The sequence below is a fragment of the Tamandua tetradactyla genome, chromosome 4 (assembly GCF_023851605.1).
Source record: "Tamandua tetradactyla isolate mTamTet1 chromosome 4, mTamTet1.pri, whole genome shotgun sequence".
NCBI classification, from domain to species: domain Eukaryota; kingdom Metazoa; phylum Chordata; class Mammalia; order Pilosa; family Myrmecophagidae; genus Tamandua; species Tamandua tetradactyla.
The window spans coordinates 110,838,448-110,910,536 of record NC_135330.1 but is presented as its reverse complement, the minus strand read 5'-3'; positions in this window follow the sequence as shown (position 1 = coordinate 110,910,536).

Genomic DNA, 72,089 nt, shown 5'->3' with positions numbered 1-72,089 from the left:
ATGCCTTTTAATTTGAAAATGTTCATGACCTTAGAATTTTAAATTTGTATGCAAAGAAATCTCCATTATTAAAAAGCCAGTCCATTTCTTGTATGTTGCATTTCATCAGCCTTAGCAAAACAAAACAGACCTAGTGCATGGTTTGAGGGCACAAAGTCCAGATGAAGACAATTATAAAATTGATACATGTAAAGAAGTAGGCACAGAAGAAAAACAGTAGAGAGATGTTTAGAGTGAAGCTTGAGAGGAGAGAGAAAGCTGGATTAGGAGGAATAATAAAATACAAAAGAAGGAGAAAGAGAAATAATAATAAGAAAAGAAATATATCCAACATTGCTCACAATCAAAATGAGTGTGACAACAAAAGTAGCAACATGCACTGACATTTACTGAGAAAAACAGAGTTTCAATAACTTATCTTTTAAATTAGAAACTCGCTATATGATGAACTTTTACAGAACAGTTAACTAAGACATTTTAATTTAAAAATTAGGGTGTGCAAAGTGATAAATGATAGTGTAATTTTCAATAATATGAGATTATAAAACAAAAGCAAAGGGAAATATAAGCTCAACCAAGAATTAAAGCTAATTAAATATTGATCTTAAAAAATAAACACATAGTCTGTTAAATGACAAAAAGTCAACAAATGGCATAAAATCAAAGAAAAATGTAGTTCATTGAAAGATACCATTAAGGAACATTTCAGTATAGAGAGACAAAAATATATAAATATTTAGATATGAAAAGCACTTAAATCAAATGGATGTCTGTAATATAAATTCCAAAGGAAAATACTAGAAATGGATATAAATATTTATAAGAATAATTACTGAAAACCTTCCAGAAATGTGTATATATATATATATATATATATATATATATATATTCATACGTATAAACTTACATTCATACATATCTTTATACATTGCAGTAAAATGAAATTTCATAATATCAAGAATAAACAGTTAACTGTAACAACCACCATAGGAAAATATAGTGCCACAAGGAATAGAGATTGAGAGCAGACTTTGCATTAGTTACAATAGAAGTAGTAAGGAAATAGAACAACATATTCAGTGTACTGAAAGGAAATAACAGTCAACTTAGCTAATTAGTCAGTCAAGAATTAGAGTAAAATTAGAGTGCTGGAGAGGTTGCGGAGAAAGAGGCACACTTATCCACTGTTGGTGGGAATGTCAAATGGTGCAACCACTGTGGAAGGCAGTTTGGCGGTTCCTAAAAAAACTGAATATAGAATTGCCATACGACCCAGCAATACCATTGCTAGGTATCTACTCAGAGGACTTAAGGGCAAAGACACAAACGGACATTTGCACACCAATGTTTATAGCAGCATTATTTACAATTGCAAAGAGATGGAAACAGCCAAAATGTCCATCAACAGACGAGTGACTAAACAAACTGTGGTATATACATCCGATGGAATATTATGCAGCTTTAAGACAGAATAAACTTATGAAGCATGTAATAACATGGATGGACCTCGAGAACATTATGCTGAGTGAGACTAGCCAAAAACTAAAGGACAAATACTGTATGGTCCCAGTGATGTGAACCGACATTAGAGAATAAACTTGGAATATGTCATTGGTAACAGAGACCATCAGGAGTTAGAAACAGGGTAAGATAATGGATAATTGGAGCTGAAGGGATACAAACTGTGCAACAGGACTAGATACAAAAACTCAAAAATGGACAGCACAATAATACCTAATTGTAATGTAATTATGTTAAAACACTGTATGAAGCTGCATCTGAGCTATAGTTTTTTTTGTTTGTTTGTGTGTTTTTTATATATATTTTTTATTTTTTATTTTTTTCTCTATATTATCATTTTATTTCTTTTTCTGTTGTCTTGCTATTTCTTTTTCTAAATCAATGCAAATGTACTAAGAAATGATGATCATACATCTATGTGATGATATTAAGAATTACTGATTGCATATATAGAATGGAATGATTTCTAAATGTTGTGTTAGTTAATCTTTTTTTATTAATAAAAAAGAATTAGAGTAAAATGAAGATATTTAATAACATATAAACACTAAAAGTGGTTACTATACATGGATCCTTAGTAAAGGACCCATTGAAATATACACCATAAGCCCTCAAAATGATTTGCAATGTAGATAACTTAATTATTCAGAGTAAATATAATTTTCTGTGTGTGTGTGTGTTCTTGAAGGATAAAATAAAAGTTTTAATATGATCTGGAGGGTTACTTAATAAGTAGGTAAAACAGGTGTGTTGTGGTTACCAGGAAAAATAAAAAAATAAATAAACATAGTCTCCATTAGAAGTATTTATAATTGGAAATTTCTGTCCTATAATTTCCCATTTTATGGCCAGGAGAGTTTCTAGTTTGCAGCACAAAGAGACGCAACCAAACAAAGCCTGACAACTTTCCAGAAATGAGGAAACAGAAATTGGACTTTCCAAGAAACCTAAGAGGCTATAATTTGGGGAGTAAAATACTAGAGGGGATGGAATTCCAGAGAGATGAAGAGAGATAATCTTGAATTGTTGGCTGAGTTCTAATCTGAACATGGATGGGAAAAAGCCTACATGTAACTGAGGAGTCTCTGAGAAAGTCTAAACAGAATAGTCATAGATGTTATATAAAGCAAGGAATAGTTCGGGTTCCAAACAGTGAGCATGGAAAGACCTCCTAGTACATAGGACATAAAGTCTATTTCTGAGAAGGATATTGCATAGGTAGTGAAACTAAAATAGACCTGGTTCAAATGTTGCTCTGGAGACATCCAAACAGAGCCTAACAATAAGGTCCTAAAAGATCAAACTGATATCAAGTAAATTTGGTAAATCACAGAGCAATACCTAAAATATTTGAAGGAATATGACAAAATCCACCAACTATCAATGCAAAATTCACAATGTTCAACATATATAAAAATATCAAATATGAAAAGAAGCAGGCAAATACTAGCCATGACCAGCAGAAAAATCAATAAATAAAAATAGAAATCCAAAAATGAGAGAGATGATGGAATTAACAGACAAGGACATTTTTAAAGATATTCAAATATATTCCATATATAGTTAACAAGGTAGAAGAAAACATTATCAAGATGAGGAGAAAAGTGAAGACTATGAAAAAACAAATCAAACCATTACAAATAAAAAAGCATACTACCTGAAAGGAAAAATACATATGATTAACAAAAAAAAAAAAAGATGCTGCAGAAGAAAAGATTAGTGAACTTGAAGATACAGCAATAAGAGTTATCCAAAATGAAGTACACCGAAAAAAAATATGAACAGAGCATCATGATCTACAGGACAGTATCAGGCATGGTAGAATTCAGGAAGTTGGCATCTATAATCATTAATTGTATGTATCAACATAGCTGCATTTAGTGTCCAGTTGTTTGTTCAAGCAAGCACTGGCCTGATTGTTCCTCTGAGGGTATTTTATGGACTTAAATCATTAGTTGATTGCAGTTATGGCTATTTATTGATTTGATAAAGGGCATCTATGAAAAATCCACAGAAAGCATCATACTTAATAGTGAAAGACTGAAAGCTTCCTTATTAAGATTAGGAACAAGACAAAGATGACTGCTGCCACCACCTGTAAACAGATTAATTACTGTAAGCAAAATGAATCTATCAAAAGACTACACAGATATTATGACTTCTTTGCTAGGAGGTTTTTGACAACTGATTCAGCCTCTTTACTTTTTATAGGCCTACTTAGATTTTCCATTTCTTTTTGAGTCAGTTTTGGTGGGGTGGTTTGTTTCTTTGAATTTGTCTGTTCCATCAGGCTGTCTGATTTGTTGGCATGGAATAGTTCACAGTATCATATTATTAGCTTTTAATTTCCATAGGATCTTTAGTACTGTCCCCAAATTCATTTCTGATTTCAGATCTTAACATCATTCTTCTTAATCACTCTAACTAAAGGTATGCCAATTTTGTTGACCTTTTCCAACAACAAACTTTTTTCCCCCATAGTTCTTTCTATTCACTATGTCACTTATCTTCACTTAACCCTTTCCTTCCTTCTGCTAGTTCAGGTTTAGTTTGCTCTTTTATCTGGTTTCTAGAGCTAAAAGGTTAGGTCATTGATTTGTCTTCTTTTTCAATGTAAATTCTTTATCATTATAAATTTCACTCTAAGCACTGCCTTGGCTGTAGCCCATATTTTGCATGATGTGTTTTCATTTTCATTCATCTCAAAATGTTTTCTAATTTCCCATGTGATTTCTTTTTGATCCATTTGTTGTTCAAGAATGTGTTGTTTAATATCCATATATTTGTGATTTTCCAGTTTTTCTTCTGTTATTTACTTCTATTTTTAATCCTCCTTGTCATCAGAGAAGATACTCTGTATAATGGCAGTTCTTTGAAATTTATTTAGACTTGATTCATGACCTGATATATGGTGTATCCTGGAGAATGTTCCATGTGCACTTGAAAGAAAGTGTCTTATGCTGTTGGTTGGAATGTTATATAGAGGTCCAGCAGGTCTAGTTGGTTTGTAATTTTTCTAGTTTGCTAGCTGCCAGAATGCAATACACCAGAAACAGAATGGCTTTTTAAAAAGGGGATTTAATAAGTTTCTAGTTTACAATTCTAAGGCTGTGAAATTGTCCAAATTAAAACAAGTCTATAGAAATGTCCAATCTAAGGCATCCAGGGAAAGATACTTTGATTTGAGAAGGCTGATGATGTTCAGCATTTCTCTCTCAGCTGGAAGGGCACATGGTGAATATGACAGTGTCTGCTAGGTTTCTCTCCAGGTCTCTTGCTTCATGACGCTCCCCAGGAGGTGTTTTCCTTCTTTATCTCCAAAGGTCACTGGCTGGTGGACTCTGTGGTTCTCTCGTCCTTCTGTCGTGGTTCTGCAGCTCTTTTCTCAATCTCAAAAGGAACTCTCTCCAAAATGTCTCCTCTCTTATAGGATTCCAGTAAACTAATCAAGTCCCATGTAGAATCAGTGGCAACATGTCTCCATCTAATCAAGTTTAATACCCACAATTGATTGAGTCATATCTCCATCAGGATAACCTGATCAACCCATAATACTGAATTGGCATTAGAAGAAACCATTCATTACTCTCATAAAATTGATTAGAATTAAAACATGGCTTTTCTGTGGTGTGCTGGTTTGAAAGGATGTATGTCTCCTAGAAAAGCCATGTTTTAATCAAAATCCCATTTCATAAAGGTAGAATAATCCCTATTCAATACTGTATGTTTGAAACTGTAATCAGATCATCTCCCTGGATGATGTGATTTAATCAAGAGTGGTTGTTAAACTGGATTAGATGACAACATGTCTCCACCCATTTGGGTGGGTCTTGAGAAGTTTCTGGAGTCCTATAAAAGAGGAAACATTTTGGAGAATGAAGGAGATTTGGAGAGAACAGAGAATGCTGCAGCACCACAAAGCAGAGAGTCCACGAGCCAGCAAGCTTCAGAGATGAAGAAGGAAAATGCCTCCCAGGGAGCTTCATAAAACTGGAAACCAGGAGAGAAAGCTAGCAGATGATGCCATGTTCACTATGTACCCTTCCAGATAAGAGAGAAACTCTGACTGTGTTTGTCATGTGCCTTCTCAGCTGAGAAAGAAACCCTGAACTTCATCAGCCTTCTTGAACCAAGGTATCTTTCCCTGGATGTCTTTGATTGGACATTTCTATAGACTTGTTTTAATTGGGACATTTTCTTGACCTTAGAACTGTAAACTAGCAACTTATTAAATTCCCCTTTTTAAAAGCCATTTCTGGTGTGGTGCATTCTGGCAGCTAGCAAACTAGAACAAACGGGCACAGTAATGTTGTTCAATTCTTCTATTTTCTTAATGACCTCTGACTAGTTGCTGTATCCATTATTGAATCTGAGGTATTGACAGCTCCCACAATTGTTGTTGAGTTGCCTACTTCTCCCTTCAATTGTCAGGGTTTGTTTGTATGCTGTATAGCAGGGGTCACATTTCATTCTTTTTCAATGTGAGCATCCATTATTGCAACACCATTTGTTGAATTTTGTTTGTTCGTTTTGTTTTGAGAAGAGCATGGGCTGGGAATCAAACCCAGTCTTCCTCATGGCAAGCAAGAATTCTACAATTTAATTACCCTTGTATACCCAATTCTGTCAGTTTTTACTTCATATATTTTGGGACATTATTAGGTATTTATATATTTATGGTTTTAATATCTTCTTGATAAATTAAAATTTTAATCACCCATGATGTTCTTCATATCTCATGTTACAGCTATTATTTAAATTCTATTTTGTCTGTTACAGCTGCCACTCCAGCTTTGTTTTGGTTACTATTTACATGGAATGCAGTTTTCTCCTTTCATTTTCAGGCTATTTGCATCTTTGGATTTAAAGTGAATTTCTTGTAGACAGCTCAAATTGGATGTTTTATTTTGTTTTTCAAAAAAAAATCCATCCTTCCAAACTACTTTTTAATTGGAGAATAATCCACTTACAGTTGAATTAATTAATGGTAAAGCAGTACTATATCTGCCATTTTTTTATTGGCTTTCTATGTTTCATATATTTTTTTATTCCTCATTTACTTCATTACTGCCCTTTTCTGTATTTAATTGATTTTTCTAGCCCTACCATTTTGATTCCCTTCTTGCTTCTTTTTCTGTATTTTTTCCATCCTCCCCTTTTTAGTATTTTTAGGCTATTTTCTTACTGGTTGTCCTAAGAATTACAATTAACATCTTAAATTTATAACTATCTAGTTTGAATTAATATCAATGTAGTTTCAAAACTACACAAAATCTTTGCTTCTATACAACTCCTTCCCCTCATTTATCTTTTTATTTTAAAAATAACATCTTCATACATTGTATGCCCATTAACATAGACTTATAATTGTTGTTTTGTGCATTTGTCTTTCATATAAGGGAAAGAAAGTGGAGTTATACACCAAAAATACAATATTACTGTGATTTTATATTTGCCTGTGTATTTTCCTGACCAATGTTCTTTAGTACTTCACGTAGATTGGAGTTACTGTCTAGTGTTTTTTCACTTTATTCTGAAGAATTTCCTTTAACATTTCCTTTGGGGCAGATCTAGTAATGGCAAACTCCCTCAGTTTTTATCTTAGAGTTTCTTGATTTCTTATCATTTTAAAGCTAATTTTGACGTATAAAATTTGAGTATAATGCATCTGATATGGATTTCTTATATGTCTCAATGTAGATCCCTTTCAGTTCATCCTACTTGGAGTTTGGAGAACATCTTGGATGTATAGATTCACATTTTTCACTAAATTTGGGAAGTTTGGGCCATTATTTTTCAAATATTCTTTCTTTCCTTTTTCTCTCTCCTCTCATTCAGGGACTGCCAGTGTGCACATTTTGGTATGTTTGATGCAGTCTACAAGTCTCTTAAGTTTCTGTTCACTTTTATTTTTCATTTTTTCTTTCGGCTCTACAGACCAGATAATCTAAGATGACCTATCTTTGAGTTCATGAATCCCACTGGTGAATTTTCATTTCATTCATTTTGTTTTGTTCTAGAATTTCTATTTAGTTGCTTCTTATTATTTTTTATCTGTTAATTGCTATTCTCTATTTAATGAGATATTGCCTCTTAGTTTTCTTTATTTCTTTGTTTGAGGTTTTCTGCAGTTCCAGGAGCATATTTATAACAGCTCATTTGAAGGCTTTGTCTGTTAAGTCCAACTTATGGACTTCCTTAGGCACAGTTTCTAGTAATTTATTTTTTCCCCTGTGAATGGGCCATATTTTCCTATTTTTTTCTGTCTCATAATTTTTTTGTTGAAAACTAGACATTTTTAAATATTTTATCATATGGCAACTCTAGAAATCAGATTATTCATCCTCTCCACCAGTGACTTTTTTTGCTGCTTCTGATGGATTTTTAAAATTTCTTTGTTTAGTGACTTTTCTAAAATATTTTTGTAAAATTTTATCTTTTACCACATGTGGTCACTGAAGGCTCTGCCCCATCATCTTCATTGTCAACTAGTGATTTGACCTATATATTAAAGTCTTAGGCAAAAAAAAAAAAAAGAAATAAGAAAAAAAATACTCCCCCAGTGATTGCAGAGGACTTTTGGAATATTCTTTCAATTCTTAGTCAGTGGTTCATAACTCTTCTTTAGCCTTCATTTGCTGCTTGTATGGAGCTTAAAGCCCAGTCAGAGGAAAAAAAAAAAAAAAACTTAGGCTCTTCTAAGGTTGTTTCTGAGCTGGCATCCAGCCATGGGCATTTGTGTCACTGTAGATGTATGTCAGAGTCTTTCAAAGTCCTTGTTCTCCCAAGTATCTCCTTCCCCAACCAATTTCTCCCTAAGCTTTTTGGTCTTTCTATTGCGTGCCCCAACTGTTATCCCTTGCTGAGGCAGCTGGGTTAATGCATCTGTCTTTAATGATCATCACTCAGGAAGTCACTTCATCCCTGGGTAATCTCTGAAGTACACAAAGCAAAGGTGAACACTTTCAGCTGATCCTTCAGGGATCCACCGGACCAGTGAGACCACAAAAACATAACTCTTTGAGAAAAAGGTCTGCATCAGTAACCTGCACAATGAATGCAGGCTGTCATCTTCACAAAGCCCACGGAGCTAAGGAATGGAGAATAGTTAAGTCAGTAATTTAAAATGCCATAGTGCTCTGTTATCAGAATTCAGCAGTTTATTTCTTCTTCAAGTATTCTTCGGGTTGTTGTAAATTTTTATTAAATCCCAGAGTTCAGTGAAAATAGATCTGGAAAGTCTTACCCAGTGTATTTGTTGCTTTGTTGAATGAATAGAGTTTTGGAGTTCCTCACCTGCACCATTTTTAGCGAAATCAGTGCAGATCTGTTTAATGTAGCACATCAAAATGGAAATAGGCCCCCCAAGTCCAGCACTCTACCTTCCGCTTTTCTCGTATTAGGTACAACCTTGTGGAGCTTTTAATGACTATCTATCTATCATAGAGTATGTCCTCTTTGAAGACAATAATGGAAACATGATCTCTGATGGTGTGATAAAAATAATAACCTCTGTTTTATGTGATCTGAATAATACATCTGCTTGGTTCTCCTGATTCTCTTTGGTGCTCTATACCATGTTCTGTCCCACAGCTATCTGTGTTATCAGGAGATCATTTTTAATTAACTTAAAATATTTGTTTTATTTATTTATTCATTCATTTAACAAATAATTATAAATTCCAGGCACTGCTCTAGACATGAAAGATTCAAGCAAAGCAAAAAGTTGACTGGGAGAAATGATTGATTTTTGTCTCAAACACTTCCTCAAAGTTTTCTTATGGCCCAGATTTTTGTCATATTATTTCTTAGGTGATTTTACTGTATCCACTATTTCTTGTAAAAGTGTAGCTTGTACAAAGGTCCAATGGCCACAACTGTAGTTCTGGAAAATACAGTTATTCTCCTCAATTCAGACAGTTATGCAAAAAGAAAAAGAGAAAATAAAGCACAATAAACTGGGATTTTGCCTGCATGCATAAATCTGGCATTCAAATGCAATACTGTTTTTGTGATTGTTACCTTCTTTTACCCAGTTTTAATTAAAGTCCTCTTCAGAGAATTCTGAGGTAAGAATGCCTGCTCTACAATTTAATTCTTTCCAGTGGTTTTGGAAAATATAGCTAAACCAACAATCATATACTCCTCAAACTAATTTAACTAACTTCCTGAAAGAGGATGACATTCATGCTATAGGTTCTTTTGTGTAAAGTTGCTTAAATTTGTAGGTACAATTTTCAATTTCCAGCTCCAGCAAAAAAGTAATTTAAAAATCAAATTAACTGATAAAGTTATTCATCTTTCCTTAGCATCCCCCCCAACCTAACTCTTTCCAGTTGGAAACTCATTGTGCAGAGTGTGTTCTGTCCTAATGTATGTGATCTTGGTGTATGGTTGTGGTTTTGGTTTCCATTATTCAAAGCTCATGTGTAGAAATCCTGAGTTAAGTTTTAAGCACCATAAAGATGGAGGCAGGAATGGGTTGTTTGCAATTCTAGAATTGGAAAGATGTTTCACCTATATAAGTTTTTCTAAAGCTTAAAATTTGCTGAAACTCATATTGTATAAACTTCAGAATTATCAGCCTCATCACATAGGAGTCTTTTCTACAGCATTAGTGTCTCTAGAGGCTGTATAATCAAAGGAGAGAAAGTGATATGGGGCACTAAGTTTTGCGTTTTCCCTATGTTTCCAGCTTAATATTGGTTGCTTCATTATCTACTGGGATGCAATGTACCAATTCAGTAAATTAAAAGGTAAATGTTTTTCCCCCACCCCATCCCAAAAGCACACATACACACACACTCTCTTGCCATATACCATATATTTATCGAGAAGCATCTGCATGTATTCTAAGATTCTGTCAACTGGAGAAAAGTTTATATCAAGTTTTTATATGGAAGTATTAAAAGGATTTTTCCTAATCTCTCTAAATGGATGTATAATATAAATAAATAATATTTGTATACCTGCTTACATTGCTTTATTAGCAAAATGGGAATGGTGTTTTTAAGACGATGAAAGAGGAAAGGATATATTGGATGTATTTCACAAACCCTCAGAGGACTATCTTACTTGATATTGACTCAGTTTTTAACTTCACTTCACTACTTTCTTTTTAATCGTCACTATGACTCTCAGTAGAAACCAGTTTCACAATGAGAGCCTCTCCCCTGCAAGAGCTACCATGTCTCATCTATTTCTTCGTTTTAGCATCCATCCTTTGCATTCTCTTAGTCATTTACACACCTGGAGAATATTTTCAAATCCAAACTAAGATGAATAGTTTACTTTATTTATTTATTTATTTATTTATTTATTTATTTATTTATTCATTCATTCATTTATTTGTTGGCATGGGCAGGCTCCGGGAATCAAACCCGGGTGTTCGGAATGGCAGGCAAGAATTCCACCACTGAGATACCTTGTACTGCCCTATACTTATTTTTTAATTAGGAAATATTTGAAGCATTTTAACAAATATGAAAAATAATGCAGGGGGTGCAAGCATAGTTCAGTGGTAGAATTCTTGCCTGCTATGAGGGAAACTGGGGCTCAATTCCTGGCCCATACATTTCCCCCAACTCCAAAATAATTCAACAAATGGTGCAGCAATAATGGGATACTCACATGGAAAAAGAATGAAATGTGACCCCACTATACAGCATACAAATAAACAATGCCACAAATGTTTAATTCCCAATATATATTGCTGTGTTGGCTATCTCACTGATGCCATATATGTTTCAGATTATTCTTTAAAAACATAAAATATCATAGACAGAGGTGAGGCACCTTGTACTACCCATCTTTCTCCTTTTCTGCTATCTACCATTACGGAAATAACCACACAAACATATAACTTGGTATTGATTATGTTCAGTCATATTTTTACTCTGTATATAGAATTATTTTGCAGCTATTTAAAATGTTTACAGAAATTCAAATGTTGTGTATAATCTTATACAATACTTTTTAATTCAATACTATGGCTTTGAGATTTAGCCATACTGATATGGATGGCACTGGTTCATTTATTTTCACTGCTATAGAGTATTCCAACTTCTGAGTATAGTATAATCTATTTATCCACCCTCATCTCAGTGGGTACATATGTTGTTCCCATATTTTCATTATCACCAACAAACCACTGTGAACATTCCTGTGTTGGCCTCCCTTGAGATCTTCTAGGAGTAGAATTGCTGGGCTGTAGAATATGAGCTTGCAACCTTTAGCAGATATTGCTAGATGGCTCTCCAAAATGACTGTATCAATCTGTTCTCTTACGGGCAAGGTGTGATAGTTGATTCTCACATTCTCTCCAGCATGAGCTCAGACCAAATTTTTCCTATTTTATTGGTGAAATGATATAACATTGTGGCTTTAATATGCATTTCTCTGATTGCAAATGAGTTAAAGCATCTCTCTTAAGTTTATTGGCAATGCATGTTTCCTCCTCTGTGAAGCTTCCTGATTTCTGACTTTCCAGGACACTGTATTGTTCAGCTCCAGGAAGGACATGTAACCCTCATGATATAAGGATTATCTCTTGGGATTAGGCAGCATGACATATGCTATGGCTTTTATACTAATGCTGGAAGGTGGCTCCTGTACCAAGAAACACAATCCAACTTCCAAGCTGGAAGAAGTGGGAAGAAAACTGGGCAAAATGTTGGTGCTGCTCTCTGGCCATGAGAAAAGAAAGTTTGAGTGAATCCTTACCCAGAGACTTTCATTTACACCTCATTAGCCATAACTATGTCCTATAGGGACTCAGAGTTGTGAATATTTGGTATGCTTTATCTGCCACCCCTTATTACATGCCAGGCCAGGCACTAAAGGTGGAAAAATAAGTAAGACATGGTTCTTTCTTCCAAGATGTCCAGGGTCAGTGAATTCTGTTCCAACAACTCCACTTTATGTAATTTCATATATGCAATTTTTATATAAGCACATAACCCACAGAGTTATTATTTATTATAGCTATATTATAGCTATAACTACTCTTCATTTGCTGGGTATTTGGTTTTTCTCCAGCAGTTTACTAATAAAAATTGTGCTCTTAAGAACATCTCAGTAAATTAATTTAATTTTATGAATGGAGATAGCTATTTCCTTATAGTATATTTCTAAAAGTGAAATTATCCTGTCTTTGGGTTTAGGACCCCATTAGAGCATGATGATGCACATTAGTTAGATTTCTAATAACAGAAACCAAACACGGACCAAGCAAAAATGAGGAAATTAACTAGTTCCAGTAACCAAACCAGGAAAGGGGGTTGGCATGCTCAGATCCAGAAACTAAGCTGGTCAGGACTGATTCTCATTGCTTGTCTCGGCTTTTCTTGGAGAATTACATTTTCTCGAACCAGCTCTACTCCACGTTGCCAGGGGCATGAGGATACTCAGCTCTGGTCTCCTGTTCTATCGCCTCTTAATCCAGGAAGAAAAGAAGCTTCTCTAATCTAGTTCAAATCTAAGAAATCATCGGGTAGGGCTGGGGTAGGCCTGGTTCCAGTCCTTTATTACCATCCTGAATTCACAAGAGGAAGGGTTTATTAGTAGAAGGCTATGTGGCCTTGTCATGGTTTCACAGAGGTGCTGTTTCTTGTTCATTTCATCATAGCGTCATCTGTCCACATGTGCTTCCCCACCCCCCAGTAGACCTGGCTAACCATGAATTGTCCATCCTGAATAAGGAGCCCAGACCTGGTGCTTGTTTTAAATAAGTAAATATTCCCAGATGGCTCCCCAGGACAACTTCGGAATGTTTATCCAGAGTCCTGCCAACGAGTTTTATTATTTTATTCCAATTTCTCGAAATGCTAACAAAGGACAGCTTAAGCTGAAAAAAAAAAAAATCTAAAAGACAAACATACCACAAGAAGATGATTCAGGTTGAAAACAAAAATGGATCTTAGAAACATCTTCCTGAGTGGAAGGCCTTAAGTTGTAAAATTCATTTTGAAAGAGCAGTTCTTTCGAAAGATTTGAAATTATTAACACCTTATGTGGCAAAACAAACAAGCAACCAAAATTCACACAATGCCAGTTGATTTTTTTTTTTCAGATATTTCAGTGCATTAAGAAAACATTTCAAAGAGCTTTAAGTAAATATAAAGCTTTCCTGTTAACTGGACTTTCTATTTCAGAAACGCTGTTTACACAGTGGACTCCTAGATTTGTTGGGTCTATCTACAGCAAATTATATTAATGAGCTGCCCTTTTACAATTAGCAATATTGGATTCAATTCCCTTCTCCTGCTACACAATGGTGAACAGTATTCTTGCTTAACAAAGATACTCATGAAATGTGCTACAAACCAATTATTAATTGCTCTTTCATTACACTGTTTCCCACATTGGAAAGAATAATTAAAGTACTTCCAGATAGTATCTCATTTGGTCCTATTACCAAGGAGCCTAGTTAACTTTCCAGTTATTTGAGGAATATCTTAAGACCACACAGGGTAATTAATAGTATGAAATGGGGGATGAGGAGGCCCCCAAGCCCTCTATAATGTACATTTCAAGGGTTTTTAACAGGGCATTCTATAGCTGAAGTTTTTATCAGCCTTAAGCGACAAAGTGTTCTTACAGTCCTTGACAGTAAAGCATTCCTTTGACAACCAATCCCAGGGTCTTCATTTAAAAGGAAAGAATTGTATAGAATCTTTTTCCTTGAAAGATGGTAAGAGGAGTTATTTGGGGTGAAAAGCGTTTGGGATTTGAAGTAGTAAACTTGGTTCTCATTTTGCCCTTAGTGTTATCAACTGGATGAACTTGACCATATTGTTCACCTTCCCTGAATCTCAATTTTCCTTAATTAAATGGGGAAATACTAACATCTAACTCAAAAGCATTTTTTGAAGATTAATTGAAATAATACATAAGAAAATACTGCAAAATTATACATCGTTATGTGTAAATATACGACCAAACTATTTTTGCTTAACTGAATGAATACTGTACTCGACAAAAGTTTTGTGTGAAGGCAGAGTCTGTGTCTCTTTTGTCTTAATTCTTGTAAGCTAGATCATAACAACTGGCACATATAACACACAGTAAATGCTCAATAAATGCTATGAAGCACCTGATTATATAAAGCAGAGGAAGTTATCTAGAAAAACTGTTTTTTCTCAGTATTTCAAATTTAATCCCTAGGAGAGCAGAGAAAAAACTTTGAAAAAGGAAAAGGAGCTAGAACTTACTTCCAGATATGTTCTAAGCAGTTCTAGCTCCCTGCAGAATTATCTTAGTGATCTTTTCAACATACCCACCACATAAAAATTGTTATCACCGTGCTTATAGATAAAGACCTGAAAGCTGTTAAAGTTAATTCATTTGTTCTATCTCACTCAGCTAGTGGTGCCTGGTTCAAGTCCAAGTCTTACTGTCTTCAAAGCCCTTGTTCCTTGGAGTCTACTGCTCCTTTATGAATTTACTGGATTGCCTTGAGTGTTTTAATTATTCATGATGAAATAAAGGGGACCCCCCCATCTCTGCTTGATCAAAAATAGATACTGCCACCACACATCATTCTGTCATTTTGACTGCAATTGCCACTGTCAGTCTTAAGTCTTTGGAGCAGTGTTCCCAGATTTGTGTTCCATGGAAAATTGTGCCCATTAAATATGCCGCAAATCAAAGATCACATAGTATATGCTTCCTTAGATTCAGAGAGTCCTGTAACAAAGTCATGGCTCTGAAAAGTCCTACGTTAAGGAAATCTGCTCGATTTTCTTTAGTCAGAAGTATCCTTTGAACATCAAAGTCTTTCCTCTCCTAGTACCAATTAACATTCAGGGAAATGATAGCAGACACTGGGAAATATTGTTTTATGGCCCCCTGGGAGCAAGTGCATGTGAACTAGATAAAATCTTACTATTGTGTGAGAGATAAAAACTAGCTCACATTGCAAGAAAGTCTCTTACATTGTTAAAGTCCAATTTGTATCCTCCCTAGTGGGAAGTTAGCCACATGACAGTAATAAAATGCACATGACAATAATAAAATTCTCAGCAAGTTAAATGCCTTACTTAGAAAAAGTTTCTGGGCCAAATAAATCATGGTTCCCTGAAGGAGGGGCTCCTAAAGTTGAAGGAATATGTCATCCCTGAGGACAAATTTATCTTCATGATTTTATTCAGGGTCAGTCCTAGGTAACTAAAGAAAATCTTCTTAAAAAGTAGATAATTAGTATTATTCTACTATTATAAGCCTGTAATTAATTGCCATTTGGGTATAATTCTTGGCTTGTTGAATTTTGGGCTGCTCATGAACTAGTCTTTGTGGATAAATCGCATATAAGGCCTAAGTCCCTTAGTGAAATGTGGGTAGAGGATGTTAGGGCTGATGGTAAGTTTCCTTGTATCTGGACTAATTTCTCCCAGGACAGGGTCATGGAGATTGCATTGCGATTTCTTGTAGAATGCCACCAAAGAAGAAGGAAATTTATGAGCTAAGAAAGACTCTGAAGAAAGTTACACCAGAGAATATGCCACAAACCCACAGGTCATTGATTATTAAATTAAGACAGTAGAGAAGGAAAACCTTCCTCTGCTAATAGTGCATCTATCATAACAACTACAGCAGGAACTTCTACCCCAATCACCCCTCATGAAGGAAAACCGTGGTGGATTCTGAGAGGAGAGCACAGAAACAGGAAGCTTGGCTCCAGCCAGTTCTGTTCCAAACGTTCTCCCTTAGAGTTTTACGAGGAATAAAGCTAACCTTTCCATCTCCAGCCACTGGATTCCTGAATCTGTCTCTCAATTGGCTCTGAATTAGGTAGGTATTATTTTTGCTCTCTTCCAAACTCATCAAAGCAGTTTTCTTGCCCTCCTTTGTGCTATCCTTTGAGCTGATAGCTGGGTTTGGGAAACCAGTGGAAAAGGCTCCAGAACATCACTCTTGAGTCTAACCTCCACTTCTCCAGCAGTCAATTCATCTCAGTCCTTGAAATTCACTCAAAACGAGAAAGAACTTTCTTTTTTCCTATTCTACACCTTGTTTTCTTAAACTGATTTGGCAATTTCATTCTATGTTCTGGGAAATCAGACAAGTAAAATAAAGTTGCTCAACTACAATGACATCTTAGTTTTGCATACTATTGCTGATAAAATTATTGATTGTAGACTCACAGGCACCAGAGAAAGAATAAATATTTGACATCAAAGACCTAAGATATCTATCTGTCTGCTCTGTAAGGGCAGAGATCATGCCTTACTCCTACACTCTGTCCCTGAGGCTTATGATGCTGTCACCACTTAGTCACTAAGCTATTCACTGAGTAAATGAAATAAAGAGGCACTAGCAGGTACCCCTGAGAAGGTCTTTGGTAAGAATTTGCTACTATCTCCTGTTAGCTGTGTCTAGTATGTGAACAAGATCAGGACCTATAAATTCTACCTAGTTCTCTTCTATTTTTCCTTAAAATGGCGTGTCCAGAGGATGAGGCCAGGAATTACATTGCCTACTATAAGATTTAGCCTCAAATCCCAATATAGTTTCCTGCAGAGATGACGTAAAAGCATATTTAAACGATGAAGACTACTTCTGCCTCAGGTCTAGGAACTCAGTCTCATGCTCCATCTCTTTTTATCCCATCTATGACAGCCTCGCACTCAAAGGGAACTAGACTTTTGGGGGGGAGGTGAAAGACGGTACTAGCTCTTCCCAGATGGAGGCCAATGCTTAAACTATCTTATAATGCCAAATGTATGGAAGGAAAGGATTCAAAAGTGGACCAGGAGTCAGATCCTAAATGAGAGAACCCAAAGTGACCATGTCACAACAATGCTAACCTTTTTAATCTTCAATCAGCAGAAGGGACAATCACTCTAGAACCACAACTAATTTATACCCAGGTTCTTGACTCAGATCAAAGCTCATACTCCCTAAAACGGCAGGGAGAAGTTATGGCTATCAGCCTAGAAGCTGGAATGTGAACCAAAATCTACCATTCAGCTTTTAGAAGACATCATAAACAAGGTAAGAGTTCTTTATTAACTTTATTCTGGATAATAAAGCATTTCCTTTAGATGAGTGATTCAGCCCAAAGGCTCTCTAGGATATTTGCCCTGGATTGAAATCTTTATGAGGAAAACTAATGTCAGATTAATCTATACTAGATGGATATGTGACAAGTCTGATGTTTCATGAAAGGAACCATCATTTACTAAAGGCCTTGCAATTCAAAATGGATTCTGAAATTGTGACGGGGGTAGGGTTTGCCAGATCACATGAAATTGAAAATAATGGGAAAGTCTTTCTTCACTCAACAAAAGGTAAAATCAAAATCAAAATCATTACTTTTGATAGGTTTGGAGCTACCTTTGTAAAACTGGCACTCTCACTTTCACTATTAGCCTCCAAATGAGTCCTGGACATGTTTACTGGAAAACAGAAGAGCTCCTTCATGAGTGTGTCTTGTCTTCACTTAAATAAATATGTAGCAGAGTGGATCCATCTTCAAGCTAACAGGGAAGCATGACACTGTGCAAATGGAACCGCATCTGAGTCTGGAGTTCCGCCTCTTTCACCAATGGCTGCTAGACCTCAAGCAGCCACGGCACTCTCTGAACATTTGTTCCTGATTTGTAAAGGTGGGGGTTTGGACTTAATGATCCTTAATATCCCTTTAAAATTCAGCACAATGTGCTTTCTTTTGAAAAGTGTTTAAATTGATTTAATTTGCAGCTCTAATAGAGAAGTCTTAATTTTCATACAGTTCAAAGTCCAAAATTAGCACTGAGAATATACATATTGCAAAGTTTTTAGCCTTTATTTAAAATATAGATACCACGAAGCATTGTTTTGACCTGAGAGTAAGTTTGGAGTTATGAACACTTTGATAGCATAAATGCAGACTGATACATTTTGAGAGGTGTGAGGAATTGCTAAAATTAGAAGGCACAAGAACAAAGTATCAGTAAAACAGCTTTTGAGGAGTGCTTTCATTTCAGTAAGAGAGCCTTTATCTAGACTATTTTGTTTATTAAAGCACCTTAATGAATATTCATTTTAAGATTACTAACTATATAAATTATTTACTAAGAACACCTTGATCCCTTAGTTCTTGCGCTTTATATTATCAAAAAATCTTGCAGCCATATCCCAAGCACCTCACAATTTCTTTTGGCAAAAATATTTTGGGAACTCAAGGATACTCCATCCTATGATGGATTCTAGATTATCTCTAAACTTTAGTTTGTAAAATGACAAAATCATTAGGTATGAAGATTTATAGCTCAGATACTAAATTAGCTGGAGTAGAACATCAGGTGTAAACTGTACTACAGAAATTGAGGATTGAAACAATCCCAATCAGATTATCCCTCATTCTTCTGTCGTAATTGCCACTGAGCAGTCATAAAATATGTGGCCTGTTCTCTGGGATAATGTTACTGTGTTAGAATTTGTTCATTATCCAGAATTCTTCCAAGATCTCACCCAAGTACCACAAAAGCGGATTTAAATTTTGAACTCCCTTCATGTTCCTTTGAATAATTTTCTGAGACTCATAAGAAAGAGGTTTGAAATTGGAGACTTCTGTCTCCAAAGAAAGACTCCTGTCCTGAAATCAAGGAAACACTGGACTCCAATTTCAAACCTCTTTCTTATGAGTCTATAAAAATGAAAATATGTGCAAAATACCATATGTTCTGCTGAATTCCAGCCTCTGATAACTTTAAATTATTATTGGGTTTTCTTTAAAACAAGAACCAAAAAACCATAAAACTTCACAATCAACCTTTCCAGCTCTGAAAATGACTACAGTCCCAAACTTAGTACTGTGCAAACACTTCTTTCAGCCAAAGTGATTGCACCCTCTCTCCACAAACTTCCTTTACAGAAAGCAAGGGCAGTTACATCAATCAAACTCTTTGCAGCTGCCTCATTAGCGGCTTGTATCATCAAACCAGCATATACAGTGATACGAGAAGTCTTCCATCCTAGGTTGAGAGGGGACTTGGGTTTTAATTTGCACCTGTATTTATTTTAATTATGCAATCAACCTCAAATTAGACAATAGCAGGGTTCAGACTGCACAGGCAGGTGGCACTTATGTGTGCAATATATACCATCTTTTGTCCAGCCACTCTCTCTGACCATTCTGTCCCAAGTGGCCAACGTGAAGCAGGTCCTATGGTCAAAGAGAAGAAGGCAAGAGAAATAAACTGGTTGTGGCATTGTGACTGATGCCCACAACTATTATTTGTTTCCGTATCGGAAGACAAGTAGCTTTGCAGTTTAGCGAATGGGGCAGTATAATCTCAAAGGATCTGAGTTCAAATTCTTGGTCTGCAACTCCATGTCTGTAGGACTTGGAGATGGTCATTTAATTTCTCAAAAGATATTTCTTCATCTACTGAAATTGGACAAAATGGCAAAAAAACAAAAAAACAAAAAAAACACATAGATAATGGAATAGAATAGATGGCCCAGAAATAGATCTAAAATACACTGAACTGATATTTTTCTTTTTTTTTCTTTGCATGGGCAGGGAATCAAACCTGGGTCTCTGGTATGACAAGCGAGAATTTTGCCTGCTGAGCCACCGTAGCCCACCCCTGAACTGATTTTTGAGAAAGAAATAAAGGAAGGTCAACAGAGAAAGGATAATTTTTTGGACTTCCACATGTAGCAAAATGAACTGAGACACAGGCCTTACACCTTTCACAAAAATTAACTCAAAGTAGAATACAGACCTAAATGTGAAATTATAAAACTTTTAGGAGAAAATCTTGTATTTGACGATGAGTTTTTAGATACACCAAAAGCACAGTCCACGAAAGAAAATATTGATAAGTTGGACTTGGCTAAAATTTAAAAATTCTGTTCTGGAAAATACATTATTATGAGAATTATAAAAAAGCCACAGACTGAGAAAAAGTTGCAAAAAATCCCATATCTGATTAAGGCTTTATATCCAATTGTTCTAGTTTGCTAGCTGCCAGAATGCAATATACCAGAAACAGAATGGCTTTTAAAAAGGGGAACTCAATAAGTTGCTAGTTCACAGTTCTAAGGCCGAGAAAATGTCCCAATTAAAACAAGTCTATAGGAATGTCAAATCAAAGTCATCCAGGGAAAGATAACCTTGGCTCAAGAAGGCCAATGAAGTTCAGGGTTTGTCTCTCAAGTGGAAGGGCTCCTGGCGAACACAGTCAGGGTTCCTCTCTCATCTGGAAGGGCATGTGGCAAAAATGGCATCATCTGCTAGCTTCCTCTCCTGGCTTCCTGCTTTGTGAAGCTCCCCGGGAGGCATTTTCCTTCTTCATCTTCAAAAGTCATTGGCTGGTGGACTCTGCTTCTCGTGGCTGTGTCGTTCTGCTCTGCTCTCTCTGAATCTCTCATTCTCCAAAATGTTTCCTCTTTTATAGGACTCCAGTAATTCAATCAAGACCCACTCAAATGGGCGGAAACATGTCGTCACCTAACTCAGTTTAACAACCACTCTTGACTGAGTCACATCTCCACACATCCAGTATATACAGTACTGAATAGGGACTAGAAGAAATGGCTGCCTTTACAAAATGGGATTGGGATTAAAACATGGCTTTTCTAGGGTGCATACATCCTTTTAAACCAGCACACCAACATATGAAAAATTGGACATAATAAAAATTATCTTGCATTGGTGTTAACTTAAATGAGATGACACTTGTAATAGTTTCTCATGCACAGTTGGAATTCAATAAGGGTTTGCTTAAAAAGTATGAGGGCAAATGCAAATAGGTTATGATGTCGATGAATATTTAATTTTCTAAGTGCCTCATGACAGGCTCATAAGAAACACTTTCCGGTGATAATGTCGCTGAAAATTATCTTATTGCCTCACTCATCTAGCAGTTGTATCTTAAAGTCAGAAGCAACTCAAATAATTCTCACTTTGCAACTTGTCTGGGTCTGTGTCTGTTCTTCGGAAGAACAAGTTAATAATGATTTGTTTGGTTTCTGGGACAAGTAGAAAATCATTATCATAATTGCTTATGAAAAGGATATTTAAAATTACTTAGATCTAGACACAAAAAAATCGTTTTAAGCATTGTTATTTATGAAGCCTAAATTCTTTGGAGAAATTTAGGGTAGTGATAAAATTTTAATTTTTGAAATTATTCAACAACATCTGGTCACTAAATTCAAGGACTGAAGAAAAGCAAATTGTACTATATATATATAAGGCAGCCCATTTCCAGGGAGAAATGAGTATCCTATATCTTTGAATGACATGAATTTTCTACATAGTATTTTGTTTTTCATGTTTCATTCTCAAAGTACTAAGTTTATAGGAAGATTTTATTAATATCTTATTTTTGTTGTAAAATGTGCTTCAAAGTGTTCTGCTTTGTTGACTCCTGTCAACACAGGTTGACTGATTTGCATAAAGGAGCCCAAGCCTATTTGGTCTATCTTTTCTCTGAACACCCATTATTCATCCATTTATATTCAGTAACAGACAGATTGGACCTTTACTAGTGTCTTCATTTTCTCTCCCTCATGAACATAATTTCAGTGACTAGAAGGACTTTGCTGACGTTTTGTCAACCTCAGGGCGGGGTCCACTGTGCCTTAGACCCAAAGAAGGTAACAAAAGAAATAGAAAACATGGACCCAGCATAAAGGAGACTTAAAAAGGCACCCAAGGGTGGTGTGATGGTGGCTCAGTAGAATAGTTCTCACCTGCCATGCTGGAGACCCAGGTTCGATTCCCAGTGCCTGCCCAAGCAAAAAAAAAAAAAAAATTGGGCTCCCCAAACAATGAGGGAATGTTGGAAAACAAGACTATTTGTCAGAATATGTAGTATCTGCCTCAGTGCCACAGATTTAAATAGTTTAAAAAGACCTTGAGAGAGCTGGTGACATGAGAGTCAAGTCTTCAGTGGAACCAGGTGGGGCTAGAAGCAGGATGGCAATTAGCATGATTAATGGCCCAATGTTTGTGAAATACTACATAGTTAAAATGGAGGGGCTTCAGGCAAATAAAAAAGGGAAGAAAATAAAGGGAAAACTATGGCAAAGAAGGAGGGAGTAAATTGATGGGGGCACAGAGGGATCTGTTAGCAGTATATATGCACTCCATCTCAAGCTTTTGACATTCTTCTTTCCACTTTTGTCTTCTATAAGTGATCTCTAATGCCTCCTTCTCCTCTAACACTTCTTAACTCGAGGATCTTTCCTAATAAAAGATTTTAGGACTACTTGCCCACCTCATGTCATGCAGTAGCTGTGAGGAAGAATCTGGATTTGCCACCAGCTAAGGGGTTGAATGGAGAGGTAGAGGTTGGTGCCAAAGGAGGCTAATATTTATAGTAAAATGCAAATTATTATTACAGATTCTTTGCCTGAAATCACACCCACAGATTGAAAGTAACACCTTTATATACTAGAGAAGTTCTCAGGTCTGAAAGCAGGACAGAACTAGGTCTAGGTTTTCAAACTTCTGATTAGCATTCTAGATCTGGATCCTGGGTGGGTTTAATCTTTCTCCCACTAATAATTCCTCGCAGTCACGATACTCTCCAGTGGAGGAGATGTAGTTTGAGCGATGCCATCTTTCCTAGCAGATGATTGTGGGAAGTGAATATGCTTTAAATATAATCAGCCTATTATCCAGCTTAAGAGTAAAGTGCTCTGTTTAATTTGGCTATCATCACACCATAACTAGAGCAACCTCCATATGCTAAAGTGCTGTAACCTGTGAGCTGCAGCTTGCTTTTGCATTGCGGATTTTTCACTGTAATTGCATGTAACACTTTATTTATAGTAATGAAAAAGTACTCAAAATCCAATTACATAGTTGAAAATTGCACATCTCTAAACAGATGTAGAATAATTAAAAAGAAATCCACTGCATATCTTTAGAAACTCTTTGGAATTATCAAAATGACTTATTTCAGTATCCTCCAAACAGTTCCTCTGGTTAATTGGCTAGCCTACATTAGGTACATTAGCCTAATACACATTTCATACAGCATAATAGGGAATTAAAATGAAGTTTCATGCACTTGTTTTTCTTTTTCGCCATGGCCCAGATAATTCAGTGAGTAGCAACATTTATCCATGAATTTCCTTAGCCCAAAGGTGGTTTGGGTGAGTAAATTCCTTTCTGGAACTGTCTTTTGAGGTGCTTAGGGGTGATCAAAGGGTAAAAGGATTGTGATCTCAAATTGGATAGTGAAAGTGTGGCTTGGTGTGACTCTACCATTCCCTCCCTGCATCAAGCTTTACATGTCCAAAAGAACCAGAATTGGAAAACCCACCACACTTAGGAAATCACAGGTCAATCACCATTTATTTTGATACTAGACAGAATAGCATGAATAATGGAAGTTCATCCCTTTAGTTAATTAATATTTTAGCTACTCCCCTCTGAGACACACCCACAAACAAGCAAGCAAACAAAATGTCTATGAATTTAGAAGTTTGATAGCTATCTTTCACTTTGGTAATTGAATGGTTGGAACATCCTAAAAGCTGCAACTTACAGAAATCTAATGACTTTCTAAATAATATTATTTTTCTCAAAAGTAGTTTTTATTCTACTTTGCAATTAAAAAAAATACTTGATGTTAGAACTCCTGAGCTTAAAGAAAAATGATCTCTTTGAAAACTCATATTAATAACTTTAATCAAGCATTAACATAATTTTCAGTATTTAATATTTCTGACATAATTGAAAACATTTTCAGGATGAAATGTGTATTATTTATACCACTCATGGAAGAGCAGTTGAGAAGCTCCTGTAGGAACCATGAATTTGTTATGGTAATTTTTTTTGGTTTAAAAAACCCCAACATTTTGTATTCTGTTTAGGCACTGTTCTAGTTTGGATGGCCTCTTGGGCTGCTCATTCTCGTATTCTTCAGATGCTTCAACAGAAATTTAGAAACGTCATTTCCAACATGTGTGAAGAGGATACATAAATACAAAATACAAAAATTCTGCATAATTTTTGACCCTCACCTTCCTGTTCCTTCTCTTGGTCTTGCCACATTAAGCTTGTTTTCCTCATTAGTGTGGGGTCCTCTTACTCTCTTCTCTGCTTCACTCCCTATGAAAACATGTTCTCAGGAACAGATCAGGTATGAGTCACTTTCATATGAGCAGGATGGTCAGCAGCTGTGTTCTCATGTTTTCAGGTAAATAAATTGCAGATATCAGAAAGTGTTCAAGAATGTTTAAAGCAGTGCATTCTTTACAGGCCTCTGAAATCATTCAGAGGCCTGTAAAGGCTCATCTGATTAGCCACTGTGTTAGTTAGATAGGCTCATCTGATTAGCCACTGTGTTAGTTAGATTCAGTTGCCAACTTGGCCAGGTGAGCATACCTAGTTTTGTTGCTGTGGCCATAAGCCAATGGTACCTGAATCTCATCTGTTGCTAATTACATTTACAGTTGGCTAGGAGGCGTGTCTGCTGCAATGAGTGATGTTTGGCTTAATCGGCTGGTGCTTAAATGAGAGAACGCAATGTAGCACAGCCTAAGCAGCTCCGCATTCCTCATCTCAGCACCTGTAGCTCAGCTCAGGCCTTTGGAGATGCAGAAAGAAGTCACCCTGGGGAAAGTTGTTGGAACCCAGGGGCCTGGAGAAAAGACCAGCAGAGACCATCCTGTGCCTTCCACGTAAGAAAGAACCTCAGTGGAAAGTTAGCTGCCTTTCCTCTGAAGAACTAACAAAATAAATCCCCTTTTATTAAAAGCTAATCCGTCTCTGGTGTGTTGCATTCTGGCAGCTAGCAAAGTAGAACAGCCCCTCAAATAAAATTTGAAGGATGGTCCCTCAATTTGTGGACCAAGTAAATCTGATTATGGACTCCATGGCCAATCTGGCCCTGTTTGCTGATCCACAGGTTGACGGGAAAACACAATTCTCTTTGGATTTTGTGTGACAAGCAGTAATTTGTAGCCTGTAAGTTTGCCTGTTATTAGCTCATATCTCATTTGATACTTTCTTTCTATTCTTCTATGAAAGGACTTCTAATTCTTCTCATCATTTTTCATACCATTTGTTTTCTCTTCTGAGTTTTCCATTTGCATACTTTTGATGCATCTTTCAAAAGAAAAGAGCTATTGCCTCTGTTGATCAACTTGATCACCAGATAACGTAAAAATTAATTTTAAAATAGTGGCAACTACCATGTGGTTTATATATCCATCTCCTTCTCCTAGGCAAGGAAGCCCAATCAGAAACAGGGTGAGTAACAAAATAAGGTTACACAGCAGGTATAAAGTGACCAGCAGTTTCCTGTCCATTCCTTAGTTGTCTGGACTGGCATACACCTAGGCTGAGAAGGCACAAGAATGGTGGGTGGCCAAATTGAGGCCAACACCAAGTTCACATGGGGCAGCCACTTTGGTAGAGATAGTTGTCAAGTCAGGGAGATGTTCCATTCTAAGCAATTTTCCATCCAAAGTTTTCTTCCACAAGCAAATAGAGTTAGCAGCAATTTTTTCCCTGAACTTTAATTTTTTCCCTGAACTTTGCCAAACACTTATTGGGTGTCTACTTTTTGGTGGGAACTCTTTACTAGAAGAGTATGGAAAAAGTTGGGGGCACAAGGATGAATGAGATCATCTCTGTAATTCCAGAGGTAGGACAGGCAGTGCTACGGGCAATGTTAGAATGATAGGGTTCTGGGATAAAGAGAGGGGAATCCAAGTATCTGCTCTTTCTAGGGACATGTGGAGAACCTTCACAGATGAGGTGAGATGTAAGCTGAGTCATGAAGAATTAGGTCAGTTGACCAAAAGTAAAAGTACAGAAAAAGTATCCAGGAAGAGAAAATAGTATGGGCATAATCCTCAATGTGGGAAAATGCATAATCCTTTCTGGCACCACCGATAGCATAGCTTGTGTGTTGAGTAGATGGGAGATTAGCAGGAGATGAGGCTGGGAAGCAAGGTTTAGTGGAAAATTCTAAAGTGAGTACAGTGTTTCAAGAAGTCTGAATTTCATCCTTTCAGTAATAAGGAATTTTAGACAAGAAAACAGAGTTGTATGGCCTGCATTTTGTGATCTAAGGGCAGGAGTTAAGAAAGATCAAAGAGAGGGAGATGAACCCCAAAGCAGGGAGAAAAGTTAAAGTGCTGATTATAATAACCCAGGCAGAGCTGTCAAAACCCTTGTGTAGAGCAGTGGCAATGGAAGTGAGGGAAAGAAGAAAGAAGGGCAATGGCAGCAAATTCAAGAGAAAAAGAAGCTCTTATATGTCCATGTTGCCTACTATCCAGTGTGGGTCTTTCTTCAAGGAAGACATTGAAATCAGTAGGATTAGCACCTAGAGAGAATCCAGGACTAGGGGTCCTACAACTTAAAACCTCAACCTCAGTGCTTGATGCAGATGAATGGGGTAATAATATCAACCCTTGTTCTCTGAGCCCATAGGTGGGATAGTAATAGATCCAGTGAGATAAAGAGGCCATATTTGCACAAGGAGAACATTCACACTTGAATCAAAATGATAAAGGCTGGAATAGCTTGTCAAACAACATAAGGATACATTTTTCCTGGAGACCTTTAGAAATCATTTCTCAGGAGGTTCAGGTTGGATTCCACGTCTTCACAAGACACATTGTGTATAATGTGCTCAAAATATTCTAAGCTCCAAGTGGACACAACACACCACCCGGAATATACAAATCAGGGCCTCATACCCTTGGGTTTCTCTGAGGATGTATATGGAGCCGCAGGGGTTTATCCAGTAAGAGCAGAGAAATAAGAGGCACAGCAGTGTACATTAGAGAGTGGACATGAATGAAGACAAACTCATTGGAACCTTGTGTAAGGGCCAGGAAGTTAATGTGAAAAATGATGAAGCAACTGAGTGTAGGCTCCAAGGAAGGTAAGCATTTGCTAACATCTAGCGCAAACTAAGCCTGTTCTACCTCTATCCTTTTCCAACTTGCATGCAATTTCTAGTACTTCCTTCTCAGATGAGAATTTGAGTATAAAATGGCCCATGTTCATGTCCCCTTCAACACATCTATTCATAACCTGAGACCTCCAGCACTCCTTTTTAAATTCTAAGTTGTTTCCTTCCAAGCTGGTCAAGTGGTAAACTGGGAGCAAGAACACAGACCAGGAAAATAGAAGTACAGGGCTGGGACTGGGAGCTAAGATGGAAGAGGAGTGAGGCAATCTGAGAGTTGAGCAAACACAGTATCCTTGAGATAGGAATAGAGGCAAAGCTTTGCTTCTGGGCTGGAAAGCATTTTTAGCCCCCATTCCCTATCCCAAGCCAAGTAGCTGCCATCTGGCTCACCACCAATGAGCCATAGAATGAGACAGTATTTTGGCATGGGAACTTGAGGGGAGAGAGTCTTGAGCCTGACACATTAGAAAATGGACAGTCATCCTCCCACTCCCATTCTAAAATTAGAACCCTGCCTATCTTCTGTAACATATTGTGATTTTTTTTTAAAGTTACATTCCTATCTTCTCTGGCAGCCCCCAGCATCAGGAAACCCCCATTCTAGGGAAGTGGCAATCTTACTGCTGCCCATTGTCTTGTAAATTTAATTCACAACCCTCATTGTTCTGATCCACACCTGTTATTAACCCAGACTATAATTAGTAAATTATTCCCTAAAGGGAGTGAGCAAATGAGAATCCAATGTGCTCCTATGTGCAGATGCCTATAATAGATGTGCAGTACTAGATTGCCACACTGAGGAAAGGCATCTTGTCAAACCAACTGGTCATAGTCTAGTGTGGAGAGCCGCCTCCCGGGTCGGGCCTAGTGGACACGCCGCAGCCTGCTCTAGAGTTCCCCCCGCCCATCGAGTGAGCCAAGATGGCGCCCGCATCCTGCCTCCGCGTATGACGTACGCGCCCGCCAACCCTGTCTACCAATCACCCTTGTATACGTGGCGTTAGCCCATTGGGTTTGGATTTTGTATATAAAGGTGTTACCCGGACGGGGAAAGCGAGACGACCCGCAGGGAGCCGTACCTGACGGCCGCATAGAGGTTGCTCCCCCGTGGGGTATTTTAGCCCGCGCGGAACCTGTTACAAAGAATGCAAGCTTAGCTCCAGTAAAGGTCTGTGCTCACAACCGCCGCGTGTTACGGATTCGTGTCTGCCATTCTAGTCGGTTTGTCTGCGTCTGTCTCTCTCTCCTCTGTCCCCTTCGCCGGCCGGGGGCTTGACGCTGAGCGAGAAGTCCCGGACAGTCTAGGCTTCTCCAGCATCCAGTCTACAGTGAATTTGCCTGGACCACCTTTCAAAACCATGATACTCAGAATTATATTCCAAAAGCATCTCCCTTAAGAAGCTAAATTGCTACAGCTTGCAGTTTCATTTTTGTAAGCAATTAACTACTCAGTGTTCTGAATCTAAAGCTACTTCTGGAATCAGGAGGCATTTGTAGTTCACCAAGAAGGTCAATACCACTAATCTAAACTGTAAGGGAGCAATGTGTAGGTCTGTTCCTGAGCCATCACTCTTGGTGCCATTGCTTTACCTCAATGTCATACACATGGGAAATCAGGGTAGCTTCAGAAAGACAAAAGAAACATAAAAGGGTAATAGGCCATTGAGTCCTACATGGAAGAGGAAAAAGAACCGGGTGGAGGGAGGGTCTTAGTTCCTTAAATCCAATTCCTTAGTTCCTTTTTTATTCAGAAGGGCTAACTCCACTCTTTCTTCCTTGCTGCCTTCTAGACTTGCCTCTCAATCCCTTGGTTTCCAAAATTCCAAACTTGAGTCTGTTTCATTTTAACCACCTATTTTATCAAGTCTATAAAATTAAATTGTGTATTAAATTACCTTTTTTGGGGGGGGGGATGGTCCAGTAGAATTCATTTACCCTCTTCACTGAGACTTTAGAGTCTTAATCCAGTAGATCTATCTATTGACTCTTGCATAATTACAAAAGATTACATAGAAAATTGGAAGTTGGTCAACAGTTAGACACTAGATCTATCCCCTAAATGTGTTTCCTGGAGCCCTGAAGATGATTTGAGACATCTGGGCATCTTGTGAGAACTGTCAAATAGACTGAGCTGCAGACAATTTGCAGTGCTAAGCAGACAGGGTGTGTTTTCATGTCAATCAGTGTACATGTACATTTTAAAATGTGAAAATATTTTCCACATGCAACTGAACATTGACTGATTTGTCTTAAATAATATGTGCCCTTTATGTGTGCTCATTCCTTTAAAAATGAGCAGCATTTAACTAAGAATATTTCAAAATTTATACCATACAGCAATTTTTAATTTCTTGTCATAGAGCCTATCCTTCTTTGTTTCCTGATTTGATTGCATTCGTTTTTCCAATGTAGATTTCAGTTCATTAGGGTTTATTTTCCTGAATTAAGAACTGAAGTTGATGGCTCTCTCTTCCCAGTCTGTGAGCAGCTATCCATGTCCACATAGAACAGCCGATGTCTACTTAGTGAACCATTCTGCTGCTTTGGGGACACCTAGTGCCCTCATATGTAGAACAGAGAATCCCAAAAGCAATTTCCTCTTTATGTCCTATTTGATTTGCCATTGTAAATTGCATACTACTAGGCAATTCTTAAGGAAAAGGAATTGTGCAACAGAAAACTAGATCCCCAGAAATTACTAAATCTTTAGTGGTCACTTTGCTTTCATCACGCTTACCTTTAAAAAAAGGCTGTAACATTTACAAACAACCATGTGACTTATGTGTGTGGGAACACTGCCTGCCTATTTACAGTAGCAAATTGTCTTGAGAGATGGGAGCTAAATCCCCTCTCACATTAAAATGCTCAGAAGCAATTAGCTGTGCTGTATATAGCATAATCTAAGTAAGATTATAAGGGAAAATAAGAATTATGTTCAAATGGAATCAAATTGTGTCCTAAATAGGAGTAGGCCTGTGGTCACATAAACAAAAATATTTTGGGTGGATAAATTACTTAATTTCTAGGCTTCATTTATTTTCAAATTCATAGGGTGCATTGGCTGAAAAATGCATGGAGAATGTCAAAAATACCTTTTCCTCAAATTCGTAATGGCCCACTGAGGAGAAAGCATGATTCATCCAAGCTGTAATTTCCTGTTAGGCTAATCACAAACCAAAGTTCTGTTAATGAACAACAAATTACCTCTTTTCACTGTCAGAGTAAATATCTGAAAATATTTAAACTTATGTGCCATTTTTCCAAGGAATTCATTTTTTTTTTTTTGCAATATCAAAATCCATGAAGAGACAATCCTATTAAACTCACTTGACCAGAGAGTTTGAGCCATTGTACAGTCGCTCCTATTACTTGAAAGGGGAGAAGATCCAAATACTACCTGTCAAAATCCAACCCAGGCTTTCATGCAAACTTGTCATCTAGGTCCCAAAGCCTTACCTATCCAACAGCCCAATAGGGAGCGCTGTATGAGAATTTAAACTATTTTTCTTCACAGTGTAGCTACTTATAAAGCTTTTGCTCCCCACACCCAACTCCGTATTTAAGTGCAGGTTCTCTGAGGTCAAACCACAAGTCTCTATTTTCTATAGCACCTTTTTCTGAGCCTCGTGAATAGTAGACCCTCAGGGAATAAATAAAGTACTCCACATTTTAGGAAGCCATAAATACAGAAGCATCCTTTTATTTTTCTAAGTTCTGCTTTTTGCTCTTCCACAAAATTCAACAAAACCACTCCCTCTTGTCCTTCCTTATTCTAGTTTTCATTTCATGTTCTACTAAATGGATGTGTAATGGTGGCAGAAAACACCAATATGCCCAAGCCACAGTTTATTCAACTGAATCTATAGACAGATAAATACACCCTCAGCCTGGAACTCTTGTCATCCAATCCATGGTATATTTATCATGTACCAGGTACTGCCCTCAGGGAGGGACCCAGTTGTGAACAAAACAGACAGGGCACCTGCCTTGTGGGGTTTGCAAACTACAAGGGGAGATAGACACCAAGAAACTAAACAAATATTATAGCTACAACTTTAGTACATGATATGAAGGGGAAAATGACACTAAAAAGAAATGATGTCAGGGAGGACTTGCTTTAGAATGAGTAATCAGGAAAGATCTCTTTGAATAAGGGCTATTCAAATTAGCATTTGAAGGATAAGTAATAGTTCACTGAGGAATGAGCATTTCACACACACAAAAGGAACATAACAGACCATTAGAGAAGAAAAGTGGGTGTTTTAAGAATTTAAATTTAGTGAGGAGAGAGAATAGTATTTCTTGAGATTGCTTACATAGACAAGAACCTCAGGAGGCCATGGGAGGCATTTGAAAAAGATAAATCCAGCTGCTACATAGAGAATGGATTAGAATGAGAGCAAATGCAAAAGGGAGGGCCATTTAGAGGATAGGACAGTGTCCACATATGAGTGAATAAAGAGCTGGAATAGGGTACCAGGAGGGGACATGAAGAAAAATAGACAGATTTAAAATCTGCTTTGAAGGGAAAATCTACAAGATGTTGTGATGAGATGAATATGAGAGATGGGGAAAAGGAAAGAAACAAGATCGAGTCTTAGATTTCAGCCTAGCTATTTGCTGCCATGGAAAAGATGAGAAGACAGATTAAAAACATATAAACTATATTCCAATAGTAGTTTAATATAATATATAATTAACTAACAAATCGTATGCTTTGAACAAGAGTCACTACAAAGAAAATCCTGGGGTTCCTGACTGGAGAGCGCATGGTTCTAAATTGCTGTGACTTCCCCCAAACTCTAACCTGGAAAGGTGTAAGAGGTAAGAGAGTGGTCGGTGGATCCTAAGGTATTTGGATGTTGGTGGAAGAGCCACCTAGAGAGGAGGATGAGGTGCCACGGACCAGGGAGACCCCTGGCGAGTGCTTCCTATGTACTTTTTTCTCTCCTGAGATTGCCCTAGCTGAACCATTCTTCAGTACTACAAGTCTGAATTTAACCTCTCCCTGTGCAAAGGTGACAGGGGAATACTAGGGTCTGACCAGGGCCATTTGGGAAGAGAAGAGAGCAGCACACATGCGGGTCCAATGAACAGGCTATCAATACCCTTGATGCTCATTCATCCTTTCTCCCTCTTACTGTGAGGTAGGTGATTACAACCCAGGATAGCCTACTTAATAGCAACACTGGAAGCTGGATGGCAATAAAACCATGGCTCTCAATATTCTAAGGGAAAATGACAGCAAACTTAGAATTATATACCCATGAGATATCAAGTGTGGGAGGCAGTATGGTATTTACAACCACGAAAAATCTCACAAGTTTTCCTTCCATCGATTCTTTGTCAAGAAGACACTGGAAGATGGGTTCCATAAAGGAAGGAAGTAAACCAAAAAAAAAAATAGAAAGAGATGGGAAACAAGAAATAGTAGCTTTGCCAAAGAAAAGAGATAAGGGAATCCCTGAGAGGATGGTTAAAAAAAAAATGGGAGTGGGGGGCAGTTTCGGGATGCAGTAGGCCTCAAACATGGTCAATCTCAATTTAAGTAAGAAAAGAAAGGAAGGAAGGAAGGAAGGAGGGGAGGAAGGAAGGAAGGAAGGAACGAACGAACGAACGAATGAACAAACAAGGGAGGAAAGAAGGGAGGCAGGCAACTAATAGATTACCTGATACGTTTAATCATAGTGAAAGAAGGTTAACATTTCTGATAAATAATAAGTGAGAAAACAAGGCAAATGTTTAACCTCAGGAAAATGCACTAAAAAGTACATAATAAAGTGAGTCCAGGAATGCAGTGGCTTCTAGACACTGGAAGTGTCAAGAAGTGGATTCTCCTCAGAGCTTCCAGAAGGAATGCAGCACTGTTCACACCTAGATTTCAGCCCAGGGAAATCTGCATCAGACTTCTGACCTCTGTAACTGTCAGAGAATTAATATCAGTTGTTTTAAGTATAATAATGATAACAATAATAAAAAAGAATGTAGAATCTTTTCTACCTACCATACATATAGCTTGTGAGCAATATACTTATATATGCAATATGTATTGTAGATATGTAGAGACTGGAGGAGGAGAAAGAGAGGAATATATATTATAGCTAAGCTTTCACCTTCCATCATAAGAGGTCAATAGATAATGCTTAAAATGAAACTTATGTATGTATGCATATACACACACATATAAACACTACCCATGTAAAATTTAGCAGCATGGAAAATTTAATAGAACAAAGCCCTAAAAAATTTGAGTTGCTTGATCCTGGAAAGAAGGAAATGGTGTTATTAGGTGTGGGCAGGGAACTTTTTAATAGCTTAAGTTTTATAGTATATTCTGATCTTTTACAATATTAATGTAAACTTGGATAACAAAAATCATAGATGTAGATTTATAAACCACTCCCCACACAAATTGATAGGTCAAAGAGCCAAAAGGAAGGGTTGTTACTAAAATATCTAAACAGCATGAATAATAAACTCATACAGTTGTGCACGTATATAAGTTTGTACATATGTATACAAATTTACATATATAGTTAAATTAATTGCATATACACATACTCTATCATGCTTGAATTGGAACATTCATAAGAACTGACCATGTAATCGGTACAAAGAAAGAATCAATACATTCCAAAGAAGCATTGTTATGCAGATTGTATTTTCTAAGATCATATTATGAAATAAAATTAGAAATCAATTATAAAAAGATATCAAAATGAAACACCTATCTGGGAGCTATAAAACATACTATCAAATACATCTTTTGTCATACAAGGAATAAATCATCCATGATATTAGAGAATGCTTAGAATTAAATAATACTAAAGAGACTATATGTAAGAATCTGTGGGACACAGCTAAAATAATCCTCAGAAATGGATACCTTTAAATAATTTTCATTAAAAAGAAGAAAGGTAGAAAGCAAATGGTTTAAGCTTTCAAATGCAGACACTAGGATTAAAGGAATAGAATAACCCCTACCCTATCCCCCCACCAAAAAAAAAAAAATGAAAGCAGAAATCAATGGAGAAGAACGCAAAGTAGAAATAATTAAACAAATAAAAAAGATGTATCTTTCAAAAGATTAAATAATTTAAATCCTCTTTTCAGTATTTCACCCACATCCCAAATCTTTGTACCTGTGATGGTTAGGTTCTGGTGTCAACTTGACGAAGTGTTGATGCCCAGTTGTCTGGTCAGGCAGGCCCTGGCCTGACCATTGCTGCAAGGATATTTCATGGCTGGTTGATAAACCGGAAGGCTGACGTATTAAATCATCAGTCAGTTGATTGCATCTGTGGCTGATTATATCTGCCAACAACTAAGTCATGTCTCCCACCAATAAGACAATCCAATCGTTTGGAGACTTTTAAGGAAAAGAGAGACTTGTTCACTGCTTCTTCAGCCAGCGAGCCTCACCCATGGAGTTCTGGACTCCTCCATTCCCATGGTTGTGTGAGACACCTTTATAAATCTCATATTTACACATCTCTCCTGTTGGTTCTATTTCTGTAGAGAACCCTCACTAATACAACACCCAAACTGTTTTACAGATGAATTTCACCAAACTTTGAAACAAAAAAATTTACAGAATAACTTAGATGAATTTTTTAGAGAACAAAAGAGTAAAAGCTGTTAAAATATTTTTAAGACTCTAGTATAACCACATACAGAAATCACAAAGAAATAAGCATTGCCCCATCTCGCTTATGAACTAGCAAATGTCTTCACTTTTCTGCCTGCTAAAACAAACACCACACAATGGGTCACCTTGAAAAATGAGTCAGTATGGACAATGGGAATTTATGGGTTCATGGTTTTGAGGCTAGGAGAACTCCAAAATCAAGGCACTCGCAACGTGATATTCTCTTCCAAGTGATAATTACTTTCTGGTGCTAGCTGCCAGAGACCCACGGGGTTCCTTGTCTTGTATACCTGCTCTGTCAGACAGGGTTCAACAGAACAAAATGGAGATATCTGTAACTCTGAGATATGTAAAGGTGTCTCATGCAACCACGGGAATGGAAGAGTCCAAAATCCATAGGGCAGGTTGTGAAGCTGGCAGCTCTGATGAAGGGTCTGAACAAACACTACAGGAAGCATGAAAGAGTCTCTCTTCTTGCTTAAAAGCCTTCAAATGATTGGATTATATCATTGTGGGAAACACATCTTATTTGATTGAGGATGTGAGCTGCCACAGATGCAATCAACCGACTGATGACTTAATACACCAGACTTCCAGCCATGAGATAACCTTGCAGCAATGGTCAGGCCAGGGCTTGCCCAACCAGAGAAACTGGGTATAATCATTTGGTCAAATTGACAGCAGAACCTAACCATCACAGTCCACCCCTTGTTAAGTTACCAGCTATATACATCACCTTGAAGTGATTTCCAAATAAAACACAATAACAGAGATGTGTTTTACCTAACAACACTCAACTGTCTTCCTTACAACTGGAAATGCAATATATCTCTCCAGAATAGGATGCAAGTCCTTAGGTAACATTCACTCTTAAACTTCATATCTTCTGAGTTAAATACTATAACATGAACAATACGACTTATGTCATTTGATAAGAGGAAAACAAGATACTTGCTTATGTACTAATGCAAACATACTCATAACAAAACAGGGAGGAAATATTCATACAATTACAGTCCTTGTTTTTATAACTGGCCACATGGTCTTATTTCATAATTACCACTACCTTCTTCTACTACCCAATTCCATGTTCCCTTTATCCTTAGCAAGCACTTCAGCTGGCAAGGTTTCTTTGCCAGGTAGGGTGACCCAGACCTTCATTCTTGAAGTTTCTGGACCTTTGGTAGTTCTGTCTGGATTAGGTTGTTGCAGTTTTCCATCGACTTTAATCACAGGGCATGGTATTACTAAGAGACACCCTAGGGGATGTCCTGTATTCCAGGAAAACTCTTCTTTACCTCTATTGTGTAGTTGCAGTCCTATTTTCCTTGATAGTCAAGATCAATCACCCCAGAGAGAGCAGTAATCCCAATTCATGCCTGTTGATTCAGGGGCATGAGAAGCCCAAAGTGGTCAGATAGTAGTCTTAGCTTCCAGTTCAATGGAATCACTGTTATGTCTCCTAGAAGGAGTACTCCTTGTTTTTGGAACTAAAATCTATAGAACAGCAGGGCTTAAGTTTTCAGGGACAGGAAGCAAAAATTTTCCTAGTGAATCACTAAGGGTGATAGTGAGTGGTGCCACTCCCATTCCATCCCTTGGGTCCTGGACCCATGAATCCTGGCTATGGGAGAAACAGCACCACACAATGGATGCTGATTCATAGTACACACAGCCAACTGGAGAACACTACCCCAGCCCTACAAGGTATTGCCACCTAGTTGGCACTGTAATTGTGTCTTCAAAAGCCCATTCCACCTTTCTATCAACCCAGCTACCTCAGTATGATGGGAAACATGGTAAGATAAGAAGATTCCATGAAAATGCGCCCATTCCTGCACTTCATTTGCTATGAAGTGAGTGATCAGAAGAAATTCCATATGGAATACAATGATGGTGGATAAGGCATTCCATAAGTCCATGGGTGGTAGTTTGTACAGAAGCATTGTGTGCAGGGAATGCAAACCTATATCCGGAGTATGTGTCTATTCCAGTTAGAACAAATTGTTGCCCCTTCCATAATGGAAGTGGTCCAATGTAATCAACCTGCCACCAGGTAGCAGGCTGATCATCTTGGGGAATGGTGCCATATCAGAGACTGAGTGTAGGTCTCTGCTGCTGGCAGATTAGACACTCAGCATTGGCTATAACCAGGTCAGCCTTGGTGACTGGAAGTCCATGTTGTTGAGCCCATGCACAACTTCCATCCCTACCACCATGCCCATTTTGTTCATGAGCCCATTGGGCAGTGGAAGAATGGCTGAGGAAAGAAGATGACTTGTATCCACAGGATGGGTCATCTTATCCACTTGATTATCAAAATCCTCCTCTGCTGAAGTCACCCTCTGGGGCACATTCACATGGGACACAAATATCTTCAAGTTCTTTGCCCACTCAAAAAGGCCTATCCACATATCTCTTCCCCAGACCTCTCTGTCACCAATTTTCTAATCATGCTCTCTCCAAGTCCATGACCACCCACCCAAACCATTAGCAACAACCCATGAGTCAGTATATAAATGCACCTCTGGCCAGTTCTCATTCCAAGCAAAATGAACAACCAGGTGCACTGTTCAAAGTTCCACCCACTGGGAAGATTTCCCTTCACCACTGTCCTTTAAGGACATCCCAGAATGAGGCTGTAGTGCTACAGCTGTCCACTTCTGGGTGGTCCCTGCATATCTACAGAACTATCTGTAAATTAGTTCTGAGTTTTCTCTTCTTCAGTCAACAAACCATAAAGAACTCCCAACAGGCCATAGGTCTGGTCTGGGAAAGAGAAGGTAATGTGGCAGGAGTGGGGGCCATGGGCACTGTGTTTTCAGCACCTGCTCAAGCCCTATCTCTAATATACCATTTCCATTTTATAATGAAGTGCTGCTGTGCACACTCAACTTTATGGCTTAATGAGCCAGACAACACCCAGTTCATGATAGGCAACTCAGGTTTTATGGTAACTTGGTAGCCCATGGTTATGTGTTCAGTTTCTACTAAGGCCCAGTAGCAGTTAAAAAGCTATTTCTCAAAAGGAGAGTAGTTACCTGCAGTGGATGGTAAGGCTTTGCTCCAAAATCCTAAGGGTCTACACTGTGATTCTCTTATAGGGGCCTGCCAAAGGCTCCAGACAGCATTCCCATTTGACACTGACACTTCCAATAATATTGGATCTGCTGGATTATATGGCCTAAATGGGAGAGTGCTTGTACAGCAGCCTAGGGACCTGTCATAGAACCTCTTCTTGTTCTGGTCCCCACTCAAAACTAGCAGCTTTTCTGGTCACTCAATTAATGGGCCAGAACAGTACATCCAAATGAGTAATGTGTTGTCTCCAAAATCAACGAGGCCAACTAAGCATCATCCCTTATTTTTGGTCATAGGAGGGGTCGGATGCAGCAGCTTATCCTCCACCTTAGTAGGTGTATTAGTTAGGGTTCTCTTGAGAAATAGAATCAACAGGGAACACTCGCAAATATAAAATTTATAAAAGTATCTCACGTGATCATGGGAATGCAGAGCTCAAATCTGCAGGGCAGGCTGTGAAGCTGATGATTCCGATGGAGGGTCTGGATGAACTCCATAGGAGAGGCTCTCCAGCTGAAGCTGGAAGAGCCTGTCTCTTCTGAATCCTCCTTAAAAGACTTCCAGTGATCAGATTAAGCATTGCTCATTGCAGAAGACACTACCCTTTGGCTGATTACAAATGAAATGAGATATGGATGCAACTGACATGATCATGATTTAATTCTATGAAATGTCCTCATTGCAACAGACAGGCCAACACTTGCCCAACCAGACAAACAGGTCCCACCACTTAGCCAAGTTGATGCATGAACCTGACCATGACAGAAGGGTTATTTCAACATGCTCCACACCTCTGGTCACCTAGGAATTTCACTGAAGTAGAAGTCCCCTGTTTATTTGTTGAATTTGTCTCCCATCCCCTGACTCACAAATGACTTACCAGTAAGTCTAAAGTAGTTGCTACTTCTTGTTCACTAGGTCCAATCAGCATGATATCATCAATATAATGGATGGACCAATGTGATGTCTTCTGGGAGGGAGAAATGATCAAGTTCCCTATCGACAAAATTGTGACATAGAGCTGCAGAGCTGATGTACCACTGAGGCAGGACAGTGAAGGTATACTGCTGGTCTTGCCAGCTGAATGAAAACTGTTTTTGGTGGTCCTTACTGACAGCTTAGTTGACAGCAGATGTAATCAGCCATGGATGCAATTGACTGACTTAATACACCAACCTTGCAATGTATCAACCAGCCATAAAATACCCTTGCAGCAATGGTCAGGTCAGCGCTTGCCTGACCAGACAACTGGGCATCATCATTTGGCTAAGTAGACACCATAACTCAACTAACACACATGCCTCAAGTTAAGTTGCAATGTCCTCTCCTTTCTCTTTGGGGTTCCATTGACTTCCAACTTCTGGCTCCTCCCCATGGCTTTCTCTTTCTATATGTGAATTTCTTCCATTTATAAAGGACTCTAGTGACATGGATTAAGACCTACCCTTATTCAGTTGGGTAACACCTTAAATAAAAATAACACCTTTAAAAAGTTTTATTTACAATGGATTCATACCCATGGGAGTGCAAATTAAGATTAAGAACATATCTAAACTTGAGTACACAATTCAGTCTACCTCAGGTATGAAATTTCTCAATAAAATTTTAACTAACTGATTTCAATTGACTTTAATTATGAATGAAGTAGATTCTACCTCAATAATGAGAAGATAAATTACCATCGGAAAGTGTTTCATATAATTCAAAATATTAATGGAAAAAAGAAGAAAATTTATAATAAATGGAAGAAAAACATTCTATTAATTTCAAAATTTCTTTGTGATAAAAAGTAAGTGACAAAGACTTTTATAAAGGACATTCCTTAATAAAATTAACTGATAATGAAAGATTGGGAGAAGATATTTGTAGTGTCTAAAACTGACAAGGGATTATTTTCTAAAATACACAAGAATCTCCTACAAATTGACAGTAAAAACACAGGAAATAAGGTAGAAATATGGACAAAGGTTATGAATGAAGGAAACTTGAATGGCTAATAAATGTATCAGGAAATTTTTAACCCCTTTGTGATAGTTTGAAACTATTATGTGCCCCAGTAAAACCATGCTTTGATTCTAATCCAATCTTGTGGTAGCAGCAGTTTCTTTAAATCCTGATTCAACATTGTAGGACAGAAACATTTGATTAGATGCCACAAAGCTATGGCATGCCCAATTGTGGATGTGAGCTTTTGATTAGATGGAGATGTGACTCCACCCATTCAGGGTACATCTTGATTAGTTTGCTAGAGCACTTTAAAAAGGGGCACATTTTGAAGAAACCTCAGATGCAGTTGCTTGGAGAACAATTGCTTCAGAGCTGACAGAGACATGGCAGAACCCGGCAGACATCTCCATGTGCCTTTTTATGAGATATGAAGGAAGCCAAAACCTGGAGAGAGCCAAGGGAAGCCAAGAAATGAAAGCCAGTCCCAGAGAATCAAAGTGAAGAATCCCCACAGAAACAGAGGCTGAAAGCAACAGAGCCCAGGAGCAAGGGACTAGCAGATGCCAGACACATGACTTTCCAGATGACAAAGTTGTTCTGGAGGGCATCAGCCTTTCTTGAGTGAAGGTAGACTCTTGTTAGTGCCTTAATTTGGACATTTTCATGGCCGATGTCCAATTTTCATTATGTTTTAGAACTGTAAACTTGCAATGTAATAAATTCCCTTCATAAAAGCTCTTCCATTTTTGGTATTGCATTCCTGCAGCTTAACAAACTAATACACCCTTCACCATCAGAGAAACAAAAAATTAAAGCAACAAAATACCTCTTTTCTTCCAACAGCTTGGAAAAAATTAGAAAACTTATCATGATATGTGTTGGGGAGGATGAGAGGAGAGAGGGGGAAAACCCCAAGCACTACCAATAGAGTCATGTAGAGAACAGATAGCAGTTCTTTAAAAAAAAAAAAAAAAGTATATTTGTATAACAAATGGCCTCAATAACCTCATTGCTGGGTACATAACTTATAGAAACTGTCCCACGGTACTTCAAGGGATAATCAGTATAGCCTTGACTACAATAGAGAATAGAAGCCGCAAGGGTGTCTACATAAGTGGGGAAGGTGTAAGTGAAATATATAGGAAGAATGCTGTGGAATACAACCCAACATTAGAAACAATGTCCATAAATAGGGTGAATGCATCATAAAAATATGCTGGTATGTGAAAATTTTAATAAAAACATATGAGCACTATATCTCAATACCATTTGTGCAAATTAACTTTTCTAGCAGTAGCTAGTATTTATGTAGTGTTTACTGTACATTAGGCACTATTCTAAGCATTTCATATACATTAACTATTTTAATCTGCACAACAACCCACTGAGATGGGTATAGAAAGAAATTTTATAGATCTTCATATGTACCAGTTGTACAGTTGTACACTGTACAAATGAAGATTCTGAGGCATGGATACATAAAACGACAAACCCAAAGGAATCACCTAAGAAGTGGTGATTCCTGGCTCCAGGGTCCTCACTCAACCACTACACTTATCACCATGCCAAGTACTATTATATATTCTTCATGGATTTATATTTATCTGAGAATGTTTATGAAATGCATGGAATAAATGTACTGGACACAAGAGAGGAGACACTAACGTGAAGGAGCAGAAAAGGGGAGAGGATAATTGTGATCAAGATCAATGACTAAAGAGAAAAGGAGGAATAATAAAATAAAATTGGGAAGGGCCAATGATGACACACACCATGCCACACACTGATGAACTCAACTCTCTACCCATACGTTGAAAACACATACAAACAAATGTAAAGATGTTTGAAAAAAAAACAAAGACAGTAAAAAAGAGAAAGAGCTGCAACACTCATTAAGAACATAACATATTGACATATTGAAGACTGACATACAATCCCCCAATGTGTTCAAAACATCTTTGGAGAAAATTGCAATTTCTTTGCTTGAGCTCCAGAGGAAGTAGTTGTCTTTTTCTAGAAGGAAAATAAGATAGATATGTACAAACTAGTGGTTGATCCAGCCCATTAAAAGATGAAACACATGCATCTGGGAGCCCTTCCTATTGACTGGGAGACCTTTTAAGCAGCAGGCATTTGGAGGCATTCGTTGTGCCACTGTGCTACATCATTTCAGAGTTATGCAGCTTAATTGAATCATTCCCACATGAGTGGCATGCTTGTAAAGGGCAATGCGGCACTTAATCTTAGCCTATGGAGTCCACATTATTTTATGTGTGTATTTCTCCTGTCTCACTTTAAGTATTTTTGCACAGAGACCATGACTTATGTTATTTTTAATGTTCAGCACACCATCACTTGAAGGAATAGCCACAAAACAGGCTACTATGTTAAGAGAAAATTTAAATAGTGAAGTCTAAAATATGTTTTAAAACCTCCTTCATCAAATCCTAGCCAAAAAAATTAAACTGGTAATGCTATCAGCTGGCTAATAGATTATGGTCAAGGTAGAAGACAAAATGAAAGTAAAGCCAAGGGTTAGACTATAAAGACTCAATTTAAGAGACAAAGGAGGCAGAGTGGTCGTCACCTACACTGGAAAATGAAGGAGAAGACATGAAAAGACATCTGGAAGCCATTAGAATGGATATTCCTCATGCCAGGACACTGCCTTCCAGAAAAGGGGTGAGGAGGCATAAGGGAGATAGGCCATTATTAGCAAACTTATCTCAAGTATATATATGTGCGTGTGTGTGCTGTTAAGTATATGCATATATATGCTATTGTAGTTTTACATGAAGTATATATGCACACATACATATATTCACATGGTATCCCTCTGCTAATCAGTAAATAAACTGTATCTTTTAGGAAGATAGGGCTTGCCTTATAAATGAATTCTAGCAGCAATCTCCAGCTTTCCTTTCAATCAATAATCCTATGCTGGATCATAAAGTGTTCGATTTGCGAATGTCACTGTAGCTTTGAATTTTTATTTTTTGAGTCACTTAGTTAAAAATAGCATTTTATCTATCGTTTACCCCTTCTACTACCTGGAATTCCTAGCACAGCAGCTTGAAAGCCCTGGGCCAAAGGATGTCAGGGCTGTTGGAAAGGCTTAAGCAAAGAATGGAATACTTGGCTTTGATTTCACCATTCTTCCGCTTGCCTTAAAATGGCAACTGCAAAATCCTGATTGAATGGTTTGAGCAGCTGTCTGGTTTGATTGTAGCTTCAGTGAGTCTGTGCCTCTGACCTCTGCTGAATTGCTATTTTATTGCTATTTGCAGCCATGTTCCCCGGTAAATCACAACTTCTGTCCCTATGGTAACCACAGATACCTGAGATGTTACTGCCCTTTCTTTCTGCCTGTAGAAAAACATAACTAGAAGATAAAATAATAAATCTGGTTAGTGACCCTTTCTACATTAGTCTGCCTGCATCTTGCTCTGAGTCATGCATTTTCAATTAGGAATCCCCAGGGAAGCTCAGATGTTGCATGTACAAGCATGCCGTTCCTTTGACAGGTGCAAATGAAAGACAAATATGCAAATTGTATGTATTTTATGCCCTTCTGGATATGAGCTGAAGAATATATGTCATATATGCCTGGGACAGGTGTAATGGTGTAATTGCTATCAATTCTAGAATAAAATCTTTCTTTTTGCCTCTGGTTTTTTTTCCAGGTCCTTTCCATTTTCAGCATTTTTCAGAGTGTGATCCTTGAATAGATTCACCTATGAATGCTTAAAAATGTAGAGTCCTAAATTCCACCAGAAACTGCTGAATTAGAATCTGCGATGAAGAATGAAAACCTGCATTTTAACTGAGTTTCCAGGTGATTTGAATGAACCCTTCAATTTGAGAACCATTGCAGTGGACAACCTGTGTTACTCCTCCTTGTAGTCCCAGCATCTTGTACCATGCTTTCAGATTTAAAATGGGATATAACCTGTTGTCAGGACACTAGCTAAGAACATAATAAAATCTCCAAAGAATCTGGGAGTAGGTTGGTCTCTGTCCTTTCCTAGAGTCTCCACAGCCTATATTCAAAGGGGTCCAGGTGTCAGTAAAATTAAATGAGATGTCCCTTCTCTGAGAGGTTCTGGATATAACTACAGATTCTGAAGTAATTGGTCTTTGACCCAATAGCATGCATTTGAGGGTTTGTTGTCCATATTCTAAAGCCTTCAGGCTGGATCCCAAGAGGAAAGCTCTCTTTCTTTCACCCTCACCTTTGATGATGTCAAATGGGCAACTCAAAAAATCACTAGACGTTTTGAGGGAGAAAAGTTTCTGGACTGCACAGAGATAAAGCTGTTTGCAAAGAGTACTGGATATCTGGTCTATTCTTTTCCTTAGCTAAGTTTGATGACCTCCTCTTCATAGATCTGTCCCAGAACTTTATAGAAAAAGGGCAAGCGTCTGAAAGATGATAGCCTAGGCTCACAGTTAGCATAACAAGTTCATTAGCTCCAAGAGAGGAATTAGCACATCCCAAATATTGGGTTCAGACACTATAGATGTTTCTGTGTCTTCACTATTGAAGTGAGTCTTGCTTTCCCTTTATACGATCCTTCAAAGGATAGGGGATTATTCTATTTGTTCTTCATAACTTCAATATGTTTTCCAGTAGATGAGTATGCAGTTCTCAGGGAATAAAATAAGATACAACCAAAGAGATCCCACTAGTGCATTATTTATGGAGTATTCATTGATTAAAAATTGAAGAATCATTGCTCTGGGTGTGTTAATATATGGATGGATGAGGAAGGGGAAAGAGAGAAGAAGGAATGGGGTGGGGTTTTCCATATTAATAACCATTTCAGGAATTCTGAGATGTCAAACCAGAAAACAAACTAATAGGAATCTTTTCTTACAATATGATTTCTGTAAAAAAATAATGAAGAAGATTTGAAGCCTGAAGGAAGATACTTTGGTGCCAGGATTAAAATTTTGGAGAAAATTGACACATAAAAGCAAAAATACCTGCCACAATCCCTGAGAGACTGAAGGATGCATGAGAGATTTGGAAGAAACATAGTAGGCAACAGAGCATATGCTATTGGGCCTGGGACAAGGTTTCTGGAAAGACAAAATATATAGGAATGGAGTAGCTGCATTTCTTGGTCTTAAATAGTGTGAGTCATTGCAAGAGGTTTCAAGATGAAAGAGAAGGGCAGCTGGGCTGGAGCGATTGTGGCAGGGCTTGGGAAATGCAGGCACTGATGCAGAAGTAAAGGCAGGGCACACAAGGGTTGCAGGTGAGGCAGCAATGCTGAAGGGGCCAGGAGTCGAGATTCCAATTCCGGAGAGAAAGAGAAGTAGTAGGAGCCAGGCCATTGGGGTAGTCACCAAGGAGCTAGAAATGAGTTGTATCACCTGCACAACTGGAAGGCTCTTTGGGCTAGGGATATACAGGAAGCTCTAGCTTCATAGAGATTCACCCTCTAGCACTTGGTTTTATAACCTCTAGCTTATTTCTGATCCTCTGCTTCCCTCCCCTTTGAACAGTCCAGCCACAGAATATTCAACCATGGAAATAGAGCTTCTAACTTAGTGAAACATGCTTGCCTCAAGGCTTCCTTTTCCTCAGATTTCTTGCTTGCTCAGTTCCTTGTGATGCAGCCTGTGGACTTTTCCTACTAGTTGGTTTCAACTATGGGTGACTCTACTATCAATTCAGCCAAAGAGTAGGGGTAGCAGATTTTACCATCATAGTCCTATGTGGACAAATGGGGGCAAAGATACGTCCTCAAGGCTCCTTTCCCCATTGCCGTCAACCATCCCTCACTGTATAATTGATAAAAATAACGACGTGCAGTCTCACACCTCTAAAAACAGAAATAGACCCTTCTGGCATAACAGGCAAGGTTACTGTTTCATTATTTTCCCTTATATGCCAGTGTGTTTGAAATAGAATGGATGATCTATATTTGCACATTTGTTGGATTTACTTTGTCATGTAAAATTATTCTGCTTTTCTTTCATTGTTGTCTCCTGTGGCCTTCAGGAACAGATGTTTCTTTTGAGCATCTGGCAGTTCTAGTCCTAAAGCATCAACTTAGAGGGACAGGGTTTTGTCTAGCAGCTTAGACTACTATACAGATAATGCCTGAGAGGAGGACATGTACACGGGGCACACACACATTTATAAACTACAAGCATGGAGTTATAAATAAGTATGAGTCATGAACACTCAATAGAATAAGGGAAACAATAAGAACATGTAGCTGTCCTTCTCTTCGCATTTCTAATTACAATTGGCTCAGATAATGGTTTTAGCCTTGGATATTGTCTTCCATGAGTGCAACAGAATGAGGCAACCCAAGGTCAATTGGGCCAGGTCTGTCTAAGACTAGAGTAACCTTCTCCTCTTTGTGCTCAGTATCCTTTGTAATGATTCTTAGTACACTGTGAGCCTTTATGGTCTTACCTATTGGGCTGATGACATTGGAAAAGTGTACAGTGACTTCTCAGACCTCTCCTGAGCTATGGACTTCAATTCCCATTATCTTTTGAGTAGATTTCAAAATATTTTCCCTTAATACAGCATTGTATACATTCCTATACAGAGCTTTCGCTCCCATGGTTTATGTTCTTAATTCATAAACAATATTGCTTTTCATGGAGCTATTTTAAAGCATAGTATTAATTAAAGATAATAATTCATTTTTCCTATAATCATTATGGTTTTAGAAACCTTTTAGTAGCAACTATAAGCAAAAGGGTCTTCCTGCATTGCAGATTTGAAGATTTTCCTACATAATCTCTCCTCCTGGCATATTTGTTAAAGAGCCAATGCTCTTCAGTGGTGAAGAGATTATTTTAGAAATTAGCTTGAAAGGTTTTGCAAGGAAAAAGAATACATTTCCCAATGTCCCTTGTATCAAAGTAAGGCCAAGCAGCTGAGTTGTGACCAGTGGAATGTGACTAGAAAAGATATTCCATTTTCAGGGCTTGCCCAAGATGGGCTTCCTGTGTGATCTTCAACTTTCTCTGTTCTCCCAACTTTCAGCTGAATTTCAGTGCTTAGAAAGTACCATGTTGAAGATGCAAATCTCTATCAGCCTCTATCTGAATGACTTCATGCGATCAAGAAATAAACATCTAAATTAGCACTTTTCTTTGTCCACAAACTGTTAAGCCTAATGATCTGGAAGTATATTGCATTTTTACTTACATTTTAATCTGTCAAGGATCCAATCTGATATGAAGTGTTTTTCATAGGAATATTTAGATGCATTGTTGCAAAGATATGCTCCTTACATGAAAGTCATCTTCAAGCTACTTGAAGATATGCTCACTACATGAAAGTCATCTTCTACCTACAAATCTGTAGGGTACTTATTTCCTGTGTTTCAAGCACAGGATTGTAGGTATCTCCTTCTCTTGGGCCTGATGAAGCTTTAAGCAAAGAGAAAACAGTCCTTCCATGATTTGGAAGGTTTCTGGGTTGTTTTTCAAAGTTACCAAGAACTACCAACCATCACTCTTAAACTGGATCACAGGACATATTCTAAATATACTGTAATTGTTTAGATAAAAAGATGCTCAGAAGTGGAAGTACACAGACACACTCATACGCACACACACATGACCTCTTTATTTCCGCATTCATGTATTTTTTATCTACAGTCACTTCACGAATGACATGCAATGCTTCATTCTCTTATAGTTGTTCCTGAACATTTGTTAATAACTATTAAGGGAAATTGATCTGCTATCTTCAAGTAACAGCATGTGTTTCAAATTAACCATGTTAGAGCAATACAATGAATTGATTAAGAAAATAAGCTTAGGAGTTTCACTAATATTTCTGCTGTTTCACCTAACCTCAGTCAAATTATTTAATCCCTTGGAGCCTTGGACTTATTTTGGAGTTACTCAGAATAACTTAGTCATTGAGTTGCAATGGAACTAATTTAAGCAAAACCTCTCAATTCCCAATGAAATGCCTTAAAAAATAGTAAAGAAGGATAAAATAGGACAGCTGCAAGTCCCTGGTTTCCTATCCAGCTCTGAAAGAGTTAGTAGACAATTGCAGATCCCTGGTTTCCTATCCATATCTTAAAAGAGCTGATGGACAACTGTAAGTCCCTTATTTCTTATCTAGCTCCAAAGGACCTAAAACAAACTGCAAACTTCAGCTGCAAGCTTCCAAGGACAAAAATTTCCCCTAAAGCCCTGAAACTTCCCCCAAACCATTGAAACCTCCTAAAACTGTAAAAGCTTGTAAAATCATAGACCTGAAGCAAAATCTTAGTTAATAACAGGAATCCTGGAGTGGTAAAGATTGTTAAACATCTACCCAAAGACAAATTTTGGGTATGTGATGGGCTGGCCACAAGTATCAAGAGTTATCTCTTCCTGAAAAAATGCTACCACTTTAAGCACCTGGTTAATACAAACCAGGTAAGGCCCTAGTGTTCAAAAGTTACTATGGAAACTGACCACCAGTAAAAGTTCCTATAAAACAAGCTAACCCACACCTATTCAGTGTATATCCCTCCCATGGGCACATCTACCTTAACCTCTTTAACATGTACTCTCTTTCTCTTTAATAAACTTTACTACTTATTCCTACTGACCCTCTCATTTGTCTAAATTCTTTCAGCAGTGAGACCCTCGATGCTAGAATGGTGCTCAGCTGGCACCATTGCCAGCAGTACACCAGTTACAATAGTAGGACCTTAATAAATGTGATTATTATTATTCACATCGTTTGAATGAAATAGCTACAGAAGCAAGATCACACACATCATGAAAGAGCAACCCAATATTTATTTTTGATGGGCAAAACCAAAAAGCCTATCAAGGCTTTCCAAAAAAAAAGGAAGTAGAATCCAAAGGAAGAAATAAGGAAAACCCCAAAGAAATGGCCAAACTAGAAATATGCAATCCTGTTACAAGGATGGTCTATGGTTTCCTTTGAAATATTTCAGCACAATCAATGTAACATTATGTTTGTACCAGTTAAACTTTAATTTAGGGGCAGTCAGCTGGTTTTAAACCTGAGAGGACCAAACCCCAGCTCCTACAAGTTATTGTGCTATTGGCATACCAATCATCAACTATTTTCTTAATTGGCATAACATTAGCATATTAGATTGAATCCTGCCCCCCCGACAAAAACATGTACAAGTGCTGACCCCTGGTCCTCTGGATGTGAACTAATTTGTTATGTGACCTTTGCAGATCTTATTAACATGAGGCCAAAATGAAGCAGGGTAGGTCTTAAGCCTTATGACTGGAGCCGTTTAAAGCAAAGAAAATTCAGACATGTGGTAGAATCTGAGGAGACAAGGGAGGCAGAAAGCCAAGTAAATGATCTCAGAGGCAGAGAATGAGCCACGGCCATAATGTAAACTTTGGGAAAACCATGGCCTGCCAATACCCTGATTTTGGACCTCTAGTCTCCAAAATTGTGAGACAATAAATTCTTTGTGTTTAAGCCAACTGGATTGTGGTATTCACTGTATCAGCCCTGGCAAACAAAGACAGCGTACTAGAAGATAAGTTGGGTTTTCTTTGGTTACAATAAGAGACTTGTTATTTAATGTGATGAATGTTAGAAATGGTTTCTCACTGTCAAAATAAAGGTGTTCTAGTGCAAATTGGATAAAATTGTTCAGAGGTACTATCCATCTTACAAGAGAAAAGTATAAGAATCCACCAAAGCCTGTACCCTTCACCCTTGGGCTGGACTCCATGGAATGATCGCCAATCATTTCTGTACCTAGACATTGGTTTAAGAGAATTTTGATTACAAAATGCCTACTACATAAGGACAAGAAATGTTGCTGTACCTACCTTGAGTAAAGTTTTCATATAAAGGTAGAAAGCTGGAATTTCATTAAGATTAAAGAATACATTGTAGGAAATTTGTTTTCATTGCTAAATAAATATCTATCTAATAAATGTCTCTATGTTTAGAAAAATCTGATTAGAGACTTGTTTTCATTATAACCTGAAAGCAAGATTATAGGCACTGGGATGTAGCAAAAACAAATCTCATAACTATGCATGACCAAACTGAATAGTCAGTTCACAACAAGCCCTCTAATTACCTCCCATCTTCTCATAAGTCCTTTCTTCAATAGTCAATGGCTGTCAAAATAATTACCCAAATTCATTTTTGGTTGCTATTTATCAGATTTAAACACATCAAGCAATATAGCATAACAGGTCAGATATATGATAATTAGCAAATTATTTAACATACCTGTTTCTGAGTACCTACTTCTGAGAGTTAGCCTAACAAAACTCCCTACTTCATAGATTGCAGTGATGAATAAATAAGACAGACATAAAACATGTGCAATGGTTTCCATCTTATCTAAATAAGGGTTAGTTATTATTATTTCCCAAGTACCACCCACCCCCAGAAATTTAGTTTGCACCGATAATGATGCTCGATAACACCTCTCGTTGCTTCCCAATAAGGGCTACTTTAAATTGCACCCATGTTATAATTTTACTTGGATCTTAAAAACTCTTGAGAGGATACTGTCTGAGCTCAGCCTCTTTGCCTTCACTAAGCTTGTCATTTAGATGCATTTGCCCCTGTATATGATATCAAATGCATCTAGAAAATTCCAACTTTTCTAACTTCACCTCCTTGGAGCACTTCACACGCAGACCAGCATGTCCACGGTCGTTCCGAGCATTGACAAAGGCTTTGAGCTTGGTCCTCTGGCTAGAGTGGCTCTGCTTCAGCACAGGCATAATTTTCAAAACCTCCTCCTTTCAGGGGCATTCCCAGGAAAAAGTCCATAATCTCAGAGTCCATGATGGGCAGAAAGAAAAGACAGGTCTCTTCCAGGGACGTGGCCTTACTGTCCTTGGCCAGGCACCCAACTTGGTGACAGGGAGCTGCCACTGGTCCTTGGCTCAAAACCCCACCTCAGCCTCCCTTTCTAGCACCCCCAGGCCTGGGGCCTCCTCAGCACCCATGAAAGTGCCGTTTGGTGCTTTCCAGAAGGAGCAACATATGCACAGTTTTAAGGTGCTCTTTTTAAGCTAATATTTATTCCATGCTTCTCATATTGTTTTTCCTTTTTTATATTGAAACTTGAAAGATTTATAAAAATAATTCATATCATTGAAAAAATCCTAACAACACAGAGTCAATAAACTGAATTTAAGTAATCGCCAAGCTATTCACTTATCCTGAAAGGTTATTTCTTCATTTATTTGACTGGGAGAGGGGAAACTAGCATTTACTTTACGTACTTCATGTACATTTTGACATAGATAAGCCTCATGACATTCCCTTGAGGTGGGTTTTAATAATCACCCTTTTATAGATGTGGATGTTGAACTATGCATGGTTCATCTGTGCAAAAATGCAAGCTATAGGCGAGACATTTATTTGGACTTGGAGCTCATCCTCCCACAAAAGCATCAGGCTACTTCAAGATGGTGTTCTCTAAGGCCTGCTTTCAGTAACGTGCCTTTTCTAATGTTGGCAACCCTCTGAGAGTCTTTTCATTTTCCTCCTCTTCTCCCAGAACTGATGGAGAATATGACTGAAGCGGCCACTTCCTTGATCTCTGGCACAGGTGTCTTTCACCTTGAAGCAAGAGTCTAAGATACTTTCTAAAATTGAGGGCTCAAGGCAGCTACCATGTACCACCACAGACCCATCTGGCATATCCCATCCCCATGAGGCACAAATGCACCACCTAGAAATCCATAGGAAAAGACAGGTATTCTAAAAATATATTCTCTGCTGAAAGAGTGCGAGCTCTTTTTCAAGTGCTGCTGAAATGGGCTATTGAAAGTATTTGTTAGGAATGTCAGGCTTTGAAAGGACAGGGAGAAGAATGCAGATCTGAAGTTTGCCAGATAGAATGGAATTTAGAAGGTTATGGAAATTATTAGGGAGAAAGCAATGTTTTAAGTGACCAGCTTTTTGCCTGTCTTCCTTGACAGTGATTGGCACGTCAGCTTCTGAAGTAGTAACCAAAAGGGTTCGTGGTTATTTTTAATACAAATAAACTGTCTGAGCTCTGATTTGTTAGAACTGGGGGAAACAGCAGGGTGTGTTGATTTGAGGCAGCTCTGGAATAATACAAAACTGTTTGGGCTTGCAGCGAATAGCTAGAGCTACTTTAAGTCTTTTGAAAAAGTTTTAATTTTTTTCATTCTTTTGTCCATAAATAATTTATGTCCATCACAGAAAAATCAAATATCCCAGAGAGATATTAAGAGGAAACTAAATTCACCTGAAAACTCATTATCCAGAGATAGCTAAGCCACCGTTTACATTTTGACATATCTCAAGGGAAGTTTTATCTTTTGGAAGTCCCCAATTCCTTCTTTTTCTGCTCTATTACTCACTCATTAATTCATTGAAGAAACAACCAAGAAACTTACTCAGTGCAGGTACTGTAGCAGGCCTTGAAACATAACGACCTTACCATCGACTGAGAAGACAGACCACTTAATAGACAAGTACAAATCAAAATCTAAGTCAGGGGTCATGGTGATCTCCATCGTCTTTGTATCCTTGTTATCTTGGGGGAAGAGGCTACATACATATTTGTGGAATGAGTGAATGATTCTTTGGATGTATGGATGAATATGATCTGTCATGTACAAACGGAAGTTGCTCATGGAAGCACCAAGAAAAGGCACTTAAATATGCCCAGCGGAAGTTTCCAGAGGTAAAGTCCGAGCCACCTTTTAAATTTTAGTGACCTTATTTTGGGGAAATATTTCTTCAATAGAACACAAAAAGCATGAACTAGCCAAGAAAAATCAACAAATTAGATTTCATCAAAAATTGAAATATTTGCTCTACTATGTCAAAAATAAAAAAGCAAAACACAATCTTGGAATAAATATTTGCAAAATATGTATCCAAACAAGTTTTACATCTAGGATAGATATTGAACACTTACAACTCAGTAGGAAGAGTACAAAGAGCCCAATAAAAATGTGCAAGAGATTTTAGCAGACACTTTGCCAAAAAAAGAGATATGACAAATAAGCACAGGGATATATTCTCAACACTAGAAATCATCAGTAGTAATGCAAATTTAAAACACAGTGTGATATGACTTCACACCTGCTCCCAATGTTAAAATTAAAAAGACTGTTCATACCAAGCACTGGTGAGGATATGGAACGAATAGGACTCTCATAAGCTACCACTTATGAGAGTGGTACCACTGATAAGTGGTACCACTTTCTCTACCACTGAGAAAACAGATGGTTTCTCCAAGAGTTATATGAACCAACCCTTCCATCCTAGGTACTGGTCCACCAGAAAAGAAAATGTAGGGCCATAGAAAGATTGTGTGTCAATGTTCATAGCAGCTTTGTTTGTAATAGCCCAAAACAGGAGACAAGCCAGTTGCAATGCCCATCAACAGGTGAAGAGATAAACAAATTTGGAATTTACCACCATACCATGTATGGTGGTTTGGAACTGTATGTACACCAGAAAATCATGTTCTTAAATCTAACTCATTCCTATGAGTGTAAACTTATCAAAAGTAAGACCTTTTGATAGGGTTATATCAGTTAAGGTATGACCCAGGGTGGTCTTAATCCTCTTATTGGAGTCCTTAATAAGCAGGATAAATACAGAGTGGGGGGGAGGGGGAGGAGAAAGAGAGAGAAAGCCATGGAAGCACAAAGCTGAAATCAGCAAAGCCAGGAAGAGAAAGGAGAGACCAGCAATGCCACCATGTGTTTGCAGAGGAATAAGGATTGCTTGCAGCCAGTCTTTGAGAAGAAAGCATCGCCTTGTTGATGCCTTGATTTGGACATTCTAAGAGCCCCAAACTGTAACTGAATAAATTCCTGTTTCTTAAATCCAACCCATTTCATGGTATCTGCTTTAAGCAGCTCCTCAAAAAACTAAAACACCATGGAATACAGCTCAGCAACAGAAAAGAATGAACTATTGATGCACAGAACAACATGAAACTCTCCCGAAATAATTATGCTGAATGAAAGAAATCAGAACAAAAGGAGTGCATTTGGAATGATTGCATTTATATAAAATTTCAGAAAATGCTAGCTAATTGGTATTGACTCAAAACAGATCAATGGTTGCCTAGAGAAGAAGGGGTGGCGAGTGGGAGCAGGAGAAGCCTGAAAAAGGAAATACAAAGAGGCATAAATATCTGGGGTGATGAATGTGTTCATGCTCTTGATTGTGGTGATGGGTTCACAGATGTGGATACAGGTGAAAACTGATCACATTGTACACATTAAATATGTGCAGTTTATTGTATGTCAATTATACCTCAGCATAGTTGTGAAAATAGCCAAAGATAAACTCTGCTATGTAGAATGGGTATATAAATAAAAAAACTACAAAAAAAAAAAGCAAATATTTTATTACACTGAAGACACAATAGTGCTTGTCTTAATGGATCATGGTGGCTTTTGAAAGGCCAGCCACGCTCTGTCTTAACCTCGGTAGCAATTCATGGGCGTTTGCTCTATAAGTATCATTTATACATAGAGTACTGTCCTGTATCTTCATTATACTTAATATACACATAAGGTGAGAAAGAAAAAGAAGAGGAAAAAGGGGAGGAGAATGAAAGGGAGGGAGTGGCAGAAGGATGGCCCCATGAAAAGAAGGAGGGAGGGAGGGAGAGAAAGAGGAGAAGAAAAAGCAAAAAGCAAGATGGTGAAGCAGAATCAAAACCCAGCTAAGAATGTGTTTCTGCCCCTTCCTCAGTATACTATAGGGAAGTCAATCATTATCTTTGGCCTCATCAGTTTTCTGGTCTGAGTTTTATTAGATGCTGTATGGAGAGACTGAAATAGGTGTTTTATAACAGCTTTCTATCAATTTGAATCTTTAAAATTAAACCCTCAGCAAATAACTGAAAATGTGTTAATGCTGCTACTTAGACCAGAGGCAAAAATAAGAAATCAAAATATCTTTATACATCCAAAGGAATAAATACCCAGTATCCAGGTTGTCACATGTGAAGAACAACATGTTACAATCAGGGTCTGATGTTTGGGATCAAGTCATGGCTTCTCTTCCCTGGTTTGTGCGATCTCTCCAAATCAGAGTTTCTTTGTTTTTAAAACAATTATAATAACACCAAACACTTTTACTGTGTTGGCTGTGTAACAGCCACTATTCTAAGCTATTTACATATATACATACTCATTTAATCCTTATGACTCTGGAATAGATAATAGTATTATTCCCACTATACAGAGAAGGAAACTGAAGCTAATATCTATGATATGAGGTTATTGTAAGCATAGCATAAAATAATGAATTGAAAAATTCTTTTTATATTCAAAACTGTGGTATGTATATTTATAGAGTATAGTAAAAATATACAAATACAAATAAACCCACCATTTCTGCTACGACTTAAATAGCTTGAATCTAGTAGCTTGCCTTAAACACACACACACAACAATCCAATTTGAAAATATCTGATGTCAATTGTCACGACCAACAAGGGATTTTTCCAAAGAGCTCTAACTTGATGAAAGATGAGAATTTTTATCTTTCCAACATATTTATGACCCTATGGGGTGTTTTCTTTACTAAAACAAGTAAAGAAAAGCACAGAACCAACTGTGCATTTTATTTTGAACAAATCTTGTTAAACTGTGCTCAACATTGTGGCCCAAGTACAGTTATTTAGAAAAATCCCTCAGTCTTATATCAGACAGATCAAAATTCTAGTTTAAATTTTACATTCACTTGATGAAACCTGGCAAAGTACCATGGAAAGGGCCTGAATTTCTAACATGAACACTACAGAAATCTCACAAGTATAAGTGATCCATTTGTCTTTGGTTAGGCTTCAACTCCATCATTTCCAAGGAATTGCTTGGTCAGTTACACAGAACTTAATTCCAGGATGGTATGATTTCTCTGCTAGCATTTAACTTCCCAGAAGCCTTAGGCTTGCTAAGGAAATATGGACAGTCCTGAGAGAGTACAGATAAGTATAGATGAGTTCAATTTGTGAAACTTTCAAAAAATGCCCTGGGGGTTACATTGCTACCCCGGTATTTGCCCCTACCCTGGTATGCTGATGCCCAGATAGAAGTAGTATCAACAGAAGAAGAAGCATGGAGAGAGCATTAAGCTCCATCTCCAGCCTCCAGTTTGGATCACACCATCCACTGGGTTGGGCCAAAATGGGTCAAATTTGGAGGGGAACACTAAGGTTGAATTTCGATTGGTATCAGGCAGGGTTCAGTCAGGATGTTAAAAGTACCTCTTAAGTTAAAAGCTAAATTAATACTGAAAATGGTCAGCCAACTCTTAGATAATTGCAAAGGCAAACAGGAGAAACTGATGTGTCAGAAAGCTAGTTACAGTATTTTCATTTGCTAAAGCTGATGGAAGGCAATATATCAAAAATGGACTGGCGTTTAACAATGGAGACTTCTTAGCTTACAAGTGTTCAGCTCTGAGGTTGAGAAAATGTCCAAATAAAGGTAGCAACAGGTTGATACTTTCTCCCTGAAGAGGCTACCAGCTCCTCTGTCACATGTGAGTCATCTGCTACCTCTCCCTTCTATCCTAGGTTTCTTTACTTTCAGCTTCTGGATGCTCCATCTGTGGCTTTCTTTCTGAGTTTTTGTGAGTCCTTCTCTCTCAGCTTCTCTTCTTTTGTGTTTTTTTAGCTTCTGTGTGTTAGTCTGAATTTCATGTCATGTAAAGGACTTCAGTAAGAGGATCACGGCCCCCCCTGGGGCAGGCCTCAACTGAAAAAACCTAACCAAAAGGTCCCACCAACACTAGGTCTGCACCCACAGGAATGGATTAACTTTATGAATATGATCTTTTCTGGGGTATTTATAGCTTCAAATCATCAAATGTGGGAAGCAGTTGTCATTCCTGGGGTTGGGGCAACAAGGCGAGAGACTGAGGTTATTAGACCAGAAAAGCATGGAAAAGGAGTGCTGTAGAAATGAGGCCCAGACCTATGAGGAGGAGAGGGTCCCAGCTGGTGTTGGCTTCTTGCAAGTGGGGCTGGGAGTGCAATGAGGCTCCTTCAGAGCGTGTGCCGCAAACTGCAAACTGGGACCAACTGCCACTTCCAGGTGAAGAACCAATTTCAGGTTGAGGTTGAGAGCAGGAAGCAAAGTGGGAAGGAGGAAATTCCTTCTCCCAGCTTCCTTTCAGTCTCCACTAGTGAAGAACCCAACAAGGAGCAATATGCAAAACTGAAATGCGGTCGACAGCATCCCCGTCCTGCATCACAGAGCAGAATAAGGAAGGTGGGTTTGAACTGAGAGTCAGTAGTTTAAAATTTAGCAAAACACCACATTGAAAGCCTGGAGACTTTAAAATTGGTGCCTACATTCAAAGAACTCTGCAGAAAAAGCAACTACATGAGTACAAGACAGCAGGAGGGAAACCAGGAAATTTTTTGAGAGTAGGTATTTAAAACTGTATCCGGGCAGTGGGCAAGTGCAACAAAAACAACTGAAAACATTCAATTCACCATAGGAATGTCACCACAAGTCTCCTCTGTGAACACTTTAAGAATCTTGAAAGGGAGTGTTTATTTGAAGCTATTGTGAACTCCAGAAAACCCATGCTCTTTACTCCTCTTTCAATATTGCTGGGTGGGATCTTTATGATTGTTTCCATTGACACGTGACCCATCCACTTGTGGGTAGTAACTTTCAAATAGATGGTTTCCATGGAGGTGCGTCTCCATCTATTAAAGGAGGGATTACTTGCTGGAGCCCTTTAAAAGGGAAACATTCTGGAAAAAAGCTTCAGTGCCAACAGAGCGTGCACAGCCACAGGCCTTTGGAAATGCAGAAGGAAAATGCCCCCTGGGAAACCTTATGAAATGAGGAGAGAAAGCTACCAGATGTCACCATGTGCCTTTCCAGCTGACAGAGGTGTCCAGAAACCAGAGACCCCAGCAGATGCCAGCCACATGCCTTCCCAATTGACAGAGGTGTTCTGGATGGTATCAGCCTTTCTTGAGTGATGTAATCACTTGTTGGTGCCTTAATCTGGACATTTTTACAACCTTAGAACTATAAACTTGCAACTTAATGAATTTCCTTTTTAAAAACTGTTCTGTTTCTGGTATATTGCATTCCAGCAGCTTTAGCAGGCTGTAACAAGGAGATAATTGTAGCAAACTAAATGATCTTGTCACTTTGCTTCTTCTTCGAGGGGTATCTGCAAATCAAGCCAATAAAAGACAAAGGGGGCAGCTTTGTCTTCCTTTCATGTAAAGTCCCCACTAACACTTTGAAATTACTGCTTAAGGATCTGCTGCCATTCTTAGATATCAGTGCCTCCTCTTCTCCTGTCTCAGGCAGAGCAGTGCTTTTATTCCTCCAGTTTATATTTAGAAGGCCATTCTGGAGACATCGTGAGAAAGATAATTCTTCCCCTCACTTTTCTAAAGAAAGAATGCTAGACTCAGCCAGTCCGGGGAGGAACACACACTGGAACAATGTGTCCTGTCTTCTAGGACTGAAGTTCCTCGCATTGATATCAGAAAATGAATCATGTATTCAAATGTCATCACTGCTCTGTTTTCCTCCTAGTCATATGCCCATTACTGCTTTAATCACAGCCTTCCTCCTGAGCTGCAATGAAAGAGAAATAAGTCAAAAATCCTACATCCCACTGTGAGTGGAGTTTTATAGCTATGTCTGACTGTCAAACTTCATTCCCTTGTGGAAAAAAGTGATGTTTTCCTCCTATCAATATCTATTCCACTTCTCCTCAAGAAATATACACCCACACATGCATCTTACATAAAATGTTCTTCTGAAATAAGAGCAAGAGGCCAATAAAATAAGAATATTGAAAGAAAACATAAAAACGGAGGTAGAACAACATAATCAAATGCATATGCAATGAGTTCTTTATAAATGTGAGAGGCAACGTAATAAAATGGAAATCACAGACTGCCTCATTCACGTCAGAGTACAATGAATCATAGCAACTAATGGGGTAGTGACTCAAACGGTTATTTGGGAAGAAATTTGAAAACGGGGAGAATACAAAAGGAAGGTGGAAATTGCTAACCTTGAGATTATGTGTTCATGCAAAACTAAAGGACTATGGTGTGACAAATCTACTTCTAACAATGAACCATTACCAGGTTTCTCTACAAATATGTGAGGGAGACCTTCTTCCTTGTTCTAAGGATGGTGAACTAGTAAATCAAACAGATTTGGGTCTCTTTCACCCTCTGTGTCCTAAAGGAGATTCTGAGACACCCTGGTTTGGATTATGAGCCCAGAGACATAGTTAATTAAGGGGTGGAATAATCCTAAAAGAGATAGAAACGGGAAACAAATCTAACAATAGCTGATAGTCTAGAAAGAATGGAGGAAGCCAAAAAACAAAAATGCTTGTAAACCACCAAGTCCTCAAGACCCAAGCATCTTCACCTAAGAAAGGATCTGGGGGAGGGTGTTTTAGCCCTTCAAGGTTCCAGCATGACTGTGGAGCAACAGGACCATAAAATGGAGGTGCCCAGGCATTTGCTACCTTTGCAAAATACAAAAGGCTCCTTCTTTAAGGGGAGGCACACAGAGGCAACAACCATTCAATAAGACAGTTCACTCTAACTAAATTCATTTCACCTGGAAAAATCTTAGATGGAAGCGCTACTTGGCTGGTTCTACAGGAAATAGAGAAAACCATCTGAAATAAAGAAAAAAAAAACAGTTTCGTATATTGGGGAAGTAGCTGATGGTCGGTCATTCAAGTTGCAGGTATTTCATTCCTATCCTCTTGATATTGAAGTTAAAAAAAAGCACTACTTAGGCATTTGGTCCAATCAACTACCCCCTCTTCCTTGAAAATGTTCGTCTCTTGGCTTCATTGATATTGACAACTTCCCTCTTATCCTGGTAGCTCTTTCCCAGTCTTTATACTCCTTGTCCTCCTATGGCCATAAAGGATGGAATGTTCCAAAGTAAGTTTGGGGCCCCTTTCTCATTATCTTCCCCTCTACCGCAGTCTAGGTCATTTGTACTTTCCCATGGTTTTAAGCAAATTCCATAGGCTAATAATTTCCAAATCTGTCCAATCTCCCTCCTGAGTTCCATCTAGGTACATCCAGCTCCTATTCAACACCTCCACTTGGATAACTACCAGATAGTATGAAATATGTCTAAAATCAAACACTTGGCTTATCTCTTCCCAGGAAAACTGCCCATTAATTCTCCTACTTTTGTCCTAGGCAAAAGCCTAAAAGCCACCTGCTCTTCAGCCCCTGAGCAATCAATCCATCAATAGTTCCGATAATTCTAAATATATCGTGTGCTATTTATATGTAATCACAATTTTTAACAATGCTAAACTAGAAACAGATAACTCCAGGTTTAATATACATATATAGAGCATGTTGGCCCATCTGCAACCTAACAATTTCTGTGTGGACATATGCATTATCACTCTCCTCTCTTGAATTAAGCTCAAGATAAAAATTCACAGATGAAAATTTACAATGCCAATAAATTCTCATAATATATGTTATGGTTTTGAGTTTGCTAGAGGAATAAATGGATTCAAGACATTAAAACTGTTAGTATTATCTCACAATTCCTAATAACTAATTCTCTATTTTAGACTCAGTGTCTTCTGAAATGTGAGGGAATGAGTAGGGATGTGAATTGTTTTTAACACTTCATATTTCAGTTGTGAGGAGGGATTCCTTCTAGTATTTCCTTGGATTTTGAGCAAGATTTCTCCCTATTTTTTTTCTTTTAGGAAAGTACTCTCTTTGTCTGAAAAGCAGTCTTCAGTGTCTCTATAGAACTGGAGACTGGGCACAAGTAAAGAGGAAAAAAAATAATGGTACCATGCCAGTAGTTAGGTACTGGATGAAAAATTATAAGCTCTTTACTAATTTTGGCCTAAAGCCACCATGTCCCAGCTTGGCAAAACAGGTGGATGTAATAACTCGACACCTTTCTCGAGTGAAAGCACAGCAAGAAGTAATTTTGAAAGGATTATGGCATACCTTTCTTCTTAAATAAAAATGAAACTTAGCAAAGCATATGGTACAATATCTGGTAAATCTTATTTGATGTTTGCAGTTAAAAGGGTGACAAATTTATCAGTAAATTTGGCCTTTAATCTTTACAGGTAAAAATGTGTTTTTTTCTCATACTACCATGGAAACTGCCTCAAAACTGTTAGTATAGGCAGGGTATATTGTAATTCATAGCAAAACTGTTGACGCTTGCATTCTAGCAATGGTAACCTCCTAACTTTTCACATTTCTCTTATGCAAAACACTCTGGGCCAGCCTGAAAATTGCGTGAATATTTTAGTTGTATAAATATCAAGTGAATATGGAACTATAACATACCATCTGTTCTTTTCTTTTACAATTTGATTTTTATGAACCCAGACAAAATAGTACAAGTTCACAAGGAAATACATTTTCTGGAAGGGAGTTTTCACATTATAATTCCATACATGTTTTAATGCTACTTTTACTATGTAGTAAACTGTATCTTCTATAAACCTAAACTAGACATGAGATTTAAATTTGATCAGAAAACTCTCAGTATTTCAGAAAGCTTTTCCAATAGTTTGATCAAAGCTTTTTAAATATCCAAAAGAAGTGGTTAGAACTGGATCTGCTTTGCCTATTAAGTCTCATTGTTTCTGACCAGTATCTTTACATATAGAGGTTTTTTACATGTAGAATTTTATTCTTAACTTAATGATTTTGTACCCCAACAGCATACCAGTAAACGGATGTTTACTAAAGAATCCAAAAGGTCAGTGAACAGGTAGAAAACCTACAAGATTTAAACCAAGAATGGAAGATTTTTACATAGAGATAGTTTTTTAATAATACTATAGCATTTTGAAAACAAAGGAAGGAAAGTATCAACACTGAATTTTTTCTGGAATAACACCAACATCAAGATCAATGACATCATGAATTGGAAAATACAAAACAATGTTCAAATGTAAGGGATTCTAGTTGACTTGCTAAGGTCACAATCCCCTTACATTTTCCTGTGGTTCCTTGAGGGAAAATTGGGATATATCTTTCTTTTCGTGCAACCAGTGTTTTCTCTGATAAGGTCAACATGGAAGGACATTTGAGCCTCTCATATTTTGTAGCTAATTCCAAAATGTATAAGAAGAGTGAAGAAGAAGGAAAGAAGCAATAAGAAGGAAAACAGAAATCACAACCTCTAATCTGTTCCCATGGATGCTTATTCCATATATCCATATTTAATCCCATTAGTCCCACAACCCCAAATGGGATAAGAACGCAGCCTGAAATCTCCATGATAGCATGCATGGATCATAGCAGAAATGTTTAAGCATGTATTTAGTCCTAACAATAAATACCATCAATATTAAATACTGTAGGTGGATATATATGTATAGGTACATGAACGTGAATACATGGTTTAGAAACCTCTCATCCTGAAAAAGAATTAAAAGCAAAATAAACAAAGGTTCCATGAGTCTTCCCAGACCTCAGAGACTGGGCAGCTCTGCTTCTGGGCTCAGGCAGGTTGCACACATGCACCATGAGGCCCACGAGCTGAGAGCCCCTCATCCATGGCCATGGCAGTGGAGCCACCCTCACAGAAGAAGCAGAATTAGCTGCTCCTCCTGCTCCCCGCCCTCACTACTTCCCATCATATCATACTGTTGAGGGTTTATGCACCTAGAGCTAACAGAAATTACCTGCCTCATTTATTTGTTTCATGTTCTCTGTCCCCCACTACTAAGAGAAGGACCTCATCTTTATGGTTTCCCCTTAGATCTTCATTATCCAGAACAATGACTAGGACGGAATAGATGAAACATTTGCCAAATTCATCAAGGGGTGTCCTGGATGCAAAGAAAGAGATACCACATTCCATCATAGCAGACACAAAACTCATTTTTTAAATAGCCTGATTTATATGCGAAATGAAGATAGAGGAATACTGTTTGATGCACATACGACAAAAATCATCCTGAAGGCTATTTTGCAGCTCAGGTGCAGTGCAAGTGGAGGTGGGGGCAGAGTTGCAGTGAAAGGAAGGGTGAAATGGGAGAAATCCACTGCATCTAAATAAGTCCTTGATCAATGAATAAATTTCTGTTGTTTCAAAAGGGCAAGACCAACCCATAGCCATTTCCTGCCTCCCAAACATATGACTGATACGTTTGACATTGATGCATTTGCCTCTGTAATTTCTTTAAGCCATAGCACAACTTGTATATTTGCTCCTGTGGGTATAGTTACTCAATTTTGATCATGAACTCTACCTCTATTGACATTTTCAAAGTGTTACTTAAATCTTAGTACATTACTACTAAGCCTTTAAACATTCCTAGCCATGATACTCCCTTCTCTCTTTCTATTGTAAACTTTAGACAGTAGGTAGGACAACACAACTTCTTGCTTTCTAGCAAATGGTGATATTCTGAGGATTCCTGTAAAAAGAAGATTGAATTTTTGAGTCTTGATAACCCAGAATTCTCTAGCAGGCAAGTTAGTTAGATTCATTCTCATTCAACCAATATCTCCTGATGTACAAGAAAATAAGAGCATTAAAATCACATTTTCAATGACTATGTAAGAAAACCATCATTATGTAATATATCATGATTTAAGAGTGCTATGCATGTTTTTTTAATTTATATTTTTCTGTACTTTAAAATTTTTCACAAAGCACATGAATCATTTCAAAAAGAATGGATACAATTTTAAGTTTTTAAGTTTATAGAGATCTGGAGAAAAATAAACTCCTGAAGGGAAACGTTAGGTTTTATGAATTAAAAAACAAAATTTTAGAATGTAGGTAAAAGTCAGAATTGACCTGAAAATGTGCTCTTTGAAATAATTCCTCCAACAGTCTGTTTTATTAAAGTTTTTAATCAATTGAATATCTTTTGCTTTAAATATTGACTGAAGTGTTATGAAGTCAAAAATGCAAAATACTTTGTGCAGTTCTTATTAGTATTTTTATAATTTCAGCAATTTCTTTTGTTGTTCTTTGCCACTTATTATACACTATGTTTTAAAACCTTATCAACTGTCTGCAAATAAAATCTACTGCTTTCAAGACAGCAAACTTCTGAAATGCTTTTAGTTTTAATTGCAATATTTTTCATGTTGGACTTGCTTAAACCACATATTTTATATTCAAGCAGATGTTCACCAAATAAATATTCATATCGTGTTTATGTGCCTCATGATTCTATGTATTACAGATTGTTTCAGATGAAACATTTTCTTCTGACTTAAAAAATGCATCCAGAATAATATTTAAATTACATTTACACATTTAATAAAGATATACAGTCATTTCAACAACCTCTGCAATGTCAATCACTGATAGCAAAATATAACCTAACATGCTGTGAATTTATTCCCAAAGGACAATGCATTTGAAAGTGCTATAACTCTGCATTAGAACAGTCTTTTTCTGAGATGCTGTGGTGGTTTGAAGCCGTATATACCCCAGAAAATAACTTGTTCTTAAATCTAATCCATTTCTGTGGGTGTGAACCCATTGTAAGGAGGACCCTTTGATGATGAAGTTACTTCAGTTAACTGTGGTCCACCTCCATCAGGATGGGTCTTAATCCTATCACTGGAGTCCTTTAGAAGAACAATGAAACTCAGAAGCAGAGTAAGCCACAGGAAGCAAGAAGTTGAATATCAGCGGAACCCGGAAGAGGAAAGACCAGGCGATGCTGCCATGTGCATTTCCATGTGACAAACTAAGGACCAAGAATCACAGGCAGACAGCCCTGAATGCACAGTCTTCAGAAGAAAGCATTGCCTTGATGATGCCTTGATTTGGACTTTTTCCCAGCCTCAAACTGTGAATGAACAAATTCCCATTGTTTAACCCAACCCCTTGCATGGTATTTGCTCAAAGAACCTAGGAAACTAAAACAGCTGTCATCCACCATCAACATGAAGCTTTTGAGACACTCTCCTGGCCCTTTTCAGGTAAAAACATGGTTCAGATACATCTCTGTCCCCTTAGCAGTCAGATGGTTCTCTCCATTTGAAGCAGGTAATTTTAACACAAAACACTAATATGGTAATTTGTAAGACTTATGCTGTAAGTATTACGTGATGTTATGAGATGAAAATTTAATATATACCAAGGGATCTATTGCTTCTGTTTGCTGAAATGCAGTCTCCTCTGGAGTGGCGTCATATAATGACAATAATTAGCATTTGTTGAGCACTGACTTGGTGTCAAGCCCATGTTAAAGTGTTTTCCAATTAGGATCTCACTTAATCCTCACAACAACCTATGATAAAGGTTCTCTTATTATTCCCATTTTACAGATGACAAAACCAAGGAAGAAAATGGAATATACTGGGTCTACAATCACAGTCAGTAAGTGTCAGTGCTAGAATTCTAACTTAGGCAAATCTCCTACTCTTTCCTAACCATTATTCAGTACTTCCTCTCAAACACAAACTGTAAATTTAGGGGCAACCACACCCGTTCCTATTTCTTCCTCTCTTCATTGTTTCCTTCCTTCTCTCCCAAATGTTTTTGTTTCTTTTAACAAGAACGGGTCTTTGTAAATTGATTAAAACAGAAAATCCAGCAGAAAGTTGTCTTAACAGATACAGGAAATGCATTTTCAGTCCTCTATAATTTACAGTAATTCAAACACTTGACAATGTGGTACATTCAGTTTTCATTTTTCATACACATAGAATTGTTCCTTCTATAAATCCCTATGACAGCAAAACATTCCATTAGAACATAGTCAAAATATACCATCTCTAAATTGCATTTACTAAAAAGACTGACACATTTTAAATGCTCTGTGTTATTGCGTCCTCCAGAATCCACTGTGGGAGAGAAGCAAAATAAATGACAATTACCAGGAACCTGCTAGATGCCTTGGTATTCAAAGTGTGTTCTTCAGGCTAGCAGCGTGAGTATCATGTGGCAGTTTGTTGGAAATGCAGATCTCAGGTCTCACTCTGAGACATGCTGAATCAGAACTCACTTTAATGCCAGTCCAATGTTGATATGCATGCAAACTTTGAGAAACACTGTTACAGAGAACTATAGCACATGGCTACAACTCCAGTTGCCTTACTTCAGCCACCACATTCCCAGGCATGGAAACCACCATGAAAGAACGTAATACCTGATGCTACCAAAAGAGACAGAAGCTAGCACTGTTCATCTGCCTGTATCACCCTTATTCTACCTGGTCAGAAGAGGCATGGATATTGTCTGGTGCAGGATGAGAAACAGATTTTCCCAGATGAATATTCACTGATTGGACCACAAGTTAAAGAAGTTTCAAATTCAACATGAAGGCAAGGAGGATTCATTAAAGATTTTGAAAAAATGATTATGATCAGATTGCATTTTACAATGAATAAATTAAATAGGGCAAGGCTGGAGCCAGGGCAACCCATGAAATCAATGATGAGGTGGCAGTAGCCTGAATGAGCAGTAGCAGTAGGAATATAAAGACATAGAGAACTCAAAGGACATTTGGATGGAAGAATTATAAGGGCGCAGCAATTAATTAGGGTGTAAACTGAGAGGAAGTGGGAGGAGAGAAATGAAGCCAGAATTTCTTGCCAAAAGTACTTTTCAGAAAGATAAAGAATGAAAATGGACTTGCACTAAAAATTCAAATAGTGTTGTACTGACCCAAGAATGAGCAAACAGATCAATAGGACTAAACAGTAAAACCAGAAGGAGACTCGATTCTTTTCTATAAATTTTTATTACGGTCAAGGTGACATTTAAACTATTAAGGAAAGGATGGTTTGTTCAATAAATCATACTGAGATAAATGGTTAACCGCCAGAGAGAAAGACGTTAACTCCCTCTCTCATGCCAAAATGAGAGATTGCATAGACTGAAAAGTTGTATATTAAAAAAAAACTCATTAAAGAGCTAGAATAAAAAAGTAAGTGAGCAGTATATTGATTTCATGGTACAGAAAGCTGTTTTAAAGCGTGAGGAAAAAGTAAAAATCATAAAGAGAAAGATTAATAGATTTGACTACATAAATTTTGAAAAAAACATCTGTATTGCAAAAAAATTAAAAGAAAACTATCAGGGCACAATAAGGAAGTCTTAATAATAGAAAGAAAAAGATTAGGAAATAGAAAGAGTAGAAAAAAGGATAGAAAATTTACCAAAAATGCATGATTGGTTCAAAAAATTGAAATTTTTTTCAAATCCATGAACAAACATAAAAGAAAGAAATTAAGATATTGAGTCACTATTTTCCTTATGAAACTAGATTTCAATACTGTTGAAGTTTGCTAGCTGCCAGAGTGCAATATACCAGAAATGGACTGGCTTTAAAAAGGGGAGTGTAATGAGTTGCTAGTTTACAGTTCTAAGGCCAAGATAATGTCCCAAAAGTCTATAGAAATCAAAGGCATCCAAGGAAAGATACCTTGGTTCAAGAAGGCCAGTGAAGTTCAGGGTTTCTCTCTCAAGTGAGAAGACACATGATGAACATGGTCAGGGTTTCTCTCTCAGCTGGAAGGGCACATGGCGAACATGGCATCATCTGCTAGCTTCTTTGCCCCTGGCTTCTGGTTTCATGAAGCTCCCTGGGTAGCATTTTCCTTCTTCATCTCCTAAGCGCTGGCTGATGGACTCTCTGCTTCAAGGTGCTGCAGCATTCTCTGTTCTCTCTGAATCTCTCATTCTCCAAAATGTTTCCTCTTTTATAGGACTCCTATAAACCAATCAAGACCCATCCAAATGGGTGGAGATATGTCATCACCTAATCCAGTTTAACAACCACTCTTGACTAAATCACATCATCCAGGGAGATGATCTGGTTACAGTTTCAAACATACAGTATTGAATAGGGATTATTCTACCTTTATGAAATGGGGTTTTGATTAAAACATGGCTTTTCTAGGGGGCATACTTCCTTTCAAACCAGCACAAATATCTATTTTTTTCCAAATGCAATAAAATTGGTAATCTCCCATATTTTATGCAAATAAATATAAAAGTTTTTTGAGGATAATATGACAACCTGGTATAAAGAGGTTAAAGGTGTTCATACTCTTGAACCTCCAAATTTCACTTTTGGAATTTACCCTAAGAAAATTATAGGCATGTGTAATGACTTATGATGTTCATAGGTGTTCCCTCTACCACTCCAGAAGTGAAAAATCTAAAACAAAGTGACCAAAGTAAAGTATAGATTAAATAAATTATGGTTATGCATAATATAATTTTATTTGATGGTTATTTTAAAATAATATTTTTGAAGGATATTTAATAATGTAAGGAAATATTTATAATAAAATATAAACTAAAAAAATATAAATAGCATGTTCTTTCTTCAAATATTTATTAAATGCCTATTATCAGTCAGGTATTGTTTTATACTGTAATCACAATGTGTTTTATTCTATATAGAATATAGAAAGGATTCCATTTTTACTAAAATTATGCACATTCATACCCATAAATATATTCAGAGAAAAACACACAAAAATGCTAACAATAGTTGCATGTGGATGATTTTATGTTTATTTATTTAAAATTTTGTATTCACCCCTTTCTGTGCTTTCTGATTTTCTATGATAAGCCTATATTAGTTACATATTTTTTTAAATACAAAATCCTAACTTCCTTTACAGTTTCCTCTAAACAAGGGGAATGAAACTTTCCTTTGAGTTACCTTAGTTCAGAGGAGAAAAACTGACATTTTCAAAGAGAAATTGACTGAATAGAAAGGGATGATAAGGCAGAGTTCTTGCCTGTCATGCCGGAGACCCAGGTTCGATTCCTGATGCCTGCCCATGCCAAAAATAAATAGATAAATAAGAAAAGGGATGACTTTTTTTTTGCCTCTTAAAAGGCAATAATTACCAAAAAATGAAAAAGAGAGAAAAGAAAAAATATATATGAATTATAACTCTTCATAGTAAGAGTGCTTGCTCCTTGTTTTATTTTGCTAAAGCTGTCAGAATGCAACATTCCAGAAGTGGTTGGCTTTTAACAATGGGGATTTATTAGGTTACAAATCTACAGTTCTAAGGCCCTGAAAATGTCTAAGTTATGGCATCAAGAGAAAGACACCTTCTCTGAGGAAAGACTACTGGCATACAGAGTTCCTCTGTCACATGGGAAGGCACATTGTGACGTCTGCTTGTCCTGCGCTCCTGGGTCTCATTGCTTTCAGCCTGGTTCCACCGGCCTCCTCTCTATGCCGCTGTGCATGTTTCTCTCTGAGCACCTCCAGGCTTTTCTCTCTAAGCTTTCTGGTCTTTTATTGTCTTTTATCCTCTTCACAAAGGACTCCAGTAAAGGACAAAGACCCATCTTGAATGGGCTGGGTCACATCTCAATTGAAATAGCCTAACCTAAAGGTCCCATCCACAACAGGTCTGTCCCCACAAAGCTGGATTAAACGAACATGAACATTTCTAGAGTACCTAACAGATTCAAACCAGTGCACCCCACCAAGGCTGTCACCACCTCACAGACAGGTCACCTGGCCACCTTTCCACCTGGCAGAGAACATCTCAGGACCCATGTTCTAGGAAGGCTCTGTGTGACTGTTTTCTGGATCAAGTTCAAAGGCTCAGAGTCAAACACTTTGTCTTGTTATTCTTGGTAAGGAAATCCCCGTTGTCAGGTGGCATTTTCAGTATGGTATAAAATAGTTTCATTTCGGCATTTTAATAAATGACTGTATATGACTAATTCTGTGCTCAGGTCAGATTTCTTTTTACCTTTTCAGCAAGAAACCTCAAGTAAATTGTCTCACACTCTGTGGATAAAGGGAGAATGTCCACAGTTATAGCAAAAACAAAGTTATAGAGAAAAGTTTGCCAGATTCAAGGGTTGCCAGCCACCTTAGACCACTAAAATGTTAAATTTCTGTTTAACAATTTGATGTTTATGCTCCTTTAGTGTTAAAGAAAATCTGATATCACCACAGGTCATGTACAATGTCTTTTGTAATTAACCTCTTCTGTGCAGACACTCCTGCTTCTGCCACTTCTGATTTTAGTGCCATTGACCTCATTTGATGCATTCAGACATGAAGAAAGAGAGCATTTATGAGTTGTCAAAAGCCACATAAAGGGCAGAGAAAGTGGCACTCTGAACCTAGAATGGACTTTTGTCCTCTCCTTCAGTACTCCTTTGAAAGCCTAAATATATACCAATCCATGACTTTGACATTCAGTGAGTACTCACTGCATCTCCAGTATGGTGCTGGAAATGCTTACTTCCAACCCTCGTAGCAGCCCTGCTTTAAATTGATTTCAAACTTCATTTGTACACATGAGAAAACTGAGGTAGAGTGAGAGGGCGTAACCGTTATTCTCACCCACCTAACAGCTGCCAGGATGACACAGCCTCTCCATATCACCTATCAGCCATGGCACATCCTAATCCTTCCAGGGTTTCCCAGGGAAGCTGGTTCCTGCAGATCCCTCCCCTGTAAAAGACTTAGAGAACAAGGGACAACCTGAGTTGAGGAGATAAGACTGAGGGTCTAGAAAAATCAAGGGAACTAGAATTTTCAGGATGGAGTACCAAGGGCAAAGAGCAGCACAGAGAGGGAATGCTCAAATTTTTCAGAGGGTTCCCCTGAGTATTCAGCAGAGTACTGACAGGCCCATGTAGGAGAGGATACTACCTGGGGCTAGAGAAAGGAACAGCTGAAGAATAAAGGCCCGAGTCCCTAATGTTCATAGAGAACCCAGAACAGTGTCTGTTCCTACTTGATGGACTAGAAAAAAAAACCTGATAATTTGCAGAGTATTGGGTAGGTTGCTCAGAGGGACTTGACTCAATACAGGAGAATAATTAGCCCTAAACTAAATGTTGCTCTGAATCCATCTAACAAATCATACAAGTAAGACCTGTCCCCCCCCAAATAAAACTTTCCAAGGACTTTAAATACACCACAAAAAAATGCTCAATATGTCTCTAAGAATATACAAATAAAAGACCACCAGGCATACAAAGAAGCAGGTAAACATAGGTATGATGAGGAGAAAAAGAAATCAATCTTCAGTGATCCAGAATGGCACAGATGTTAAAATTAACAAAGGAACATTGAAACAATTTCATGAAAGATATGTAAAAGAATCAAACAGAAATTCTAGAGAAGGAAATGACAATGTCTGACAGAAAAGTGCGCTGGGTGAGATTAATGGAAGACTAGACCTTGTAGAAGAAAAGATCAGTGAATGTGAGGGCAAAGAAATAGAAAATAAAACTGCAGAGACAAAAATTAAAATAAAAAAAGAACAGAATAGTGTACTAAAGAGCAATTTAAAGTGGTCTAATATAGGTGCAGTTGGATTATCTGAATGGTGTGTGAGAGGTAGGTGGAGGATAGAAAATGTATTTGAAGAAATAATAATTGAAATTTTGCCAAATTCATGGACAAACATAAGCTCACAGATTCAAGAGTTCAACAAATCCCAAACACAGGAAACACCTAGAAAAGCAGACCAAAATACAAGCAAATTGCACAAAACCCATTATAAAGATAAAAATCATAACAACAGCAAGAGGAAAAAAGACACATAAATACAGAGAAACTCTCTTTGTTGACAAACACCAAATCTGGGCAGATCTAGCCTCATCCAAGGAGTAATAACAAGGATAATAAATAAACACAAAGTCATGAAACATAGCAGCCAATAGAAAGAGAATGTACTTCTGAAGGCTCAGAGAAAACACAGACTCTAAAAATTATTTACTGCAGAAAACAGGAAAAAAGCATTAGAAAAATCGTTCTGCATCTTCTCAGAATACTAAAAAGTAATGGCCTCTTAAAGAAAAAGAAATAAAAAAAACTTTTTTTAATGTAATGCCTTCCATAAGACGGCATCAAAAATGTCATAAGCTGGGCGGGCCACGGTGGCTCAGCAGGTAAGAATGCTTGCCTGCCATGCCCGAGGACCCGGGTTCGAGTCCCGGTGCCTGCCCATGTTAAAAAAAAAAAAATCATAAGCAGAGAACAACATAAAATGCAAGAAAAATGGGTGTTGAGGCCAGATTCCCTGAGAAATAGACTCTGAAGGAGCTAAGAA